General features: G+C 45.3%; 1 protein-coding gene across 3 annotated transcripts; it reads left to right on the forward strand.

Annotated features, from left to right (window-relative positions):
* The first annotated feature begins 5,914 nt into the window (after positions 1-5,914).
* Positions 5,915-33,199, forward strand: LOC142464308 (uncharacterized). Of its 3 annotated transcripts, XM_075567792.1 has the most exons (4): positions 5,916-5,963; positions 6,677-6,745; positions 23,505-23,609; positions 30,748-33,199. In XM_075567792.1, exon 4 carries the CDS (start codon positions 30,995-30,997, stop codon positions 32,153-32,155), a length of 1,161 nt encoding a protein of 386 aa, XP_075423907.1. In that variant the 5' UTR covers positions 5,916-5,963; positions 6,677-6,745; positions 23,505-23,609; positions 30,748-30,994; the 3' UTR covers positions 32,156-33,199. The 3 variants fall into 3 exon arrangements, with proteins under 3 accessions (XP_075423906.1, XP_075423907.1, XP_075423908.1); XM_075567791.1 differs by lacking the exon at positions 6,677-6,745 and having other exon boundaries at positions 5,915-5,963; XM_075567793.1 differs by lacking the exons at positions 5,916-5,963; positions 6,677-6,745 and having other exon boundaries at positions 22,553-23,609.
* Positions 33,200-72,089: the final 38,890 nt, after the last annotated feature.

Below are 72,089 nucleotides of genomic sequence, written 5' to 3' on the forward strand. Positions count from 1 at the left end.
CAGTGAGGTGGGGGGGAGAGGCACAGTGAGGTGGAGGGGGAAAGGCATAGTGAGGTTGGGGGGAGAGAGGCACAGTGAGGTGGGGGGAGAGAGGCACAGTGAGGTGGGGGGAGAGGCACAGTGAGGTGGGGGGGGAGAGGCACAGCGAGGTGGGTGGGGGGGGGGGCGGGGAAAGAGGCACAGTGAAGTGGGGGGGGAGAGGCACGGTGGGGGAAAGAGGCACAGTGAGGTGGGGGAGGGGAGAGGCACAGTGAGGTGGGGGAGGGGAGAAGCACAGTGAGGTGAGGTGGAGGGGTAGAGGGAGGCACAGTGAGGGGGGAGAGAGAAGGATTGGGAGGGGAGGGGGGAGAGGAGGAGGGTTTGAGAGGAGGAGGAGGAGGGAGGGGGGAGGGGAGGAGTAGAGGAGTTGTAGGGGGAGGGGAGGGTAGGGGGGGAGAGGAGGTGTAGGGGGAGAGAGGAGGAGGGGAGGGGTAGAGGAAGTGTAGGGGGAGAGAGGTGGAGGGGAGGGGTAGAGGAGGAGGGGTAGGGGAGAAAGGAGGGGTAGGGAGGAGGGGTAGGGGAGATAGAAAATGCAGAGGAGGTGTGAGGGGTAGAAGAGGGGGAGCGGGAGAGGGGAGGGGAGAGAGTAGGGGGAGGGGAGAGAGGAGGGGGAGGGGAAAGATGTAGGAGAGGGGAGGGGAGAGGGGAGGGAGGGGGGTAGGGGAGAAAGGAGGGGTAGGGGGGAGAGGAGGGGTAGGGGAGAGAGGAGGGGGAGGGGTACGGGAGGGAAGAGAGGCACAGTGAGGTGGGGGAGGGGAGAGAGAGGCACTGTGAGGTGGGGGTGGGGATAGAGATGGGGAGAGGATTTTGGGGAAGGGGATAGAGGAGGGGGGTTGGGGAGGTGGGAGGTGATAGAGGGGGGAAGGGGATGTAATAGGGGAGGGGAGGGAGGGGATAGAGGAGGGGGTGTGAGGGGTAGGGTGGGGGGTGTGAGGGGTAGGGTGGGGGGTGTGAGGGGTAGGGTGGGGGGTGAGAGGGGTGGGGCGGGTGAGAGGGGTGGAGGGGTTGGTGTGGAGTGGTGAGAAGGGTGGGGGGGTGAGAGGGGTGGGGGAGGAGATAGAGATGGGCGGAATAGTGAGAGATGGTGAGAGGGGGGGGTAGGGGTGAGGGGGGTTAGTGGTGAGAGGGGGAGGGGTGAGGGGGTAAGGGGAAGGGCAGGTGGTGGAGTGGATAGAAAAGGGGGGTGGGCGGGGAAGAGGGGTTGGGTGGGGTGAGGGGGGTGAGGGGTTGGGGTGGGTGGGGGAGGAGATAGAGATGGGGGGAGGGGTGAGAGGGGGGAGGGTGGGTGGTGGAGTGGATAGAGAAGGGGTGGGGGAGGGGATAGAGGGGGGAGGGGATAGAGGAGGGTGAGGGGATAGAGGAGGGTGAGGGGATAGAGGAGGGTGAGGGGATAGAGGAGGGTGAGGGAGGGGATAGAGGAGGAGGAGGGTGAGGGAGGGGATAGAGGAGGAGGAGGGTGAGGAAGGGGATAGAGGAGGAGGAGGGTGAGGGAGGGGATAGAGGAGGAGATAGAGGAGGAGGAGGGTGAGGGAGGGGATAGAGGAGGAGGAGGGTGAGGGTGAGGGAGGGGATAGAGGAGGAGGGTGAGGGAGGGATAGAAGAGGTGGGGGAGGGAGGGGATAGAAGAGGTGGGGGAGGGAGGGGATAGAAGAGGTGGGGGAGGGAGGGGATAGAAGATGGAGGGGTGGGGAGGAGATTGATAGAGGTGGAGGGGATAGGGGTGGGGGAGGGGATAGAAGAGGGGTGGGGGAGGGGATGGAGGAAGGGGGTGGGGGGAGGGGATGGAGGAAGGGGGTGGGGGAGGGGAGATAGACAGGGTGGGAGGGGAGATAGACGAGGGGAGAGAAGCGGGTGGGGGAGGGAATAGAGGAGGGGGGTTTGATAGGGGAGAGAGGCGGGGGGAGGGGAGAGGCGGGGGGGGAGGGGAGAGGCGGGTGCTGGAGGGGTGGGAGGGGAGAGGCGGGTGCGGTAGGGAGGTTTGCGGGTGGGGTGGGTGTGCTGGAGGTGTGGGGTGGGTGTGCGGGAGGGATATGGGAGAGGAGAGAGGCAGGTGTGGGAGGGGTGGGCAGAGAAGAGGACTGGGGCCTCTCACAAACCTATAAAGGTATATAAAATAAATATAACGCAATGTGATAAGGCCGGATTATAAAATACGAAAAAGTGTAAGATACTATGTCGCAGCTCATCCTGTTGGAGAATCTCCCACGATCCTTAGGTTAACAGTAGAAACAAAATGGGGGGGGGGGGGGTGCGGCGAAACATGGAAGAGAAATACACATAGACAGTAGTCAGTAATTGTCCTATAGTGAAAAGTTCCTGAGCAAAATTATGGTTGGTGTATACAGCTGTGAACACAATAGTTGGGAATTTGGGGTGAGATAGATGCTATAAAATACTAGAGACTTACACGGCCAAGTGTAAGTTCGTGCCTATAAAGGTATCTTAACCAATCCTCTCCAAATGTTTCTCCCAAAGGCTGTGCGATCCAGGTGCTCCACAACAAATACAGCTGGACTCTGCGAGACAGGCTTTTCTAGCTTCAAAATGAAGCCCGTTGCTCTGCTATTTCGAACAGAGCAACTTTGAAAAGCCCGCCCTCCTGTTGCTTCATCGACTCAAGTGATAGGATGGCCTGGTTCTCTGACTGGGGCATCTCCTTACATACCTTCCGCTGAACTATCTTCAGCATAGAAGTAGGAGGAGCGACCAGTGTGTGGGAAACTTCCCCACCAGCCAATAGAAACAGGAGCTTGTCTCTAGGCTGACGTCAGGGGCGGAGGTGTGCCAACCGGGCTCGAAAAGCCTGGTGGGTGGGAAATATGGATTAGCCAATGGGGAAAGTGCCTACGCTCGCCATCTTTCCCCAGCTAACCCAATGCAACCCGCTGGGCAGGCACCACCAGGTCTGGCAGATACAAAAGGTGTCCCCACTGGGTGTCCTTTGTTCTCCGGACCTGGGCAATCGCCTATCCCCGCTCAAACGTTTTTCTCACCTCTGGACATCCTCTCCTCTTTGAACTACGGACTCTATACAGACACGCCGGCGTCTATGCTGGTGCCCTGGCTGACTGTATAGAGACTTATAATAAATGTATTGAACATTATAATATATACTTTAATAAAGCATACACTTTGGGGAACCTTATATTCATAAGGGAAATGGATTTGGGATATTAGGGCTCAAAAAGCAGGAGTCTGGGAGACACTGGGAAGCCCCGGTGTAATTAACCCTGCGTACCGGCAAATCATGCCTGCTCACCGGGGAGAATTAATGGACTACCGGTAACTTTGGCCCCCGAACTACTGCAACCAAAATAATTGCATTTCTACCCAAATATCCCACCTAAAACTGACACAAGAAATCTCAATATAGGAGATAATAAACACTTGCTCTATACTGAGAGTGGTGCAACCCAAGGATAATAGTAGCCAGATGGAGACTATAAACAATGAACATAAGAACATTAGAACATAAAGAAAATCCCTGTGAATGGGTGCACTCCTTCCAATAATGATAAACGTATTCGTTATATTATATACAGTATAATTAACTCAGTGGCAGTATTAGCATAAATGGCCGTTAGTTATGGTAGATATTTTGAAAGAGGATAGAAAATTGACAATTTAGGGAGTGGGTATATAGGTGGACTGACAGGTCCCGACTACTCCTTAATTAGAGATTACAGGCCACAAAAAAAGACACTTTTCAAAAAATACTGTCTACATTGTTTCTATAAAACTTTTATTTCTTAACTTATTACACTCAAAAATGAATAAAGAAGATCCAGAGCAATACTAGGTGGTAATTTAATAATGTATATAATTGCCAGTGAAAGAGGAGACTGCAGTAAGACTAGTAGATAGTGGCTGAAAATAAACAAATTACCCTGTTAAGCGCAAGATACTTATGAACTTTAGGTTCAATTACAGGGTCAAAACCACTTAAAATAGTATAACTTGGTAGTCACTCTTGAAAATGGACATTGGCCATTATGATTTTCAATTTGAAAGCATCACTATAGGGTTATTATCTTCGTTTTTGTGGGGAAAGTATATAACTTTCTCATTTCCTTTAACAGTGTTGGTAGGTAATGAAAGTTATGCTAAATAAATATCAGCATTTTGTTCTAGAAATCCACTGGTAGTTAAATTAATGGGAAATATAAGCACACACCATCCTTTATGGGATCCAATCAACTAGAACGCCTTTCAGTAGAAAAACACAGAAGCTAATACCCCCACCCAATGTAGCACTCATTATAGCAGCACTGTATTGCGCTTATTGACACTGTCCTTTAAAAATAGTTTGCAGCTGATCGCAGCCTCACTTTGCATACAATGCAAAAGATTTGATTGAAAAAAATACATACAGTATACAATGTTGCTCTCAGGGAGAGCGTCGCGTCCTGCAGGTACGCGTAGTGTGTCCTCCCTGTTTCCATTGTATGGTGAAATGCTTGAGGCAGCGTTCCCTACAGCTGTTTCACCGTAACCACGGCTTCTTCTGGGGATACGTAACCACGCTGGGAGACGTTGTTTTATTGCGTCCCCTATTTTCTAAGTTTAGAGAGGAGGCTGGTATTAGCAGCCAATCTCTAACAAGAGGCACTTTTGTGATGCACACCGTGGCTTATTTTAAAACGTAACATTTATTGTGTCTGCTACTAATATATATTAAAGCACGTGCGAACAAAATGAATTTGTATTGTCTTTGTATTTTATCCTAAAAACATTAGTCAGGAGATATATGAGGGAATGTGGTGTGCTATGAGTTGTGTCTGATATCAAATGGTGTGAAAAGGACCAAATGTTGTAATGACTAGTTGTAAATAATTGTTATTTAAATCCAATGATCACATTAATACACCATAGAAATCTCATATAATAACTCTAATATAGTGCACTTGTCCAGAGCTTGGCCAATAACACAACATACCAAATAGCACACCAGTATTTGAATGATGTTATGACTCCCACAACAAATACAGTACCACTATATGGGATGAGCAGAGGAGCTGACTGTCAAAATATTAACGCTGTGACTAACACAGCACAGCTCTAACATCACTGTATAATTTTGCTCCTTCTCTAATTCATAAGGTACAGCATGATGTTGTGAATATCAAAAGAAATGCCACTATGTCGGATGAACAAAGGAGCTGACTATCTAAATATAAACGCTGTTACTGACAGCACAGCTCTAAAATCACTGTATAATTTTACTCCTCTAGTTCCTAGGGTACAGCATATGTGGTATGTGGGAGTCTGTCCAATTAGTGGTGGGTGGTTCTCGTGTTAATAGACATCCCTGTTGTAAAACCAGTGCCTATGAATTGTTGTTCACTCTAATTTGGGAACAAAAAAACGGCGTAGCTATTAGTACAGTATTCATATTGCTGGGTAAAGTTGTAACACGATTGTCATACAAATTAGCACCCCTGCATATATGTGACACCCCACGTGTCCTATTACATAAACAACCTCCGCTTCTCCAATAATATTGAATCCCAAGATATAAGTTATAATGTTGCACACTGTGGAACCCGCAGCAAGCTGACACAACCCTGTGAAAACACACGGTACACGGCTATAGATCCAAGTTGCAATATTGCACACAACGGTGCCAGTAACAAGCCGATACAACCTTGCTGGAAACACACGGTACACAGCTACAGACCCTCCAGGTCAACTGTACAACTTTGAAAATAGGTTTCAGTTTAGCACTTAGATAGCACCCAGTACTATATCGGTACTAAGGCTAAAATATATACAATTGCTGATTACTTGTTACATTAGAGAGCGGTATATTTCCTTCTTGGTGTGTGTTTTATAGCGTCCCCGTTGCTGTGGTGATAGCTGACGCTTCTCTTTTGCTTTCAGAGTGAAAAAAAAACGGATTTCAGAGACCGCGACATATACACACAGTGAGTACTTTAAAATAATAAAAACATGTTCTGTGATCATGTGCTAAGCACAGGGAGGCTTCTTTGATATTAAAGATAACATTGTATATAATAACACAAGAACTCTGCATATACAGTATGTGTCTCATATGTAGAAACAAAGACTTGAGGGAGGTTCCTTATTGTCAATCATGAATTAAATATCCAACAGTCTATTCTATAAATGGGGCAAACATGAATCCTTTTAGTCCTTTTGGTGACCGTGTTTAAATTAAAGATCCATTTTTCTTCCTTTTGAAGTAATTTTTTGTCCCAATCACCTGTACGTATGTTGGTAATAGGCGATCTATGCCCTGGAAAGGGAGCACCCCTGTATTGCCTGCATGTTGTTCTCTCACATGTCTTGAGATTGATGTATCATGTGAGTTTTTGATGGATCCTATGTGTTCCAGCACCCTCCTTCGCAGCTGTGTGCGGGTTTTGCCCACATATTTGAGGCCACATTTACATGTAATCATAAAGATAAAACAGCCGGTTTAATAATTAATGAACGTTTTGAGCAAAATTTTTAGTATCATCGTTATACGTGAATGTTTTACTTGTCATCATGAATTGACAGGCCTTGCAAGAGCCACGTTTGTAAGATCCTTTATTGTGATCAGTCAGCCAATTACTCCTACTTTGTCCCTTCTTCTGAAAATGGCTACGAACTATTTTGTTTCCGTGTCCACTAGGTTCTCATCATTTAAAAGGATATGCCAATGCTTTTGAAAACTGGTCCTCATTTCTCTCCATTTGGTATTGTATGTGATAACGTATCTGATGACTCTACCATCATCAGTTTTGTCATTTGTAATCGTTGCGAAGAAAGAGTCTGTTTGTGCCCAGGGCTCTTTGATATGCCCGTTTTAGTAAATTCTTACTGTAACCTCGTTTCACAAGAAATCTCACAGTTCTGGGGCCAAGGGAACATGAAAACAGAAAAAAGCAGCGGTCACTTTATTTTCCACATGTATTATCCCTGGCTTATGGTGCTTATGTAGTTACCAGGGACCCCACGGGTTCAGGGGTAACCAGAGGGCTTAACCTTTATTAGCCTGTCAATCCTCGTCCCTCAAGACGAAGGCTCTGAGGCAGGCACCCCATCAGGTGGCTCCGCAGACCTGGATATCCTGGATGTTTTCTTGTCGCTGGGAATGTCCTGTCGGGAGAGTCCATCTGCATTGCCATGCTCACTGCCCTTCTTGTGCCGGATAGTAAAGTCAAATTCCTGCAGGGCAAGGCTCCAGCGCAGAAGTTTTCCTTTCTCCCCCGACACACTCTGTAACCAGCTGAGGGGATTGTGATTACCGTAAAAGCTCCACCACACAGGTAGGGCTGTACCTTCTTGAGTGCCCACACGATTGCTAGGCACTCTCTTAATGGTGGCATAAGTCACCTCCCGAGGCCGCCGCTTGCGGCTCAGGTAGACGATGGGGTGCTCACCCCCGTCCTCGCCTACCTGGCTTAGTACAACACCGAAACTATAGTCCGAGGCATTGGTCTGCACCACGAACTGCTGTAGTTGGGGGCTGCCAGGGTGGGAGTGCTAGCCAGGGCAGACTTCAGAGCCTGGAATGCCTCCTCACAAGCGGGAAACCAGGTAACTGGAACCGAAAGTTTCTTCTGGGTCAGGTCAGTCAGGTGTTTTGGCCAGGGTGCTGAACTTCCTATAGTAGCCAGCAGTGCCTAAGAAAGCCATAACCTGCTTCTTTGTTCGGGGCACTGGCCACTCGAGAATTGCCTCTACCTTAACCGGCTCAGGCTTGAGATGCCCCCCTCCTACTCTTCCCGAGGTACAGTACCTCTGCATCCCGACTAGACACTTCGATGGTTTGAGTGTCAGCCCTGCTTCTCCTATCCTTTTCAGCACAGTGGCTACATGCACTAAATGGGATTCCCAGGCATTGCTAAATACAGCTATGTTGTCCAGGTATGTCCTTGCGAAACCCTGCATCCCTTCCAGTAACCTATTGACGAGGCGTTGGAAGGTAGCCGGGGCATTCTTCATCTTGAATGGCATAACTGGAAATTCATATAAGCCGCTTGGAGTGATGAAAGCTGACTTCTCTTGGGTCACTAGGATTTGCCAGTACCCCCTGGACAAATCCATGGTAGTCATCCTTTGCCCCCACGAGCTCATCTAGCAGCTCGTCCATGCGGGGCATGGGATAGGCATCCGATACCATCTGGGTCTTGAGCTGCCTGTAGTCAACACAGAACCGAGTTTCGCCTCTGCTGATACCAGATAGGCACTCTGATCCCCGATATGGGTCCTGCCCGGCTTATCCATGAACAGGTCCTGGTACTGGTCTAGCATAGCTCATGCCTGCATCCGCTGGAGTGCATCGAGCTGGGGACCTATCCCTACCTGCTCCACTGTGCCCCCTGCCTAGCTTCCCTTAGGAGGTCGGGCAGAGCTTGGCTCGCCGGATCCCCCATCGGTATGCTACAAAACCATCACTGATGCCACACTCTGGAAGTACTCCTTAACCATATTAATATAAGTCCTATGTCTTCCTGTCTCTCTATCTATCTAACTGTACAACATAGTTGCACTCATTCATCCTCCTAAGTACCCTATACGGACCAGCCCAGGCAGCTATGAGTGTGTTCTGCCGAGGGGGCTTCAGAACAAGCACTTGCTGCCCAGGGATGAACTGTCTATTATGGGCATTTTGATCATACCAAGTCTTCTGCTTGGTCTGAGCATCCCTGAGGTTAGCCTGTGCCAACCCTATGAGTCGGTCTAGCCGGTCTCTGAGAGTTACTACATACTGTAGCACAGAACATTAGTAGTAGTATTCTCCCCTTCCCATCCCTCGTGGAACAGGTCAAGCGGTCCATGGACCCTGCGACCGTATAGGAGCTCAAAGGGGGAGAACCCAGTGGACTCTTGCGGTACCTCTCGGTATGCAAACAGCAAATGCTGTAAATGAGTCTCCCAGTCTCCTTGTTCAGCTTCTACATAGGTTTGCAGCATCTGCTTCAGGGTACCATTGAACCGCTCACACAGTCCGTTTGTCTGGGGAGGTGTGACGGAGCGGCCTATAGGCGAGGTCAAATCAAATTGCACCCATGTAATTTTTAGGGTAAACCAAACTTGAGTGATTTTATTCTCCACAAAACAGCAACCAAAACATTGGGGCTACTTTCCTTTTAAGGCAAAACACAAAATCATAAAACAAACACCTACTCCTTTCAGGAGACTAACTAAACCTTGCTGTGGCCATTTCTAACGACAGCTGGCCAACTAAGCTGGTTACCAACTCCAAACCATATAAACCATATTAGAAAGACAAGGGAACAATGTATACAGTCTTATCTGATTGATGCTGGTCCGGCGTCTTCGATTTCTCCAACTGCAAGATGTCCTTTTACCCTTTTCTGGTACAGCTTCACTGCTGGGTGAGGCTGTGGGTTCCTCACGGTTGTCAGGCAAAATGTTCTGGTCAACCAGCCTGGATCCCTGCAGGCGGGCGCTTTGTGATCTGTGATCCTCTCACAGACTCCAAACAGGGACAGTGACAAGTTCTCATTTCCTGCCTTTTATACCTGTTCAATCAGGAGTTTAATTACCTCCACCTCTCAGTTCAGGTAGGGAACCCGACACCAGTGCAGTTTCCAGCCTGTAAAAGGAGTTTAACCCAGGGACTCCTTTACAGGGTGGTAATGGGTTGTGCGGAGGGTTGGCACCCCACACGCCTCCCAGAGACAGTGGAGCAATTTAGACATGAATTGGCTCCCCTGATCGGTTAGAATCTCGATAGGGATTTTCTCTAGGGTAGGTTTGCCTATCAGTGCTTCTGCCACCTTCTTAGCTTCAAATCGAGGACAGTGCCACAGCCTCAGGGTATCGGGTTGCAAAATCGACCATCATGAGGATGCAGCGCTTCCCCGTCCCGCTAGGGACCAGAAGGGGTCCCATTATATCTACCACTACCCTCTGGAAAGGTTTACCTATCACCGGTAGTAGTTTCACGGGGATCCTCATACGGTCACCCGACTTGCCTACCCTCTGACAGGCATCACAGAAGCGACAAATATGCCACTGCCCGTGATGCCCCCGGCTAGTAGAAACGCTGCAATGGCCGGGATTTAGTGTGGGCAATCCCCTGATGCCCCGCTAGTGGGATGGAGTGGGCTACCTGCAACAACTGCTGCCTTTACTCCCTGGGTACCACTGTCTCCTACCAGTCCATACCCTATCTTTGTCTTTTTGACAAGGAAAAGGCAAACTCCTGCTATTTAGTCTGCACAAACTCACTTGGCTCAACACAGGTTCATGCAACTTTACCTACCTCTGTAATAATGAACCTGGTATATACCTCAACTTTGTTCTTTCTCGTGGTCTCATGGAAAGGTTACTCTCTCTATCCACTACAAACTCCTCCCTCCTGGCCCACACCCAACATCACCATACACCCTGGATTACTCAAAAGCCTTGCACTATCTAGTGAAGTTGGTGGAGATCTCTGAAAACCAGCACACTGCTCACTGTAAAAGCAAACATCACAAATGTACAACTTGCCAAACAACTACTCAAATTTCTACTCATAGTATTACTCTCTTTTGCAGGTGATATTGAACTTAACCCAGGCCCTCCTTTTTTAACTCTGTCCCATACCCCTGTCGCTCACATAAATATCTGGAGCCTGCTGCCCAAACTGGATGAATTAAGGGCATGGTGCCTTATGTATAAACTCAAAGCCATCGTTCTCACAGAAACATGGCTAACCCCTAAAACCCCCGATACAAATATCGCCATTCAGGGATACTCCATTTCTAAGAGGGATAGGTCAAAGAAAGGAGGAGGAGGGGGGTTATTTTATATTGCAGACACCTTACAATTTACACTGTTAAATTGCCCCCCGTCTTTTGAAATCCTAGTTGGCAAAATTTGCCTCCCCTTTTCTAAGCCCATCTTGGTTGCTGGCATCTACCGGCCCATAAAGCCCCTCTCCAGTCCCTGACTGATATCACCCAGTTTGTTGGCTCTATTTCCTCTGAATGAGAAGAGTGAGCTGCTAGTTTTTGGGTATTTCAACTTCAATTGGCACGACCCTAAAAACCACAAAATCCAGATACGTACAAATCAAGTCACTTAACCTAACGCAACTCATTTCCCAACCCACAAGGAGACACCTGAAATCTCACAACCATTCCTTGCTAGACTGGATTCTCTCCTCAAAATCGCAGCAGAAACCAATCCAGATCCGAACCAACGCTAACACCACCTTAACTCCTGTTACTAGTTTTAAATACTTGGGCATATGGTTTGACTCCCATTTAACATTCGGGATACACATTGATACCCTGACATCCAAAACGTATGCCAAACTAGGTGTACTTTACAGGAACAAGTCCTCCCTAAGTCTGCTGGTCAGAAAGAGTATCGCACAGCAGATGCTAATGCCAATTATCGACTATGGGGACAGAGTATACGGCTCGGTACCCCAAACCCACCTTAGCAAACTTGACACCCTCTACAATTCAATTTGCTGTTTTGTTCTCCAATGCAACTACAACACACATCCCTGCGAAATTCTCAAAGAACTGGATTGGTCATCACTAGAGTCTAGGCGCAAAGCTCACCTTTCCTGTCTTGCCTTCAAATACTTTCTGGGTAAGCTACCCACCTATCTGAACAAGCTCCTCACCCTTACCACATGCAGCACTTATCTGAGATCTTACTCCAAAAGACTGCTCATGGTCCCAAGGTTCAGCAAAGTATCCGGACCCTCCTTCTGTTATCGTGCACCCCACAACTGGAACAATCTACCATAGACTCTCACAGCCACCACCAGTCTAAGTTCTTTCAAAACTAAAGCTGTCTCACATTTTAATCTGGTCTGTAACTGTTACATACGCCTATAATATATATTATCTCTAACTGTGCATTTTATGTCTTGTACATAATGTATACCCTGTTCACTTATGTAACTGTATTTGTAACCATGTATTCGTCATCTTAACTCTGTGCCCAGGACATACTTGAAAACGAGAGGTAACTCTTAATGTATTACTTCCTGGTAAAACATTTTATAAATAAATCTGGAGCCCCAGGATTTTGCTTCCGGTACAAGAGCCAACGGTACCAGATATACCGATCCGACCCACCCTCAGAGGCAGACTCAGATGCCCAAAGTCTCATACCCTCTAAGCTGAGATCGGACTGCACTGCTTCTCTGAACTGGGTACCCAGCTCCAGCCACTCATCCTCAGTCACTTAGTCAGGGGGTGGGAAAACAGGGACTTTTACAGGGAGGTCAGGACACGGTACTGACTCGGTATGGCTTAACTGGTCAGTCTCCGCAAGAACCGCAGGAATCAGTGGTCCCAAATGTGGCCAGGGGTACCAAAGGCTCCCCTGCCTGGGCAAGTGCCTGACTTTGGCTCCTTGTGACTGCAGCCACAGGAGCATCTTTGAGTGCAAAAGAGCAGATGAGGTGTTCTAGGTCGTTGTCGAGTAGCACCTCGGTATCCAACCCTGGAAAAACACCCACATCTCTTATTCCATGACCGGCACCCCAGTCAAACACCCGGGCGACTTGGATTGACCGAGGTCCCCGGTCTGGCATGGTGATCTGTATCCCTGGTCCAGGGTGCAGATCCTCTGGGCTTACCATATCAAGTCGCACCAGAGTAACTGTAGCACTGGAGTCGATCAGGCCGGCTGCCTGGAGAGCTCCGATGGTCACTGGTCTCAAATGCTTCCCCCTGGACATCATTTGCTTGCAGTCCGACAGCTGCAACTGGGTGCCCATCTGTCTCTACTGCTATGCCGCCTGTAGAAGGTGTAGGGGCCACCGCCTTTGTCCGCTGCTGGACAGCTGCTTGCTGCTTCTTAGTTGGTGCCAGTCCCACGGAGGCGACTGGTTTGGCTGCTGGAGTGCGTTTCCCCAGTTGGGGGTAGCTGGAACGCCGCAGGTCGTGGCAGTTGGGCTTCAGGTGCCCGCTCTGCTTGCACTGGTAACACCGCGCTTCATGCGTAAATCCTGCAGGCTTTGCTGTCTTCTCCTCAGGGGGAGGCTTGGTCCTCCAATTCGGGACAGCATTGGAAGTCGCTGCTGGCTTACATGCCCGATTTGGCAGGAGCCGCGGTAGCTGGTGCCACCCGCGTCAGATGCCGAGGTCTCGGGATTAATGCGGTACCGTCTCAGCAGAACCATTTTCACATACTTGTAATCCTCACTTGCATCTGATTTGATTGCGTCGTATGCCTCCTGTGCCCGGCTGGTCAGCTGTGGGGACAGGAACTTGACCCATTCGACTGGCAGGAGAGAGTACCGCTGGCATTGCTTCTGAAAGCTCCGCAGGAACCCATCAAGATCCGTACAACCGTTTATCAACTTTCCAAAACTCTGGTGAGTTATCTTGGGTGGACGGTACTGAGAGTAGTCCCGAGGTGCGCTGGGCATGGGGGATGCCGTGGGTGGGGAGGAGGGGGGTGGTTGTTTAGCTTTCATCCACTGTATTCTCTTTGCTGGAGTAGCCCCCGGACCCAAAGCTGCTACTATAGCCATAATATCCTCTGGGGAGCGAACCGGGGTCCCTGAGACCACGGGTACCCCCTGAACCACTGGGGCGACCTGAACCGGTCCCCCTGGCTCCATTCCTCGACTCTCTGCAAAGGCAACAGCTCCCGCCAGGTTAGATGAACAGGGGAAAAACTAGGAGCACAGCAATGAAAAAAGAGAACTGGAGGCCAAAATGAAAAAATAACAAAACATTTATTGGGACATGAACTATTTAAAAGAGAAACCTCTAACACGTTTCTCGCATGGTGCGCTTTATCAAAGAGTAGTTTCAATGGTCTCAAACAAACTCTTATATGGAAAACACCCTCAAAAGCACCGCCTACCTGTGCCCAGGTAAAAACAACCCCCCAGGACACAAATCCCCTGTGAAAATGAAACACAGGAAAGGTCGTAATGCTCCGAGGGAAGAAATCCACAAAGAGATAACGAACAGGTAAAAATGCAATAAAAAAGACCAAGAAAAATAAAAAAATCAATAACACATAAATATCAACTGTGGAAGCATAGAAATACATATGTCCAAATCTATAATAAATAATCAATATGTACATAACTCATTAACTCGTTAACTTGATGCAATATAGCAGAATATAAACCATATATTCATATCAATCTCACTGAAGACAATAAATTTGATCTCGGGTAATAAATCTGCCAAAGTTTAAAATAATCGGAACACATGTATAGAACATACTATGCTAGAGAAACACATGTATAGAACATAATATGCTAGAGAAACACATGTATAGAACATAATATGCTAGAGAAACACATGTATAGAACATACAGTAATATGCTAGAGAAACACATGTATAGAACATAATATGCTACAGAAACACATGTATAGAACATAATATGCTAGAGAAACACATGAAAAAATAAAGAAATGAATGAAAAAAATGAATGAAAAAAATAATAATAATAATGAAGGCTAAAAGGAACTGTCAGACACAAAATATATATAAATATATATCTTATATGATCATATGGAAAGCTGAACAGGAATTTAAGTAAATATCTTAATGATCAAAAAATCAGTCAATAATATAAAGCAGAAACATAGCAAGCAAAATTCATAGAAAATGTTTTAAATCCCATTCTGTATTAATTCCTGCAGGAAATAATGTATTTAAAGAGTGGATCCAAAACATCTCACGCTGATTGAGTAGTTTTTGTCTATCACCCCCTCTTACGGGCATAGACACAAGTTCAACAACTGAAAAATGAAAGTTTGATAGACTGCCCAAAGGACAATCAGTGACATGTTTAGAAACTGGTAACATTGGATCTTTTCTTTTTATGGAACGAATATGTTCCATAAACCAAAAGATAGTACCAGCACTCTCTGTCTCACAGCTATAGATATAGGCGAATACCAGTGTAGGGAATATGAATAATTTAATGACACTAATAATAAACTGAAAATATAGCAACAATAGCCAAAACGCCAATGCAAGAATAAATATCACCATAGAGAAAATCAAAAATTAAAGGGGGTAGAGGGGAAAGAAGGAGAAGGGGAAAAAAACATGAAAGAAGAGGAAAAAATCACAAAAATGGAAAAAGGAAAGCAAACTAGGGGGGCGACGTTTCGAGGGGTGACCTCTTCTGCTGTTTCGAACAGAGAGCAACTTTGAAAAGCCCGCCCTAGCTTCATCGACTCAAGCCACAAAATCGCCTGGTTCTCTGACTGGGGCATCTCCTTTCATACCTTCCGACCAATAGAAACAGGCTTGTCTCTAGCCTGACGTCAGAGGAGGAGGCGGGCCAAGCCGGCATGAAAAGCCTGAAGGGCGGGAAATATGGATTAGCCAATGGGGAAAGTGCCTATGCGCGCCACTTTCCCCAGCTTACCCAATGCCACCCGCTGGGCAGGCTCCAACAGGTCTGGCAGATACAAAAGGTGTCCACACTGGGTGCCCTTTGTTCTCCAGACCTGGGCAATCGCCTATCCCCGCTGAAATGTTTTTTTCACCTCTGGACAATGTTTAAGTACCTGGTCTCCCGTGACAGGCGTATTTACTGGTGGCAGCGTGTGTGATCTGAGCCTATGTTGTAAAATCTTGTGGGGTCTTACAATATAGTGAGAGAACTCGTAGATTGCGAGCTTTCCAAACCAAAGGTAACTTACACACGTTTTGCAAAGCAGAGGAAGTGCAGGTTCTCTTTGTCACCTAGCTTAGTGCCTGCGGGCGAACATGGATCAATTATCAGGACGATTCCAGTCATGGGACCGTGCCAGGGTCGTTAGCCGGTGTGACAGCTATGGTTTACCGACGAATGGTCGGTTTAAGATACAGCTGGAGGAGGACTTGGAATTTCATGAAGCCCGAATTGTTTCACCGGAGGGGCATGGCCCCTCATCTGCAATTGCAGTGGTCACCAGTCAACCCGGGGCGCAGGAGGTTATTCCAGCCCTGGTGTTGGAAGGACATGGGGAGGGAGAGGATGACCAATTGGATATTAGTGGACTGGCTCTAGGGAATGCAGAGGGGGTAGTCCCTGTGGCTACCAGACTCTCCACCCCTAGACTCACCGCACTCCTTGCTTCATGGGGAGAGGGGGCTACAGCAGATGAGCGGATTCGGATGCTTGCAGCAGTGCACGGAAAGCCCCCCGGTCTCACCTTGTCAACGGGGAACAGGATATTCCCCGCGTGGACCACCACCGCTTCAGCAAGTTTTTTTATGGCACAGACCAGATCGACAGATTCTTAACAGACTTTGAGACTGAGTGTCGAAGGTACAGAGTACCACAACGGGACTGGATTTTGCGACTTAACCCCTTGTCTGGTGTGGCCAAACAGACATTTCAGGCTATCCCAGGAGAGGATGGCGATGACTACAGTCATGTAAAAACTATGTTGCTGGCACAATACTCCCTGACCCCAGAATCATACCGGAGCAAATTCAGGACGGGATAAAAAACCCCCGGGAGTCCTTGTCAACTATTGATCCCGCATGGCATTGCATGGGACCCAGTGGGTGGAGGGTTGTGGGATCACCAAGTGCCACACGTTACTGGACTTGTTCTTCCAAGAGCAACTGCTGCAGCAGTGTCCCTCGGATGTGAAGGCATGGGTTTTTGACCGTAAACCTAAAACCCATGTGGAAGCTGCAAAGCTGGCTGATGAAAATGTGACCAGCAGGACTTTAATCAACAAGAAAGTGGCTCCCAAAGATGTGGCCATTCTGGCCAAGGGAGCCAAATTCACCCCTCAGTGGACGCACAAGCCTGCAGCAGAAGGCGATGCACCCAAAGCTGCAGAGTTTAAACATGAAAGGCGGTGTTATTCTTGCAACAAAGTCTGTCACCTCAGACCAGACTGTCCGGACTGTGACAAGTCCGGTGGACCCCATCAGGGGCAAGGCGCTTCAGCTGCGAGACCGGTTGCCCGTGTACACCTGGCACACACACAGGAACCAAGTACTGCCGTCGGGCCATCCCTAAGGGAAACGTCCACGGAGACCCCTGCACTTGCTACTCGGGACCTTGCAGAGGAACATCAGGTTGCACCAGTCGGGGTGCAACCCAACAATGTCCGGCAGAAGCATCTGCGTACAGGGACCATTGGGGACCGACAAGTAGCCGGCTTGTTGGACTCTGGTGCCACTGTGACTCTGACCCGATATGGTCTGGACAGAGGATTTGCTCCTGGGCACCGGGATGCAATTGACCATGCCAGACGGAAGACCGCAGTCCATCCAGGTTACCCGGGTCTTTTTGGATTGGGGTGCTGGACGTGGCATGAGTGAGGTGGGGGTTTTGCCCAGGTTAGATGCTGAGGTCCTACTTGGCAATGACCTGGGGCACATCGGCTGTAATTTTGCAGCGATCACCAGGAGCCAGTCATCGGTGATCGCACCTACAGAATCCTCCGTCCCCCTGCATTTGGAACCAACCGTTCCTGGAGTCTCTGAGGAGACTGGACAGGTAAGCCAGACTGGGTCGCAACCGTGTCCCGACTTACTTTCTCCCTTACATGTCCCAGTGTCCCCCGACTTGGCGACTAAGGGTGGGTGGCCAGAATTAGGGATGCAGTGCGGTCTGATCCTAGCTTGGAGGGCATGAGACTTCGGGCGCCCGAGTCTGCCTCCTCCAGTGGGTCAGATCGGTACTTATGGCACCGCAAGCTTTTGTACAGGGAGCAGACGGATATGGGTCTAGATAGGGTCTGGACCGGTAGGCGACAGTTAGTGGTACCGAGGGAGTATAGGCAGCAGTTACTGCAGGTAGCCCACTCCATACCGCTAGCGGGGCATCAGGGGGTAACTCGCACGAGAGCCCGGCTGTTGCAGCGTTAATTCTGGCCGGGGGCATCAGGGGCTGTGGCAGATTTCTGCCGATCCTGTGATGCCTGCCAGCGAGGGGGTAAGGTGGGCGATCGTGTGAAAGCACCCCTGAACCCACTACCGATAATTGGGGAACCTTTCCAGAGGGTAGCTATAGATTTAGTGGGACCCCTCATGATCCCAAGTTGGTCGGGCAAACGCTATATCCTAACAGTGGTGGACTTTGCCACCCGGTCGGTACCCTGAGGCTGTAGTGCTAGCCACCATCGATGCTAGGGCAGTAGCAAAAGCATTGTTAGTGATCTTTACTAGAGTTGGGTTCCCTAGTGAGATTCTAACTGATCAAGGGTTGCAATTCATGAGTGAATTGCTACAGTGTCTCTGGGACGCATGCGGGGTGAAGCACCAGCGTATGACCCCTTACCACCCCCAGACAAATGGTTTATGTGAGAGGTTCAATGGCACCCTGAAGCAGATGCTTCAAGCTTTTATAGAGGCTGAAGGGAAGGACTGGGAGATTCGCCTGCAGCATTTGTTGTTTGCATACCAAGAGGTACCGCAAGAATCTATCGGGTTCTCTCCCTTTGAGCTGCTTTATGGTCGCAGGGTCCGGGGACCTCTTGACTTATTCTGTGACGGATGGGAAGGGGAGACTACCAATACTGATGCTTCTGTGCTACAGTATGTGGTAGATCTCAGAGACCGGTTAGAAATGCTTATGGGGTAGGCACAGGCTAATCTCAGGGAGGCTTAGAGCAAGCAGAAGACTTGGTATGACCAGAACGCTCGTAGCAGAACATTCATCCCAGGGCAGCAAGTACTTGTTCTAAAGCCCACTCGGCAGAACAAATTAATGGCTGCCTGGTCTGTTCCGTACACGGTTCTCAGAGTGATGAATGAGTGCAACTACGTTCTACTGTTAGGGTGTGAGACAGGAAGAACGAGGACTTTGTATTGTATGTCTTTATTTATATAGCTCCATTAATGTACATAGCGCTTCACAGTAGTAATACACATGGTAATCAAATAAATAACAGATAATATAAATAACAGATCATGGGAACAAGTGCTTTAGACATAAAAGTAACATTAAGGAAGAGGAGTCCCTCTCCGAGGAGCTTACAGTCTAATTGGTATGTAGGGAGAACGTACAGAGACTGTAGGAGGGAGTTCTGGTAAGTGCGTCTGCAGGGGGCTAAGCTTTATGTATCATGTGTTCAGAATATCCACAGTGCTATTCATATGCTTCTTTAAGCAAGTGTGTCTTAAGTTGGGTCTTAAAGGTGGATAGAGAGGGTGCTAGTCGGTACTGAGGGGAAGGGCATTACAGAGGTGTGGGGCAGTCAGTGAAAAAGGTTTAAGGCTGGAGAGGGCTTTAGATACAAAGAGGGTAGAAAGAAGACATCCTTGAGCAGAACGCAAGAGTCGGGATGGTGCATAACGAGAAATTAGGGCTGAGATGTAAGGAGGGGCAGAAGAGTGTAAAGCTTTAAAAGTGAGGAGAAGAATGGAGTGTGAGATGCGGGATTTGATCCGAAGCCAGGAGAGGGATTTCATGAGCGGAGATGCTGAGACAGATCTAGGAAAGAGTAGCGTGACTCTGGCAGCAGCGTTTAGGATAGATTGTAGGGGAGACAGGTGAGAGGCAGGAAGGCCGGTCAGCAGGAGGTTACAGTAATCTAGACGGGAGAGAATGAGGGCCTGAGTCAGAGTTTTAGCAGTCGAGCAACAGAGGAAAGGGCGTATCTTTGTTATACTGCGGAGGAAAAAGCGACAGGTTTTAGAAATGTTTTGAATGTGAGGGGCGAATGTGAGAGAGGAGTCGAGTGTGACCCCTAGGCAGCGTGCTTGGGCTACTGGTTGAATGATCGTAGTTCCAACAGTAATGTGGAAGGAGGTAGTAGGGGCAGGTTTGGGAGGAAGTATGAGGAGCTCTGTTTTAGCCATGTTGAGTTTAAGGCGGCGGAGGGCCATCCAGGATGATATAGCAGAGAGACATTCAGAAACTTTGGTTTGTACAGCAGGTGTAAGGTCGGGTGTTGAAAAGTATATTTGTGTGTCGTCAGCATAGAGGTGATAATTAAACCCAAAAGATGTTATTAAGTCACCTAGAGAGAGTGTGTACAGAGAAAAGAGAAGAGGTCCCAGGACAGAGCCCTGGGGTACCCCCACAGAGAGATCAATAGAGGAGGAGGAGGTGTTAGCAGAAGAGACACTGAAAGTACGATGGGAGAGGTAGGATGAGATCCAGGATAGCGCTTTGTTCCGAATACCAAGAGTATGGAGAATGTGAAGGAGAAGAGGGTGGTCCACGGTGTCAAATGCTGCAGAGAGGTTGAGTAATATGAGCAGAGTGTAATGACCTCTGTCTTTGGCAGCATGGAGGTCGTCAGTTATTTTAGTGAGGGCTGTTTCCGTGGAGTGAGCAGTGCGGAAGCCAGATTGTAGAGGGTCACGAGAGAATAGGTGTTGAGAAAATGGAGCAAGCGAGAGAATACAAGACGTTCAAGGAGTTTAGAGGCAAAAGGCAGGAGGGAGACAGGTCGATAGTTAGAAAGACAGGTAGGGTCAAGCTTGCTGTTTTTGAGTAATGGTATGACTGTTGCATGTTTGAAGGAGGATGGAAAGGTTCCAGAGCAGAGGGAGGAGTTCAAAATGTGTGTGAGCGTAGGGATTATAGTAGGAGCAAGAGGTTTTAGGAGATGGGAGGGAATGGGGTCAAGAGGGCAAGTGGTAGAGGGAGAAGAGGCGATCAACAGCGACACATCCTCCTCTGAGACAGTGGAAAAGAGTCAAGGAAGGCAGGAGGAGAGTTAGGAAGAGATGTAGGATGGGAGGAAGAGACAGAGGGGATATTCTGACGTATGGATTCCACCTTTTCCTTAAAATAGTCAGCAAAGTCCTGAGCGGAGATGGAGGAAGGAGAGGCAGCTGAGGGTGGCTTGAGTAGAGTATCAAAGACATAGAACAGTCGGCGTGGGTTAGACTTGTGCATGTTGATTAGTGAATAAAAGTAGGCTTGTTTAGCTTGCGAGAGGGCAGAGTTGAACCAGGATAGCATAAATTAGTAGTGAAGGAAAACTGCGAGAGTATGAGATTTCCTCCAGAGGAACGAGTGGAGGAATGCAGCATGCGCATATGGGAATTTAACCAGGGTCTAGGGTTAGAAGGGCGAGTGCGGCAGAGAGAAAGCGGGGCATGTAGATCAAGAGAGGAGGACAAGGCAGAGTTGTAGTTCCTGACCAGGTTGTCAGGGTCTGTAGCAGAGCTGAGAGAGGAGAGGGAGGATCGTAAAGTGGAGTCAAAGTCATAGACTTATAACATAAATATGATAAAAGAGTACTTTGCACTGAGTGTGGCATCTGTGATGGCTTCCACCGATGGGGGACACGGTGAGCAATGTTCTGCCTGACCTCCTAGGGGAATCTAGGCAGGGGGGGCACAGTGGAGCAGGTAGAGATAGTGTCCCAGCTCAGTGCACAGCAGCGGGGTGCAAGCGCAGGCAGTGTTAGGGTAGTATAGGGTTCTGTTCACGGACAAGCTGGGCAGAACATATATAACCGATCACCCAGTGGAGACGGGCGATCAGAGACCCCTGCATAAGCATGCCTATCGGGTATCAGCAGAGATGAAGGGCAATATAGAGAGGGAAGTTGAGATGTTGGCCCTAGTGTAATTAGACAGTCTCAGAGCCCTTGGGCTTGACAGTGTCGGATGCGTATGCCATGTCACGCATGGATGAGCTGCTAGATGAACTCACGGGGGCATGGTATCTGACTACCACGGATCTTTCGAAAGGTTACTGGCTGATCCCTTTGACCAAGGAGGCGAGGGAGAAGTCAGCATTCATTACTCTAAGTGGCCTCTATGAATTCTTAGTGATGCCATTTGGGATGAAGAATGCCCCGACTACCTTCCAATGCCTGGTCAATCGATTGCTGAAAGGGATGCAAAGTTTTGCACGTGCATACCTGGACGACATTGCAGTGTTTAGTAGTTCCTGAGAAATTCACTTAGTTCATGTGGCTACGGTGCTAAAAAGAATTAGGGAAGCAGGGCTGACTCTGAAACCTACAAAGTGTCTAGTGGGTATGGCCGAGTTATTGTATCTAGGGCACAGAGTGAGGGGTAAGCACCTTAAGCCAGAACCAGCTAAGGTAGAAGCCATCGTTCAGTGGCCTGTGCCCAAAACCAAGAAGCAGGTCATGGCTTTTCTAGGCACCGCAGGAAAATACTATAGGAAGTTTGTTTCCCAGTATAGTGCCATTGCAAAACCCCTGACTGATTTGACACGTAAGCAACTCCCAGTTCTCGTAGCCTGGTCTCCTGCCTGCAAAACTTCGTTTCAGGCATTAAAGACAGCACTGGCTAGTGCACCTATTCTAGGCGCACCAGACTACTCCAAACCATTTTTAGTGCCGACCAATGCCTCGGACTATGGTATCGGTGCGGTACTCGGCCAAGTAGGGGAGGAGGGGGGTGAACATCCTGTCGTGTGCCCGAGTAGGAAATTGCTGCCCAGAGAAGTGGCTTATGCCACCATTGAAATAGAGTGTTTTGGCAATTGTGTGGGCTATACGCAAGCTGCAGCCCTATCAGTATGACCGAACATACACCGTGATCACGGATCACAACCCCCTGATTTGGTTACAAAGGGTATCTGGAGAGAATGGTAAATTGCTCCGCTGGAGCCTTGCAGGAATTTGACTTTTCCATTCAGCACAAGAAAGGCAGCGCGCATGGAAACGCTGATGGCCTCTCCAGATAGGACATGCCGAGTGAACCTAAAACCTCAAGTGTCAGGCCAGTTAAACAGCCGGACAAGGCGCTCGTAACAAAGCCTGCATATTGAGGTAGGGAGGTGTGAGGGTGAAGAGGTAACTAGGCTTATTAATAAAGGTTTAAGCAGTAATAAAGGTTTAAGCCCACCCTGTTACCCCTGATCCATGTTTGGGGTTCTTAGAGTGTCAGCTCTGGGACCCAAGTGTTGCAGGTAACCGGGACACAAAGGGTTAAAGTATCACCATAACCTACACGGGGCATAAGGGGTTAAATTTATCCTCGCACTATATATATCCCTAGTATAAAGGGACCCTGCCCAGGTCACCTTAACTCCAGTATAAGGAGTTTGAGGGTTACTCAAGTCCAGGATAAGGCTGTGACAGTTTTAAAAGTAAAGGGAAAATGTTTTACTTTATACATGTAACATAAGTCAGGGTCTTTTCATCTCGGGATCAAAGGGGAATTCCTGCCCCCCCAACAGGTTGGTGCCAGCCATTCTCCTTGAAGTCCCATAGATCAAAGTAACACTTGTGCCCTAGGTGTGAGCAAGCAGATGGGCAGGATAACATCGTTAGAGGCTAGCATCCTGGGATGTTGTCACCTGCCCAGACTTCCAGGCACTGAGCCTGCGGGGGCTTAGAATATTAAGTGAGGCAAGATGGCATTTTCCGCACATGCCCTCATTACTTTTCTGAAGCCATAGGTGCCAGCTTCATAAACCTGGCAAAGTGTGTAATTGGCCAGAGATGAAATTCCCACGCTCCAAATTGGCTGTAAGACTGCAGGGATGACTTTGAAAAGGTTATAAGATTGTCAGTTGCCAGCCAGAGATCAGATTTGATTTAGAGAAAGATTTGAGATTTGAAAGAGATCAGAAAGACCGATCAGACCTGTGATTCTGTCCACAGATTGCAACCTCCAAGAACGGGTCAGACCGGACCCAAAGACGCTTTGCTGACATTGCAAGGAAAAAGTTTGACTAGGAAAGTCCGTTTTGTATCCCAGTTCCCAAAGTAAGTGTATTTCCTTCTGCCTATTGTAATCCAATGTGTGTTTGCCTGTTACTAAGGAATAAATCACAATTTATTTTACTTATTGGTTTTGCTCAGTAATGTGATCCCGGTATAAATCTGTAAGTACCTGGTCTCCCGTGACAGGACCACACTGCTGGTTTGCATATTTGTCCTGTTGATGCTTGTGCCTTAAATGCCCATGAAGTGGCCATGGCCCTTGTTGAGTTGGCTTTCAGATTCAAAGGTGGATTTTGTCCTTTGTTTTCATATGCTTTCCTGAAACATGACACAATCCATTTGGATATCGTCATTTTGGACGCTTCTTGTCCCCTCCTTTGTCCTTCTGGAATGATAAACAATCTATCTGATTTTCTTATTTCCTGCACCCTCTCAATATAGACTTTAAAGCATCTTACCACATTATGATTATGCAGTCGCTCATCCTATTTATTACCAGGTTTTGGGCAAAATGAAGGAATTACAATTTCTTGATTTTATATGAAATTGAGAAACTACTTTTGGTAAGAAATGGTACACCGGTCACAATACCGCTTTATCCTGGTGGATGATTAGGAACAGTTCTTTACAAGACAAGGCTTGTAATTCTCCCACTCTCCTTGCTGATGTAATTGCTATCAGGAATGCCACCTTCCATGATAATAACATCAATCCTATTTCTTCTATAGGTTTAAAAAGGAGCCATGGCCAGAACATCCAGTACCAGGGATAGATCCCATGCGGGCACTCTGTTCTTAAATTTGTGGTCTTTACCTCTTGTAAAAACCGACAATGAATCTCTCAGTTGCTAGATTCTTCTCTGACAATGCCGATACTTGCACCTTCAGTGAACTGAGACCTCTCTCAAAACATTCTTGTAGGAATTCCACTAGTGTCACAATCTTTGAAGAAAAAAACTTCTGTTTTTGTTTCACACACCAGTCCTTGAAGCATAACCAAATTCGGTAATATACCTTTAATGTAGATTTTTTCTTCGCTTCCATCAGGGTTTTTATTGTTCTATCTGAACATCCCTTTCCTCTTAGTGTTTCACACTCAATTTCCAAGCCACCACGGCCCATTGGTTGGGTTCTGGGTGATATACTGGTCCCTATTGCATCAGTCCCTTGATATTTGATAGATGCCATGGTGTATCTATTGCCATGTTTATGAGATGGGCAAGAAATAAAACAAAATCTACTGTAAGTGCAGCAGAATAACAATGGGAAAAAATGAGTTTCCAAGATCTTGGCTCTATTGAAATGACTACTTACAAGATGTAAGAGTCAAAACAGCAGGGTTCGTCGGTTGGTGGGGGCTGGACCTTCAGTGACTCCTCTCCATTGCTGGAGAGGAGTCACTGAAGGTCCAGTCCCCACCAACCGACGAAACCGGATCAGACGCCGAGCCGTGCGGTGATGCAGTTGAGCAGAGGCAGAGACGGATGAGCGCGGAGAGTTGCGGGATGGTGAGTCAGCTGGCTGTTGATATCCTTTGATACATTTATTAAGTGTGACATGCCCGATTTTATCCTATATATTGTGAGTGTATTTTCTACTTAGATAAACTTTTTTATACCTTGGTTGATCTGCGCTATGCCAGTTTGTTCTCTCTCTTGCATTTGGGCCATACCCTCCTGAGTACCTGAACCACCTTGATGACAACTACATCACATACCCACCACTGACTATTAGTCAACCCTGCTGTTTTGACTCTTTCACCTTGTAAGTAGTCATTTCAATAGAGCCAAGATCTTGGAAACTAATTTTTTCCCATTGTTATTCTGCTGCACTTAGATTTTGTTTTATTTCTTGTTTCTTCCCCATGCTCCCCCTGGATTTCGTGTCTACTACTGTAACCTTTGGGGACGAGTGAAGACTACCCCTCCCAGTGGGTCTGAGCAGGGGGGTAAATCGTATATACGCTAATTTATTTCTGTGTTTCACTTATTTCAAGAGCATTATTCTGTTCACTTATTAAGTGTTCATCCCTTTTATTTGTTTGCGCCTGTTTTCACTTTATCACTATACTATGAGATGGGTAAACCATGGTCTCCTCGGCCAATATGGTACCACCAGTATCACTTCTGCTTGATCGCTCCTGATCTTCCTCACTATCTTTGAAATGAAGGGAATTGGATGAAACGGATACGCCAGTTTCAATTGCCACTTGAAACTGAGGGCATCTATGTGTCTTGCGCTCGGATGCAAATGACTTGCACAATAATTTTCCACTTTTCGATTTTGATGAGAAGCCATTAGATTTCTGGCTGCCCCCAACGTTCTTCCAGCCTGTGGAACACTCGTTTTTCTAATGCCCATTCTCCTGGATGAACTAGTAAAGGATTGGGAGGAGCGCACGAACCGAAAGGAGCAGGAAAGGGCCCAAAATCAAAATATATAAAAAGGGTACTTTATTGTGTCATGAGACCCATCCAACGCGTTTCGAACGTCACAGAGTTCTTTATCAACGCTGTGACGTTAGAAACACGTTGGATGGGTCTCATGACACAATAAAGTACCCTTTTTATATATTTTGATTTTGGGTCCTTTCCTGCTCCTTTCGGTTCGTGCGCTACTCACAATCCTGTACTTCTGCATATCAGCATTGAAAGCTGCACAACCAGCCAGCCACACCAAGGAACGTGAGTACTTTTGCTACAAGGGGAACCTACCAATGAGATTGATCGTGGGTGGTCTTGTACTACCCACTACCTGTCTTCAGGAGGACTGTACCCATTATTGTTGGCTGCATTACTACTACTCTACATTTGTGATTACGGATTTCCTTTGGATGTTGGTTCTAGCACTACATCATTATTTGGCCTGGCATTTGAGCGCTTTTGCTACTTTTTCTATCCTGGATTAACTAGATTGCGGCTGAGAAATTCTGCTGTAATATTTTCGGGCCCCGGAATATGTATGGCTGTTATCTCTGTAACATAGCCTTCTGCCCATGCCAGAATCTCTGACGTTAGCTTCAGTCTTTTGCTCCTTGTTCCACCTTTCTTGGCGATATATTTTACTACCGCCCTGTTGTCTAATTGTATTCGTATATTTCCATCTTTTACCTGGCTTTGGAATGCTTCCAGCGCTTTCTGCACTGCCTTTAGCTCCAACTTGTTTGATGGTAACTGTTCTTGGTTTGTCCAGGAACCTTGTACCAGCAAGTCTCCCATCTGGGCTCCCCAACCTGGGCTGCTTGCGTCTGTGGTAATTGTTACCCATTGTATCTGGTGTAACGTATGCCCTTTTAACAGGTTCTGAGTATTTTCCCACCATTTTAGTTCTCTCTTTGTATGTGGGTCTATATAAATCTCTTGTCTTACATCCTAGGGATCTCTGTTCCACGGTTGTAAGAAGTTTTGTTGCAATGGTCTCATATGTAGACCTGCCCATTTTACTACGTTTAAGGTTGACGTAAACTTTCCTAGAAATTTCATGCATTCTACTGCTGAAGACCTGTTCGCTGTTCTGAGCTTTTTTGTTTGGATTGCAATGTCTTGGATTCTTGTCTCTGGTAATCTCAATTCTTCTGCTGTGTGGAACTCCACTCCCAAGAATTTTAAAGACTGAGTTGGAATTAGATGGCTATTGTCGATGTTTATGATCCAGCCATGTTGTTTTAGAAAAGACATGACGATGTCTTTGTCTTGTATTAGTTCGCCTTGACTTTGTGATTTTATCAGAATTGTCTAGATACGGATACATTTCCACGCCCCTTTTTCTTCTGCGACCAACACCTTTGTGAACGTTGTGGGAGACGTCGCCAGTCCAAACGGCAGAGCCGTATATTGATGGTGTTGCTGGTCTATCATAAATCTGAGAAATGTTTGATGTCTCCTTGCTATAGGGATATGTAAATAGGCATCTTTTAGATCTATTGATATCATCAAATCTTTTGGTTTTACTAACTGAATGATGATGTTTAGTGAAATCATTTTGAATGTCCTTACTTGTAAATAAGTATTTACGGTTCTTAGATCTAAAACTGCTCTGCAACCTCCTGATGCTTTTTTTTCAACTCTCTCAGTTCTTTGTACACTAATCTAAGGACTCCCCTAATTTTCGTTAGCGACCCTTTACTTCCTCCAGCTTCCGTAATGACATCAGTATCTGGCATCTGACTCCTGTCTGCTGAGCGTTCCATGCTGCAGCATTGTCAGGGCTCCTTCACACCCTGTGTGCCGTTGCACTGTCGCTCTGACGTCAGCCCAATCGGAGCGTTTTGGCTCTCGCTCCCTCAAGCACGCGCCCGCCAGTGGGAACGTAGCACGTGCGCCCACGTTTGCACGTGCTAAGCACTTATTTGGGAGTCCCTCACCACTGCATTCTCCGACGCCTAGGTGGTTTAACAATGAGCCTTCGACTGCTCAAACAGCTACTGCTGTTCTACCCCCAGCGTTCACACACGCTTCCTTGGGGCTGCCCGGTCGCACAGGCCTCCGTCGTCACCCTGCAGGGTGCGCCAATCGGAGCTTCAGGGTAGAGAGGCTGAGATCCCTGGTGTGAGTGCACTAATTACAGTCAGGTGAGTCTTTCCTTTAGAAAATAACAAACCCTGCTCCTAGCTGTAGGAAAAAGACTAATCTGCATGTAGTGAGAGGGGCCTGTATGGCCTACCTGCAAGAATCAATTTCCTTTCCTACTAAGCTGAGGATAGTTAACCCTACCGTGCCCACTGCCAGGGTGAACAGGAAAAGTGCTTTATACAGATATGAGTGAGCACTCAATTAGAAGTAGAGCTCAAAGCTAAGTATGCTGTGACCAATTAGCTGGTTTAGCTCACACTGCTACATCTGCTGCAAAGAAAAGCAGTGGTTGTGGGTTCTGGTCTTTCTAGGTCTGACACCATTCCAGTCATTATGGTGTTTTAAGCTCATCAACTCTATATAGTTGGTATGGAAATAATTTTAGGAATTGTGGGATGGGACTTATTTAAATATACTTTACATATCTATTAGCATATAGAGCTCCCAAGCTACCTCAGGTGTGCTCCATATGCAGCACAGGCATTTCTCCCTAATTTAATTGGAGAAAGATTTGAGGGAATATATACAACTGGAGACACTACTAAAATGGAAGTCGCCCCCTCCTCCTCCTCCGTCTCCTCCTTGCTTTGCATAGCGTCTAGAATTAAATGTAAAACCCTAGCTATGACAGGAGACCAGAACACCCGGATCAAGGCACCAGACAGGACAAAGCATTTCAATAAAGAGTATTTATTCCAGCCGGAGCCAGTAAGCACTGCACAAAATCACAAACAGATCTTTTACTCACCGAGACAAGGAATACGGGGGGAATCCCAGCTACCTGGGTGCCAGGCACCAATTCCAATGTTTACCCAGGTTTTGCTTCCACTCCTGTGGGGATCGAGACTGCCCAGACCTCTCTGGTGCAATTCACGAGAGAGCACTTTCAAATCTCCCGCCTTGGTTAGGCTCCCTGTCACGTTTTCAGGTGTCTCCGGCACAGCCGCAAAGCACACTGCTTAGTTCACTCTCCACGCCAGGATCAGACTGAGCTTTGGAAGTGAAATTGGCAGCTCTTTACATAGATCGCGGCCTCCACCAGAAACTATGGAGGAGGGCTGCCAACTAATCAGAACATTAATGCCACAGAGACCTGAGTCAGTTGGGGCTTGGACCCAGACCTCAGGTTTCAGTTTCAGTCAGATACCTCTTGTTTGAACATTGTCCCCCATTCCCTCTAGATTGAAAGCTCTCATGAGCAGGGCCCCCATTACTTCTTTGTATCTGTTTGTGCATGTTTGTCCTTACTTGTATGTAACTGATTATGTAATATACATAACAAAATGTACCCCATTGTACCACACTGCAGAATATGTTGGTGCTTTACTAATAAATTATGATAATAATATTACCCGGTACCTGGCATACCCGCCCATAATTTCAGTACCTGGAAATTACCCAGACCCCGCGAGAGGGGCATGGAACCCTGTGCCAGGTAATTTCCATTCTGCTCTGCTCCCTTTGTCCTCCTTTTTGGAATGTGGCAGGAGCAGAGCAGCAGAAGACTTTCCTGCAGCCGGCGCCGGAGGGTGTGGTGGACCACTATGGAGGGTGAGGAAGACCATGGTGACATCCCGGTGGCTGTGGGAGCAGCAGATGACATCCATCAGGCGGTTGCAGCAGACGACGTCTCTCTTCAGCCGGTGGTAGCAGCTGAAGACATCCTTCACAGCTGGTGCCAGTGGGAACAGAGGAATATGTGACCAGAGCAGGAGCATTACTATAGGACAACTGGTGAGGAAAGGCACAGGGAAGTCGAAGCGCTCCACCCCGGCTGTCCAATAGTAACGCTCATGCTGCGGTCACTTGCTAGCACCGGCTGTGAAGGATGTCTTCAGCCACGGGAGCAGTCACGTCCTCTGCTGCCACCACCTGATGGATGTCTGCTCCCACTGCCACCAGGATACAGCCGCAGTCCCCACACCCTCCGCCGCTGCCAGCAGGTAAGTCACAACTACCTAGCCGGGTATTTTTTTTTCCGGTTACCCGGTCATTTTTGGGACTTGGTGCAACACTAGAGGACATATTTATTTCCACTTATGAGACATACTGTCGCGGCCGAGTTTATTCTAACCTTTACCCGGTCTCGGCCGCGACAGATACCGGGCGCGCGCCGTGGTGTGCCGGGCGCGCGCCGGAGCCTCGGAGGATCGGTCCTCCAATTGGGGCTTCCCCCTCCCCTCTCCGGGTCCCCCGGAGCCCCCCACCGCAATCCCCCACATCGCGGGACACCAGGGCTCCCTTCGGGGAGCCCTGGGCATGCACGCCGTGCGCGCACGCTCCCGATATAGCGTGACCGCGCATCGGTGACGTGCGGCACGCCGAGGGAATTCACTGCAAAAGCCGGGACACCTCGCGGCTTGCGGCTCTAGCCGAATTAGAATAAACAGTGTCACCACTCTAGATGTAAAATGATTCATTTGGGTGTTTCTTTGCCTTCCTCTGGGTGATTGTAAATATAACTGTAATATAACATGTAACTTTAATTATATGATTCAGTATCTGGCACAAGTAAAATTTTATAAGGGTCAAATTCGGTGAATATTTGTCTCTCATCCAAATGTACTTTGTTGCATTGCAATGTTACATTAATACATTTTCTCACCACAGATTATCTGCAGCACACGACTGATCTGTGAACAAGAAGCAAGATAAGAAATGTCCCAAACATCATAAATTACAGAGGTGTTAATGGAAATATGTTTTAAGGACTTCAACATTGCATAAGTCTGTATGAGAACTGGAAGAAGTTTACAAGAAACTCGGCAGAGCATTCCTATACATCAACTGCATTTTACTAAACTTACAGACACCACAATACCAGACAAGACAAAGAGAGTGTTTAAAGAGCAAGGGAATGAAAACCTACAGTGGGAAATGCAGTAATGTTATACAGCAAATAATCCATACAGGGAAGAAATCCTATAACTGCTCTGAATGTGAGAAAAGCTTTAATAAGAAATCAGCTCTTGTTAGACACCAAAGAATCCACACAGGGGTGAGACCCTATAACTGCTCTGAATGTGGGAAAAGCTTCATTGATAAATCAGATCTTGTTAAACATCAAAGAATCCACACAGGGGTGACACCCTATAACTGCTCTGAATGTGAGAAAAGCTTCAGTCAGAAATCTAGTCTTGTTAAACACCAAATAATCCACACAGGGGTGAGACCCTATAACTGCTCTGAATGCGAGAAAAGCTTCAGTCAGAAATATAAACTTGTTACACACCAAATAATCCATACAGGGTTGAAACCTTATAACTGCTCTGAATGTGGGGAAAGCTTCAGGCATAAATCAAGTCTTGTTGCACACCAAACAATCCACACAGGGGTAAGACCCTATAACTGCTCTGAATGCAAGAAAAGCTTCAGTGACAAATCGAATCTTGTTAAACATCACATAATCCACACCGGGGTGACACCCTATAACTGCTCTGAATGTGAGAAAAGCTTCAGTCAGAAATATAAACTTGTTACACACCAAATAATCCACACAGGGTTGAAACCTTATAACTGCTCTGAATGTGGAAAAAGCTTCTGGCATAAATCAAGTCTTGCTACACACCAAACAATCCACACAGGGATGAGAGCCTATAACTGCTCTGAATGTGGGAAAAGCTTCATTCAGAAATCAGATCTTGTTAGACACCAAATAATCCACACAGGGGTGAGGCCCTATAACTGCTCTGAATGTGATAAAAGCTTCAATCACAAATCTAATCTTGTTAAACATCAACGATTCCACACAGGGGTGAGACCCTATAACTGCTCTGAATGTGGGAAAAGCTTCATTCAGAAATCAGATCTTGTTACACACCAAATAATCCACACAGGGGTGAGACCCTATAACTGCTCTGAATGTGGGAAAAACTTTGGTCTTAAATCACATCTTGTTACACACCAAAAAATCCACACAAGGGTGACACCCTATAACTGCTCCGAATGTGAGAAAAGCTTCATTCGCAAATCACATCTTGTTAGACACCAAAGAATCCACACAGGGGTGACCCTATAACTGCTCTAAATATGAGATAAATCACTTACTGAAGTCTCCCTATAACTATTAATGTGAAAATATACAAAATACCAACAACAACAAAAAACCACAAAAAAAATATTTTGGGGAAATGACAATTGCCAAAAGCTTGCCCTGATATGCAGTTTTTTGGCAGCAACACTGTGACTGCATAGATTTCAAACTGGTATATGTAGGCATGCGTTGCACTTTAAAGGGGTTATTTACTGTGATAGGGCCAATCAAGAGAACAAGGGACAGAGTTTTTTTTTTATATTATATAGTGACAGACGGCCCTCTTTTGTAGCGCTGACGCCTGTCGGGGCTCTTCACGACAGTCTTCTAGGGTTATTTAGAGAAACAGAAGGATAACACGTAGCATTATAGTGCATAACTCGGGCTTCTGCCTGTTTTATTTCATCCCAGTAGGGGACTGCAGCTTTAACAAATACACATTGGGCTCTCAGCCATTAACCCTTTAGCAGTTTACTCATATCAGTGACTCTCAATATTTCTGACACACTGTCACTTTAAGAAACAAACTCATAAAATGAAATGCCTACTCCTATCAGGTGACAGACTAAACATTGTTCCAGCCCTTTCTATTTGGTTGCTGGCAGCTAAGCTGGTTATCCACTTTAAATAACAATCATGTATAGCGAAATAACATTGAGTCTTATCTGTGAGAGGCGGACAGTGTCCAAAGAGTCCAGGCAATTCCTCTGGACAGTGAAAGTCATGAAAGGGCATCCACCCCGAACTGGCTACAGGGGAGCAGCGTGCCCCTAGCCGCCAGGCTCTAGAAGAGAGAATGAAGCAGCCAAACTAACTACAATTAATACCTGTTCCTTAATTAGGAGAGCAGGTGAGGGAGAACTAGACCCATTGTAAACTGTGGACTGGACTTTCTATGCCACAGTCTCAGCAAATGTGAAACTGTGGAATGGATAATTTTTTCTCTTTTTTCCACTTTCTGTCTTAAAACCGGACAGACAGCTGCCTAATATTCTGGGACTATGTCACTATATATATATATATATATATATATATATATATATATATATATATAATGTGTGTATATATATATATATATATATATATTGTGACAGAAACCAGGGGATGGTAATAAATTCCGTATATAGGGCTCCCAGGATACTAGACAGTTTCTATCCTGTTTGGCCTGGGAGTGCAGCCTTATAATACATACACTCCATCCCACAGTTTGGCAAGCGCTGGAACTGAGGGATGAGAGATCCAGACCAGAGTTTGTCTGCTGCCTGATTTCTGTCACCTGTCATGCTAATTAGGAATCAGGTATGAAAGACTGATTTCCTGTTTGCTCTGGTCTCCCCACAAGAGCCAGGAGGCTGGAAGGCTGCTGAACTACAGAGGGGAGAAGCCTCTCCCCCAAACAGGTTCAATCTTTCTGTTCATTTGTGTAAGACTGCAAAAGTACCGTGTTTTGATGTTGGAAGTGGAAAAGCCACGTCCAACCCTGAGTCAGGGATATCTAAGTTAAGTTATCGCTCAGGTGAGCAGCTTTTGTTTTGATCTGTTTTCTGTTGTATGCACTGTGGCAGTCTCAGTGCCTGGGACTGAATAAACCAGGCATAGCCTGTTTAAAGGAACAGTACGTGACGCCTCATCATTTAACCTACCCTAAAAGACCGTGTTCTAAACAGTCCCGGACAAACGACGGAGTCCCGGAGTAAGCCGTTTGTCACATATGGTGGAGAATGCGGGCAGAGCACTAGGGGGTCTGCGGGTTGAAGAACTTTGAAAGAAAAAAAAAAAAAAAAAGTTTTTTTCATCCTCTGCAAACAAGATGGAAGACGTGGTGGGTGCGCTGGTACGCAATGTCGCTGCCCAGAAAGACGCGAATGAAACCCAGCAACAGCTGTTAATAGCCCAGCAAGAAACTAATGCAAACCAGCAGCAGACGAATGCAGCCCAGCAACAGCTGCTAATAGCCCAGCAAGAGATTAATGCAAACCAGCAACAGGCGAATGCAAACCAGCAACAGGCGAATGCAAACCAGCAACAGACGAATGAAGCCCTGCAAAACGCGATTGCAAACCAGCAAGAGACAAACCGCTTGCTGAGAGAGGAGCAACAGCGGTTCGCTCAGGGCTTACAGCAGGAACTCGAGATCCTGAGGGGGACTATCAGTAACCTTCCACTGGCAGCGGCAGCCCCAGTTCCGAAAATGACCAGGGCAAGCCACTACCTTCAGAAGATGGGACCCTCGGATGATGTGGAAGCCTATCTTCTCACGTTTGAACGCACGGCACAGAGAGAGGGATGGCCAGAAGCTGAGTGGGCTGGTCTAATCGCACCCTTCCTAAGCGGCGAACCCCAGAAGGCTTACATTGATCTAGAGCCAGCCGAAGCTAACGTCTATGCAAAATTGAAGTTCGAGATCCTCGCCCGCCTCGGCGTAACCACGGCTGTTCGCGCCCAAAGGTTTCACGCATGGTCCTTCACGATGGATAAAGCCACCCGAAGCCAGATGTATGACCTCATCCACCTCGCCCGGAAGTGGCTACAACCCGAGATCAACTCAGCCAGCCACATCGTGGAACGGTTGGTCATGGACCAGTTCTTGAGGAAACTTCCCTCTGCCTTACGCCGTTGGGTCAGTCGGAGTGACCCCCACAATGCGGATGAGCTTGTGGCCCTCGTAGAAAGGTACAATGCAGCAGAAGAGCACCCGCAACCCACAGTCGTGGAGCAACCCCACTACCCGAGGTTCCAGGACTCTTCCAGAGACGGTAAAAGGGTACCGGGGTTAAGGGGCGCTGAAGAGCGGCGACCACCTTCACGCAGCACCAGCAACAGTGGTTCGCACACTAAGGGCAATAGCCAACATGGGGAGCCGGGAAAAGGCTCTAAGTGGGACACAGACTATGTACCTAAATGTGTAAATTGTCATGAGAGGGGCCACACAGCAAAAATCTGCCCACTAAATGATGAGCCCATGCAATGCAACAGCGTGGAACCTTATTCGCTGTTGTCCCAATGTATGGGCCCTAGCCCAGAGGACCCCTTGAATAACCATCTGTGGGCATTTGTAAAGGTTAATGGTAAGAGGGTTCGGGCACTTCTTGACTCTGGGAGCATGGTCACACTAGTGTCCGAATACCTCTTGCCCATTAAGAAGAAACAGGGAAACAGTTCACAAAGAGTGGCAATTTGTTGTATACATGGGGATAATCATGAATATTCCACTGTTGATGTTTTTTTTGAAACAGAGTTTGGTTCTTTAGATTTCAAGGTGGGTATTGTACCCAAACTGGCACATGATGTGTTAATAGGGACCGACTTTCCCCATTTTCTAAAAATGTGGTCCCCCGCTCAGAATAGCGCCCAGAGTTCAATAGCGGACCATAACGAAGTATTAGAAGAAACAAATCCTTTCCCTTTTTCAGAAATGGAGGTTGACGAGGGCCCAAATAAGAAGGGGGAAAAGGAGGAGTGCTGTAAAATTCCCTTTCCCATCACTACTTTGGTAGGGAATACCCCAAATCAAGATGTTGAGCAGACACTTACCACCCCAGAACCGGATAAGACCCTCGCTGACCTAGAGGTCAGTCCTGGGAGTTTTAAGAAGGCCCAGTGGGAAGACCCCACATTAGCGGTAGCAAGGGGAAATATACGGGACCAGAATAGTACTCCTGGCCAACCAGATAGGTCACTTGCTTACCCCTACTTCGAGGTAGAGAACGACCTAGTATATCGGGTTGATAAAAGGAAATCAGTTACAACTAAACAATTGTTGGTACCACGGACATTCCGTAACGTAGTATTACACCTCGCACATAGTCATCCATTGGGGGGACACCTAGGGGTGGAAAAGACAAAAGAAAAGGTTCTCCGAAGCTTCTATTGGCCTGGGGTTCTGGCAGAAATTACGAATTATTGTTCCTCATGCCCAGAATGTCAGATCACCGCCCCGTTCAAGGCGTACCGCAGCCCATTGGTACCCCTTCCCATAATAGAGGTACCATTTGACCGGATTGCTATGGATCTAGTAGGACCCCTAATAAAGTCTGCTAGGGGACATCAGCATATATTGGTAATATTAGATTATGCCACCCGATATCCGGAGGCAGTTCCCCTACGTAGCACCTCAGCTAAAAACATAGCAAAAGAGTTAGTAGTTCTGTTTTCCCGGGTCGGGATTCCTAAAGAGATTCTATCTGACCAGGGAACACCATTTATGTCCCAAGTAACAAAAGAGCTATGTAAACTCCTAAAAATCAAGCATCTCAGAACCTCAGTCTATCATCCACAAACAGATGGTTTAGTGGAAAGGTTCAATAAAACCTTAAAGAGCATGTTACGGCGGGCGGTTGATAAAGATGGGAAAAACTGGGATTGTTTGTTACCGTACCTGTTATTTGCCATTAGGGAAGTTCCCCAATCATCCACAGGCTTCTCCCCGTTTGAACTATTGTATGGCCGACACCCAAGGGGCTTACTGGATATAGCCAAAGAGACTTGGGAACACGAGGTAACCCCTTACAGAAGTGTAATAGAGCATGTTGCCCAGATGCAGGACCGCATTGCTGCAGTCCTACCCATAGTGAGGGAACACATGGAGAAAGCTCAAGAAGCACAGAGGAATACGTATAATAAGGGTGCTAGGGTCAGAATTTTTTTTCCAGGTGATATGGTACTAGTTCTGGTTCCCACCGTGGAGAGTAAATTCCTTGCTAAATGGCATGGGCCATATGAGGTCTTGGAAAGAGTGGGAGAAGTAAATTATAAGGTAAGACAGCCAGGTAGGAGGAAACCTGAGCAAATTTACCATATAAACCTACTCAAGCCCTGGAAAGATAGAGAAGTCTTGGTAACCCTAGTACCCCCAGGTCCGTCAGAGAATCAAGAAACTGACCCAGAGGTTAGCATAGCTGAAACCCTGTCTGTTCATCAGAAACGAGAGGTTCAGAATTTAGTGAGAAGAAACAAAGAAATCTTCTCTATACGGCCAGGTAGAACTAGCGTAATTGAACATGACCTAGTCTCTGAACCAGGGGTCCGAGTTAACCTTAAACCGTACCGAATCCCAGAGGCCAAAAGAAAGGCTATAAGTTTAGAGGTTAAAAAAATGCTAAAACTAGGTGTAATTGAGGAATCCCAAAGTGGGTGGAACAGCCCTATAGTCTTAGTCCCAAAGCCAGATGGTACAACAAGGTTTTGTAATGACTACCGGAAACTAAACGCGGTGTCAAAATTTGATACTTATCCTATGCCCAGGGTAGATGAACTTGTAGAGAGACTGGGCAAAGCCCGATATCTCACAACCCTAGACCTAACAAAAGGGTACTGGCAGGTTCCCCTCACAGAAAGGGCAAAAGAAAAGACAGCCTTCTCAACCCCAGACGGCCTCTTTCAGTATAAGGTGTTGCCTTTTGGCTTACATGGAGCTCCCGCCACATTCCAAAGAATGATGGATAAAATTTTAAAACCACATACTCGGTATGCTGCCGCCTACCTGGATGATGTGGTAATCCATAGTGAAGATTGGCAATCCCACCTTCCAAAGGTCCAAGCTGTGCTTGACGCAGTCCGGTCTGCTGGACTAACTGCTAACCCCGCTAAATGCACTATTGGTCTGGAGGAGGCCAAGTATCTGGGATATTCTATTGGCAGAGGTTTACTCAAACCCCAAACACTCAAAGTGGAGGCGATACAAAATTGGCCAAGACCAGTTACAAAAAAACAAGTAAGGACTTTTTTGGGGTTAATTGGGTACTATAGAAGGTTTATTCCCAATTTTGCAACTAAGGCAACCCCACTAACTGACCTCACAAAAGCAAGAGGACCGCTAATGGTAAAGTGGTCCCCCAAAACCGAACAGGCCTTTAGAAGCCTGAAAGAAGCTCTCTGTGCCCAACCAGTGTTGGTCACACCTGACTTCTCCAAAGAGTTCGTAGTCCAAACCGACGCATCTGAGGTTGGGCTGGGGGCGGTACTCTCCCAGGAGTCTCAAGGTGAGGAGCACCCCATCCTTTATTTAAGTAGGAAACTAAATCCCCAGGAGAAAAATTACTCCATAGTAGAGAAAGAGTGTCTCGCAATAAAGTGGGCTGTAGAGACGCTCAAATACTACCTGTTGGGGAGAAAATTCCGGTTGGTCACAGATCATGCACCCCTTACCTGGATGTGTCAAAACAGGGAAAAGAATGCTAGAGTGACCAGGTGGTTCCTAAGCCTACAACCCTTTAAATTTTCTGTGGAACACAGGTCAGGGCACAAACATGGCAATGCTGACGGGTTGTCAAGGATGCACTCCCTAATATCCATGGTCGCTCATCCCTCGAGGTCTGAGCTGGGGGGGAGGATATGTGACAGAAACCAGGGGATGGTAATAAATTCCGTATATAGGGCTCCCAGGATACTAGACAGTTTCTATCCTGTTTGGCCTGGGAGTGCAGCCTTATAATACATACACTCCATCCCACAGTTTGGCAAGCGCTGGAACTGAGGGATGAGAGATCCAGACCAGAGTTTGTCTGCTGCCTGATTTCTGTCACCTGTCATGCTAATTAGGAATCAGGTATGAAAGACTGATTTCCTGTTTGCTCTGGTCTCCCCACAAGAGCCAGGAGGCTGGAAGGCTGCTGAACTACAGAGGGGAGAAGCCTCTCCCCCAAACAGGTTCAATCTTTCTGTTCATTTGTGTAAGACTGCAAAAGTACCGTGTTTTGATGTTGGAAGTGGAAAAGCCACGTCCAACCCTGAGTCAGGGATATCTAAGTTAAGTTATCGCTCAGGTGAGCAGCTTTTGTTTTGATCTGTTTTCTGTTGTATGCACTGTGGCAGTCTCAGTGCCTGGGACTGAATAAACCAGGCATAGCCTGTTTAAAGGAACAGTACGTGACGCCTCATCATTTAACCTACCCTAAAAGACCGTGTTCTAAACAGTCCCGGACAAACGACGGAGTCCCGGAGTAAGCCGTTTGTCACAATATATATATATATATATATATATATATATATATATGTGTGTGTGTGTATGTATATATATATATTGTGAAAGCTGTAAAAAAATGTTACAACAAATATTAAGTTATCAAATGAGTTTATTCAGTGTACACACAGCGGAGACAGCTTCAAAACAAAAGCTCTCTGCAGGTAATACGATATGAAATCCATTTATACCCTAAAAACTAAAGCTCACGCTCCTTTATGGGGTGGTTTGCGTGTCACTAAAATGACATCATCTTGTAATACATAACAAAAAATGAAATAATACATAATGAAAATGAGAAAGTCAGCTAAACTCATTATACAAAGCTCAGTAACCTTTACTTTACATACTGTACGCTGGGGTGCTGTGTAATACATTCTTTAAGGGGTTGAATGTGAGAAATGATTTATATCTCTGATTCCACCAGACACTCGAATGCTGATAAATCGATCCTAATTCTGATCTCACTTCTCAAGACTCCACCTGGCACTTAAATGTGAGAAGTCTCTCTAATTCTAATCTCACTCCTCAAGGCTGTATGCACCCTCCCTTCTTCTGCAGCTGGGCTGGCGAGGGCTGTTATCACTAAACATTGAGAGCGAAACATCCTTTAACCCACACTATAACTTTCATGCAGCTTTCATACAGACAGAAGACAAAATGGATGACACAAACACAGCACATTACAACATAAATGACAGACAAGGACTAGAACATTGACAAGATGTCTGAAAAAAATAGTAAGACAAAATGGTTGCTTAGATCCTAGTTCTGTTTTCTTCAGACCCCCCTTAATGTCCTTTTTTCGCAACTTTGTCAGTCCCTCCTCTTTGTTCTTAAAACATTGCTTTTGAGAATTATTGACATGATGTTAGTCCAGAGACACATATTGTTTTTTGGGGTGCTCCCTCATCAGATAATGCTCATTGGTATAAGTCAGAGGAAGAGGGTGCGTGCCCTTCACTGTCATAGTCTTATAAGGCACTGCGGCCAAACTATCTTCCAGAGTTAGAACACTGTACTTGGCATCTTCTTTCTTCAAGGGACTGCTGTAGCTTGGATCTGCAAACAATGGCATCAGCTCTGAAGAAGGTGAGGGGGTAGCACATTTGTGGATCATACCTTTGGAACAATGACACAAACATATGACAACAAGTACCACTAGTACACGCAGTAAAGCATTCAAAAGTTTCGCTCCCAGTGATAGTCTTGCTTGAATTTACCTTGCCACTCTGATCTTGGATGAAACACAGCACTGTTCTTTAATTAGGGTGCATACAACTCCTTTTGATGCTAAAATGTAATCTAAAGCCATTCTGTTTTGCAAGGCCATAAGCCTAATCTGATCCTGTTCTTGGTTTAGTGATGCAATGGCTGTAGTGGTGTGATTGAGGACATAATCTAACACATCTGTTAATGTATTGCCTGTCATATAGTAACCCAACTCCTACATTTGGAAATAAACAAGCCTAAAATTTTTCTTTCCATAAACTATTTTTCAGCCCTGAAATATTTGGTGTTTTTCTCTTGTTTCTGGTTGTTGGAGGCACTTTACCCATAAATTGATTGTTGTTCCCAGAGTGTAATACGCCCTTTAAAGGTGCTGGCTTAAAAATGGAAACATACAGAAAATATACACAAAATGGTACAAAAAAAATAATTTTGCAAGCGACCTTTCTTTAGGTATGCAGTTGCTAGATAAAGGAAATGGCATCTATTCCGTCATATATTTTGAGAATCAGCACAACATTCTAATACTGAGAATTGAGGGGGGTTGGTATCTGTGGAAGCGAATGCATGATCATCACCCCTGCACGCATAATATACATCATTCACTCAGAATATCAGAACAGACAAAATTTCTGCGATGGTCAAAATGGCTGACTCGTGATCCTTTCCTTGTGGCTGACACACGCCCCTGGGTGACTCCCCCTCCTCTCGGTGTGGGTGCAACACACTTCTGAATCAAAGTTTTGCTGCACATGACACATACATAGGGAGTGATGAGTACTGCCAAAACACATACAAGAGCATTCACAAGCCTCCCTTCCAGGGAACCAATCCACCCACCAAGGCCCAATTGTACATACATCCTAAATTCTAACTTAAACACACTCTAAAAAATAAATATATTGAGTCCTTAAAAAATAAAAAATAACAACATACGCATGGAGACTGAATGATTCACTACTTAATCACCCAGAGATTGAGAGAGAGATAAGATCCTCACTTAAGGACTATTTCTCCCTCAACGTGGGAACAGTCTCCTCTCCAGCAATCCTATGGGAAGCCCATAAGGCAACTATCAGAGGGAAATTTATTTCCATCGCATCCCACAGGAAAAAAGCCCGCCAAACGCTAATCAAAGAACTCACAGAGAATATAAAAGTAATAGAGCAAGCTCATAAAGCAAATCCATCAAAAAAAGTATACAAAACATTAATAGAAGCTAGAACAAAACTTAGACAAACCCAGCTGGAAGACGTTGAAAAGGCCCTCAAATGGACCAATCAACAATATTATGACAAAGGGAACAAAGCTGACAGACTATTAGCCAGTAAATTAAGAGGGATACAAAAAAGATCCCAGATAACGGCGATCAAGAGTAGGTCTGGAGAAATTCAATATAGTGAAAGCAAAATAGCAGCAGAATTTACTAAATACTACACAGAACTATACAACCTAAGAACTAAAAACGGCCGACCCGAACCGATAGCGTCAGAAACTATAACTCAATATTTAAATAAATGTCAACTCCCCTCACTGACGGAGGAGGAAAACACAGTCCTCAATGCTGAGATTTCAAAAGAGGAACTGGAAGAGGCGGTCAAATCACTAAAGCTCACTAAGTCTCCTGGCCCTGACGGTTTCACAAATGTCTACTACAAAAGATTCTTGCCAACCCTATCCACGCATCTGCTAAAAACATTCAACCATTTCATGGAAGGGAACCAAATCCCTCCAACAATGTCTCTAGCCAATTTGGCAATAATACACAAGGAAGGCAGAGACCCGATGCAATGTGGAAGCTACCGTCCAATCTCCCTCCTCAACAGTGATCTCAAGCTATATAGCAAAATTTTAGCAAACAGATTAAACCCAATATTACCGAGGTTAATCAACATTGATCAGGTAGGATTTGTTGCGGGGAGACAAGCCTCTGACAACACCCGAAAAATAATCGATATTATCGATCATGTCCACCTCACAGGCACCAAAGCACTACTGTTAAGCTTAGACGCAGAGAAGGCGTTCGATAGAATATACTGGCAATTTCTGGACCAGACTATGTGTAAATTTGGCTTTAAAGACACATACCTAGAGGGGGTCCGTAGACTATACCAAAATCCATCAGCAACGATAAAACTACCAGGGGGGACTAACCAAAGATTCGAGATAACTAATGGGACTCGACAGGGGTGCCCCCTGTCTCCTCTCCTCTTTGCGCTAACGATAGAACCACTGGCTTCAGCAATACGACTCAATAAAGACATCCAGGGAATAGATATTGGAAATAGGCAGCATAAAATTTCTCTATTCGCAGATGATGTCATCTTAACCCTCTCCAAACCCCAAACCTCATTACCCAACCTTCAAAAAGAACTCCGAGACTTTGGAAAAATCTCAGGATATAAGATAAATAATGACAAATCAGAAGCCCTGAACTTAAGTCTGCCAGAGCCAGAGGTGAAACTCCTCAAACTAAACTTTAATTACCGTTGGAGCTCCTCCTGTATCAAATACTTGGGAGTTAAGATATCGAGGACCTACCAATCACTATATAAACATAACTATCCGACCTTGTTCCATAAAATCAAACAAGATTTGGAAAAATGGGGAGGATATCAAATATCATGGATCGGGAGAATGATCTCGGTCAAAATGAATATACTCCCTAGATTATTATATTACTTCCAGACTCTCCCGGTCCACATCCCTGGCTCAGAATTGAAAAATATTCAAAAATCAATCTTCCATTTTATTTGGCAAGGTAAAAAACCTAGAGTCCCCAGGTCAGTTCTCTTGGCTTCAAGGGGGAGAGGAGGATTGGGAGTTCCAGACATTACAAAATACTATCTGGCCGCACAATTGAGACAGGTGGTAGTCTGGAACGCAAGCCCAAATCAATATTGCTGGCTGGATATAGAAACGCAATATGCAGGAACGCCTTCACTGCCGGCTTGCCTTTGGTCCCTGAGCAGGGAGGACATGCAAAATAACAAATTCAAATTAGGCCCAATGAGACACACCTGGGAGACCTGGACGAAAAGCAAACTCAAGTACAAGCTCACATCGCTACAATCCCAACTCATACCAATCCACAGAAATCCGAAATTTCCACCTGGCTGTGAGCCCAGACAATTTGACCAATTTCAAACCAAAAACATTAAAACGATTGCCGACCTCCTGAGCCTCGGGAAGTTCCTGAGCTACCAAAATCTACAAACCAAGTATGACATATTAGGACTGAACGTGTTCAAGTACCTACAAATTCGGCACTTTCTCCAAACATTATCCCCAACATTGGAATTTCCCCCTCTCACAGGTTTCGAGAGACTTTGCAGCGAAACAGATCACCAGAAAGGTCTAATAACACAAATCTGCACAGAGCTAGGAGGGACTACAGAAGTACCCACGCATGACTACATGCTGCATTGGGCAGCAGAATTGGATATAGTTATAGACCGAGAGGACTGGGAAAGTATTTGGGAAAATGCCTCAGGAACTTCCATATGTACCACAATCAAAGAAAACATTTACAAAATACTGTTCCGCTGGTATCTCACTCCAGTCAGAATAAATCAAATCTACCCACTGGCATCCGATCTATGTTGGAGAGGCTGCGGTCAAAAGGGGGACATGGCCCACATTTGGTGGACATGTCTGGAAATTCAGAAATACTGGGAAACAACACAAAAATTAATAGAGGAGGTCACAGACCTCAAAATACCTGTCGAACCGCTGACCTACCTGTTGGCCAGGCCCCTAGACTATCTGGACCGACCAACAGGAAAACTAGTCTCCTTCATCCTCACGGCGGCTAGGTGTGCGGTGGCAGCCGCCTGGAAGAAAGTGTCTCCCCCCTCGAAACAAACAATAATAAGAAGGGTGCAAGAAGTAATGGACATGGAGAGATTGTCTGCTTTCCTTAAGAGGTCTTCCACCTCATTTACAGCAATTTGGGACCCATGGTACACCTATTTGGCGCATATAAGACGAAACGCCCCCTAACAAACTAGAAGCCCAATTCACATTAAAGCCCAAACCAGAATCACCAAGGTTCTGGGGATCATGACCCCCCCCGCTATACCCTTTGTACCCCCTCCTCCCTCCCCCCCCCCACACCCTGCCCCCCCCTTCTCTACTCCCTCTCTGTTTCCATACTCGCGCCTCCCTGATGGACTTCGTGAGATCAAGGAGGCGTTGAGCCTTTTCTTTTCTCTTTTCTCTCAAGAAAAAGAAAAAAATGTACATTAGGCTGACATATTGTTTATACCGTACATACCATGTAATTGTTTAACTGCCTAATAAAAAAATTTTGGAAAAAAAAAAAAAATAAATGTTCTGATTAAGACAAGGTCTCGACCTGGTGTCTTACTTCCCTCAGGGGTTAATGGTCAGAGTTTTATTTTTACTCTTCAAAACATTAACTTGAAGCGGCTGTGCTTTGAGTGGAGCTGGATGAGCTTTACGTGAGCCACGTGGATCCAGGAAGAGAACTCTGGAACTTTAATTGCTGTATTGGTGGTAAGTATTACTTGAAATGGCCTTTTCATCTGGGATGAAGAGCGTGCTTTTGTAGGAAATGCTTGACCATTAACTCTATTTCAAGTAGGTGCACTTTCAACTTTGACCTGTAACTTTGACCTGTGCCTAGAGACTCAAAAAATGTATTAGTTGCATATAATACTTACTAATTGTTTTATTACCAATAACATAGTCCTTAATTCGTTCCTTTGAACTACTGATAGTCATAAGTCATCCCATAAGTGTCTCATAGGGAGATAATTTATACCTAGGAATAAATTCTTGTATCAATGTTTACTATTGTCTAGGCATCCTCATTTAGACAGAGGTATCCCCTATTAATGCTCCTCACATTTAAAACTAAGCAGCCAATGTGTACTTGACTTTGCTACAATCTAAGTTCCTAAGACTTTGGGCCTCATCCATTGCTAAACCAATTGCTTCCATAATCAACTCTATCCGGTCTGCGGGCCATATCCCTAAGACCTGGAAAACTGCCAGAGTTGTCCCAATCTTCAAAAGTGGGGACAAAAACACTGTCTCAACCTACGGGCCCAATCTCTCTTCTCCCAATACACACTTGCTCTCATTCATGCCTCACTGCCATCACCTCAGATGCAAATGGTGTCAGCCTTTTCATTTAATACTGACTAACCTTAAAACCCGCCCCACAAATCAAGCATCCCAATAGCCTGCACTCATGGCTATTGTCCCACACCCAGTCACTCCTGCCACCCATTGTTGCCAAGCACAGCCATCTACAGTATTTATTCCCTCACCTGTTGTCTCTGCAAATTCCACTCAAACCTTAGATTGTAAGCTCTTCGGGGCAGGGATTTCCTTTCCTATTGTCTGATTTTGCTGCACTTACTGTACTACTATAATTCCATGTACTGTATTCTTTGTGTAGTGCTGAGTACATTTTTGGCGCTGTATAAATAAAAATATACAATACAATACTATCCAAAGTCATGGACAAAAAATGTGTTCACTCCCAATTAAGCAATTACTATACCAAGACATATTTCCCTAGCTAATTCCAGTCTGGCTTTCATCCCAAACACTCCACTGTAAGTATTTTACAAAAAATGTGAAATGCCTTGTATATAATGTATACCCTGCTCATTTATGTAACTGCATTTGTAACTATGTATCACCTGTCATTTAATTCTATGCCCAGGACATATCCAAAAACAAGGCGACTCCATATGCACCACTTCCTGGCAAAACATTCTACAAATAAATAAATAAATTAGCAACTAGGATGTTTGGTTGCTTGAGCTGCAGCAGGATTAGAATTATATATATTATACAGTGATTTTGACAATAACTACTGCTTATAATAAAATGGGACACCTTTGGAAAAAATAAATGGTTAAAAGTTATAAAATACATCTCACATTCAGTTGATAGTCAAATGATTTTCTATAGGACTTCACACTAATTTCTTGTAATATAATCTCTTTGCAAAGGGCCGAGCACACGGCCTACTTTATATTTTTAAAGACACTCTGCATTATTCATTTGGCTAAAAAATATTTTCAAAGCCTGTTCCGGGCATAACGTCAACGAGCTTTCCTGGGCGCATTGCCTAATGACTGTGGACAGATAACATACCAGCTTCTCCCGTAAACTAACTATTAAACACTGGATTAGAACATTAACTCTGAGTTAAAAAATGGAGCTTTCTCCACAGCCCTAAAAACTACATTTTTTATGGCCTCCCAACAAAAAAAGGGGGACTTTTGTAATAAGGGTCAGATAACATATAACCATACAATATATAATTTAAACAGTACATGTGAGCTTTTACCAGCCTTTTTTGAAATATTCCCAAACATATCCTAATCCTATAGAAATGCAATTGACGTGTTTTTACTGGTTTACACACAAATAGAAATACAATACAGAACACAGACACAAAACTTCTCTCATACACAGGCAACCAACATCACAAAAATAACAAACAAAAGAAAAAGACAAACATTTCTCACCTATTTACAAAACAATTTCATCCTGCAACTAAATTAATAAAAATGTCCTTCTCTTTCTTTATTCTCCTACAGTAAATAACCTGAATTTAAAACTACTTTGATGGTCCGGAGTTTTTGAGTTAACTTTTGTATCTTTTGCACATGGCTCAAGCTGGAGAAAGGGGGGCGCGGTCTGTGCTGCTGTTATTCTGATTCTCTTTCTAGTTGACATTTGAGCAGAAGGAAAAATAATATTTTCTGGTTTAAAAGACCTATTAGTCTGGCCAGAACGAACAAACCTTTTAACATTTACCGGGCTAATTTATCACATGCCCATTCTTTTTCATTCTCTTTTACTACGGACACCTACACTCTCCTTCTTTCATTATAATGGGTGTACACCTTTTAGACTTTTGAACTTCATCGTGAGCAATTAATAATATTCGTGTTTTTGTAAGCATTTGCACGTTCTTGGATAGTGATTTGTGTACACATGTGATACTTAGCATGGTTTATCTTTCACACAGGTAATCATTCAGGAAAAATTTATTAGGGTATCAAATCCATCTGACAACTCTCCATTAAGGGCGCAACAATTTTAATTCACGGCACCGAATCTTGAGTTTGTATCAGGAAATGACTTATTATGGAAATGGAGGTTAAGCTTATGCTTGCACACCTGATTTCTGCTGCTTCAGTCGTCCGGGCTTGCCATGCATAACTTAAGCCACAAAAACCACATAAAATCCAAAGATTTATACTGCCACAGACACACACAGGGATTCAAATAAACTTTTTACATGAGGTGGTGTGTTTTTCACTGGGACTTGCATGTCTTTTTTCACTGGGACTTGCATGTGGTTTTCACTGGCCAACAAAATATATTTATATTGTCTCTTTTTGTTCTCTGTATTCATTCTTTATTATTTTTTTCTGCAGACACACAACCTTTTGAGAATTTTGGTTTCCCATTATTCTCCTGTTACAATAATAAAATGTAATTGATAATGTACAATTCAGCGTTACCATAATCAAATTTAATTGACAATGTACAATTCTCCTGATACAATAATCAGCGCAAGCTGATTACGTACAACTCGTTTGGCATGTTGTTGATCTGAATAGTGTAAATATGCAATTAAGGACCTGTCACGAGACTGTTCCCCAATCATATTCTCTCATAACTATACCAAAGAAAAAACTTGAATTACTTCAGCGGATTCAACCCAGTCCTGATAAACCTTATACTTTTATAACATGGATACAGAGCGATACAAATAAAACCTTTTGAAACAGATATCCATGAATGAACTCACTTGGTATGTAAATGACAAGACAGAGCAAATATACAATCAGGGACCCGTCCAGCTTAGACAACAAAAGATATATCACAACCCAGGACGGTTTTAAGACAATCCCTTAAGCATATAAACACTCCCTCTGATCACCAAAACACCAAAGCTTTTAACGGGACTCTCATTTTAGCCCCTAACAGCACCATACAACTCTTACACTTTAAAATGAATACAGGAACAGAGAATAATAAACTCACTTGAAACTGCAGATTTTCCGTCACTCAGAGGAAACACCCTTTAAGACCGAGCTCTCTACACATCACTCAAACAATTTAATCAGGCATTTTTGTAATAGGCAGCCATTACCTTGATTCTTATGAGCGCTCAAGTTTGAGTGATGGAGGAGTGGCCTGTCCAGGTGCTCTGCATCCGAGATATTGGAAACCATCCTCTGCTACCAAAACTGTGAAAGCTGTAAAAAATGTTACAACAGATATGTTATCAAATGAGTTTATTCAGTGTGCACACAGCTCTCTTCAGGTAATACGATATGAGATACATTTATACCCTAAAAACGAAAGCTAACGCCCCTTTATGGAGTGGCTTGCGCGTCACTAAAATGTCAATTTTGTAATACATAACAAATAATGAAATAATACATAACAAAAATGAAAATGAGAAAGTCCGCTAAACTCATTATACAAAGCTCAGTAACCTTTACTTTACATACGCTGGGGTGCTGTGTAATACATTCTTTAAGGGGTTGAATGTGAGAAATTATTTTTATCTCTGATTCCACCAGACACTCGAATGTTGAGAAGTCGATTCTAATTCTAATCTCACTCAAGGCTGTATGCATCCTACCTTCTTCTGCGCTGGGCTGGCAAGGGCTGTTATCAGTAAACATTGAGAGTGAAACATCCTTTAACCCACTATAACTTTCATACAGACAGTAGACAAAATGGATGACACAAACACAGCACATTACAACATAAATGACAGACAAGGACTAGAAGATTGACAAGATGGCTGGAAAAAAATACTAAAACACAATGGCTGCATAGATCCTAGTGCTGTTTACATCCGACCCCCCTCAATGTCCCTTTTTCTCAACTTTGTCAGTATATATATATATATGTGTGTATAAACACAAAAAAGAAAACCTCTAAAAAGCACTCAGACAAGTATATGCAAAAATAGTAATGGTACTTTATTAAATCAAAAAATAATGAAAGACACAAATTAAATGGAAATCGGTTTTTGTGGGTTGTGCTTGCCTGAGATTGCACTGCCTTGCCAATAAGGAGCTGAGTATCTTCCTTTGTTTCCCATCATTGTGATATATGTATTTGGGTCACTGAAGTACTTATTCAACATGTTTCCATATGATATGTATTATGTCATGGCAATAGGCTTACAGGTTTCTGTCATTTAATATCCTGCATATTGGTATAGCACACCTGTTATTTACTTCACAATATTGTATTTTGCTTAATTTTCAAGGGTAAATATTTAACTACCTTCAGCTCAGTATCATTTATTATGGCCGGACGGTCTTTTGTCTTCACTGTGGGAACTATGTTCCCATAGTGATCACTCACTTTTTTGATACTGTATCATTCATGCTGGGTTTACAATATTGTACTTTTGTGGTTTTTTTGGGGTTTATCTGTATGATTTTCTGATTTATTCAGTCAGGCAGGCTCTTCAGTCAGCTGTTTGTGTCTTTCATTATTTTTTGATTTAATAAATTACCATTACTATTTTTGCATATACTTGTCTGAGTGCTTTTTAGAGGTTTTCTTTTTTGTGTTTATATATTTACCCTTTCCTCTAGCACCGCCTAGCAGTTAACGTGTTTTCTGTGATTTCTTTCTCAGATTTACTTTTTCTGGTTAAGATAGGTTTAGACATTGCATATATTAATTGGCAGTTGATGCGGTATTCACCCCCTGTGTATGTTATATATATATGTGTGTGTGTGTGTGTGTGTGTGTGTGTGTGTGTGTGTGTGTGTGTGTGTGTGTGTGTGTGTGTGTGTGTGTATATATATATTTATATATAATCTGTATAGCAAATATCAACATTATACTTTTAATGAAGACATTGCTTTAAATTAAAACTCAATAAGCAACATACAGTATATAAAATGTAATATTTTATTTTTATATTTTATATTTGCATGTAAAATTACTAGTCATTTAAAGTTTTAAATACCTACATTCTAATTATTACAGGAAAAATAGGAATATTTTTTCATTGGTTTGAAGATTATATGGAAGATTTATCCAACTTTACCAGATTCAAAAATAGCACTGAAATTAGCAAAAGAGAACACCAGTTGAGTGCAACTCACAGTCATGCTGTCACCCCTGTGTACACACACACGCAACCACATACACTGGGATCAGGTCGGGAGGAAAAGGGTTAATTGCATTTACATGTTTATTGCCCTTTGTCCCCTTTCCCGCCTTTTCAGGCTCCATTTTGCAGCTCATCCATAGGCCGCCATTGAAGCCCCATGCAAGTCAATGGGAATTTCAATGGTTTGGGCCCGATATCATAGAAGACCTGCAAGTGGCGCCCGAGAGGAGGAGCGGTGGTTCCCCATTGAAAGTGAATGGAGTAATGCATTTCAATGGGGATTCCTTGAAGCCGACCTCCGAAGACGAGCTGGCAGCCAGCCAAACCGCAAGAGCGGAAACAATGTCTAAAAAGTGCTTTGATCAGGTCTCGGTCAAGTTCACGTCCAATTGGCATGGGAACTTTTGTTCTAGGGCACCCAGAAATAACATTTGTTTTGCCCCTGGCCCCTAGGAACCCCCTCACTCAACCCCAACCGGGACCGACAGTTAATGGCGGCGAGAAAGGGTCGCGCCGGCCACGAGGGTCGCACCATTGTCCGCAGTGGCAGAGAAAGCCGCGTGGCTTTCAAACACTAAGTCCAAAACAGTGTAAACTAAAAACCCATAACTCCGGTTCTGTGGGGACCAGAGGGCTGGGATTTGGCCAGAATGTAGTCACTGCTCCGGCATGACTGCATGGCAATTTCCAGCCCTCTCCCCTCAACCGAACAGAGTAGGGTTAACTGTGAAAAAGTGTGTGTGTCCCATTGACTTCAATGGTAGCGGAGGTCCCATTGAATCCTATGGCGGCGCCGGCCCATGCATTTCAATGGAGGAAAGCAGCGTGGCTTTGAAACGGCTAAGTCCAAAAGTGTGTAAAGTGAAAACCCATATCTCCGGTTCTGTGAGTACCAGAAGGCTGGGATTTGGGTAGCATGTAGTCCCTGCTCCAGCATGACTGCATGGCAATTTCCAGCCCTCTCCGATCAACCGGACGGAGTATGGGTAAATGTGAAAAATGTGGTTTTTCCATTGACTTCAATGGCGGAGTTGCTCCATTAAAAGCCTATAGCAGCGGAGCCCATTGATTTCAATGGAAGAGTGAAATGCAGTGATTTCTTTTAGCGTAGCAGAGAATCCTGCATTAAAGTTAATAGGGGATTTTAACTTGGTTTTGGTATCACCGGTTCTGGGGGTCGTGGAAGGCTGATATTTGGCCACTATGGCAAGGATCCTCCGGCATGAGGACCTGGCAAATTCCAGGCAGGTCAGACCCACAGAACAGATTATTTTAATATATGTTTAATATTAAAATGTTACTCTGCATCCCTGGTATTTCTAAGCCCGTGAAAGCCACTGACCCAGAAGGAATGTTAATTGCCACATGGCATCAGGGTGTCTGAGGGAAAGCCATGTATGAAAGGCTCACCGCCCTGGATTGAGTGTTCTAGGACAAAGAAGAGCAGGATATGGGTATTTGTGTAAAGTTTTGTGTTTCTCACCTTGAGACAAAGGTTTTCCTGTCAAAGGCAGACTAGGGGACGCCAGTCTTTTGGGAGGGGGGCTGGGGAAATGAGCCCCATATTAGAATAATGCCACCCCTGTGGGCAGGTACTACCTTGCTTCTCACGTGAGGTGGCAAGGGGTAATTGGGTGGAGGTAATTGGGAACCAATACCTGGCACCCAATGTTAGGGTATAGGTCTTGAATCCCATATAAACGAGTGTAAGCCCTATGCCCAGTGTCTTTGTTACTACATCTACTTGTTACCTGATGCCTGAATGACTTGCCAATCCTGTACCTGATTGCTTCATTGTCCAACCCCTAAGTAAGTGTTCATATTGTGTGTGTTATTTGTATATCTTGTGTGTTCACCTTTTTCAAGGAATAAACTATATTTATCATATCATAGTCGCATTCGATTCAACCCAGAGATATTTTGGTGTATTATTATAACCTTGCACAAGCTCCCGTGACAATAACAAATGCAAATATACTGTATAACTAACAATCAAGGTGGGATAAATGTGCCAATGTGCTGATGTGAGGTGAACACTATACTATAAGTGACCTAAATACCCATAAACTAAGATGGGAATTAGGTGATATTGCGGTGGATAATAGTTATAAAAATGTCAAATAAAATAATGTCCATTGATACGTAACAAAGTTCAACGGGTATAAAAACCACAGAGTGTCCTCCGGAGAACCAGGCTGCTTTCTCCAAGGATAAACCAATTCCTATGATACACCTAAAAGAGAAAATGCACACTCCTAGTGTAAAAGCAACATCTTAATATATAAAATCGAAAGGTTGGTACTAGCTGCGGTGAATCTGATTGGTCCGTGGCCACCCCGATTCTCATTGGCCAAGAGATACGCCCCACTGTGACACACCTCCCACACGACTCTCATTGGCCAAAAGTTACAATGACATCACTGACACACACCTACTTCACTCTCACACACTTGCACTGACAGCATACGCCCACAGAACCCCTGCGGAGTCCTTGGTAAGTTTACAACACACACACACACACACACACACACACACACACACACACACACACACACACACACACACACACACACACACACACACACACACACACACACACACACACACACACACACACACACACACAGTCACTGTCATCCCACACATATAGTCACTGTCATCCCACAACTCACAGTCATGCTGTCACCCCTGTGTACACACACACACACACACACACACACACACACACACACACACACACACACACACACACACACACACACTGTCAACCCACACACTCACACTGACCACACAGTCATCCCACAACTCACAGTCATGCTGTCACCCCTGTGTACACACTGCTTACTCCCCTGTAGCTAACACTCATGCTTACTCCCCTGTGCACATGGCCGGACAAACGCACACACACGACGACACTACCTGTAGCCCTGCACTCTACCTTTATGCCTTACTAAAAACACATATATTACAATAAATATATTAAAATAATGGCGTGCGCAGTTTTAATTTCTATTACACAAATGGCCGCACGTACCTTCACCTACGCACTCTTTATTAACTTTCTAAAATGGCCGCCACACCAACTTACAACATGTACCTTACATTGACATTATACAATGTCCCGCTCCCTCCCCTGCGCTCATTCACATCCCTTCCCGGCGCTCACTCACCTCCCTCCCCGGCGCTCACACCCTCCCTCCCCGGCGCTCACTCACCTCCCTCCCCGGCGGGGGGACAGGCGGTGGGCAGGCAGCCTGCAGCTGCCTCGCGGCGCCGAGTGCCTAAGATGGCGGCGCCCGGAAGGAGAGGTGACATATCTGTGTGTGTGTGTGTCACTGTGTGTGTGTGTGTGTCACTGTGTGTGTGTGTGTGTCACTGTGTGTGTGTGTGGGGGACACTGTGTGTGTGTCAGACACTGTAGGGTGGGGACCGGAGCTGCGCATGGGGGGGGGGGGGGAGGAGCGGAGAGAGGGGGGAGCGGAGAAACATACAGGGGGAGTGGAGAAGAGGGACCCGGAATATTTTAAGCAACCCCCCCCTCTCCTGTCTACTGTCCCCCCCCTCCTGTCCACTGTCTCCCCCCTCCTGTCCACTGTCCCCCCCTCCTGTCCACTGTCCCCCCCTCCTGTCCACTGTCCCCCCCTCATGTCCACTGTCCCCCCTCTCCTGTCCACTGTCCCCCCCCTTCTGTCCACTGTCCCCCCCCTCCTGTCCACTGTCCCCCCCTCCTGTCAACCCCTCCTGTCCACTGCCCCCCTCCCTCCTGTCCACTGCCCCCCCTCCTGTCCACTGTCCCCCCCCCCCCATTCCTCCTAGCGGGAAATTTAACTCACGGGCAACGCCGGGTCTCTCAGCTAGTAATTCAATAAAATAGGAAACTCTTCAATCATCTCACTCACACACACCAGATGATTTGAAAGCATGTAAGAGATAAATCTCAAACACCGTCACTGCCACCATAATGGTGATGATGCCACCCTGCTCCTGGACGGTGATGGTGCTTCCGAATACTGAAACATGGGAAACGGAACTGGTAAATCAATGATCTGATCATCTGATGAAGTTGTAGTCGCAACGAAACATGTAAGGAAAGTTCGAGGATAATCTCTATCACACGGTGAGACTTCACTGCGAGACTACGCCGAATGCAAACCAGCGGGGAACCCAATACAAGCGTTGCAAATCACCGGAGGACAACCTTCTAAAGGTGCCACTACCAGTTCCGGTTTCCAATTTCCAGTATCCGGAAGCACTGTTGACATCCAGGAGCACTGTGGGCATCATGGCGGCAGTGACGGCGTTTGAAATTTATCTCATACATACTTTCACATCATCTGGTGTGTGTGAGTGAGATGATTGAAGAGTTGTCCTATTTTATTAAATTATGTTGATTTTACTCTAGGATTGTGTGTTTTCTCTTTTTTCATATATATTAATATAATTACATGTACACGTGTACAAACACATGCAAGCCAAGAAAAAAACAGACACTCACATGACTAAACCATAAAAATGAAACAGTCTTAATTTAAAGCAAATTTTCCCAGGAGATATTGTTACCAGCACTGGACACTTCAAATGGTGAATAAATATAGGATTATTAAACAATCCAGCACAACTTGGCCCAGTGTTTTGGTGTTGTTTGATCAATAAACCTTTATAGATAATATGACAAAGATTAGTCACAGCACAGATTTAAGAAGTTTATTGGAATTCTTTCAGACATCACTGACACATCACAAGAGGAGGTATTAATGGATCTATCTATACTCTTATTCTGAGTATATCTATAAACTAATAAGGAATACACTACACTGTATAATACGTATTTATACACTGATAATTAAAATGCTGCACTGTATAATAATCCTGAGTGTCACGGGAGACCAGGACTAATACCAGGGATCAATATCGCCAGACCGAAAGATGAGAGTTTATTAAATTAATTTATTGGAAAACATTAATCCAAAACTATATATATATATATATATATATATATATATATATATATATATATATATATATATATATATATATATATATATATATACACACACACAACACGCATACCCAACTAGGGATACCCTGCAGGGACCTCCCTAAGGAGATTTCCCCTGTTATCCTCCACTGCAGTGTTTACAGGAACTGGTCTAGGACCTGACTAGACTGGATCTCCTGCCTGAAACCAGTACAGGTACTGGCAATGCAGCTGGAATCCTCTCAGCCAAGAAAGAGAGCTGACAGCCTGAACTGAAGCTATGAATGAAGCTAGATAAAGATCTCCCTCCCTACCATTTTATAAACAACCCATCATATTGCAACATTCAGTTGTGAGTGAGTATAACTCAGCAATATCTCATAAGCCAGTCCTGATACCATCCCCCATACCATCGCGGGAGACTCAGGGATTCTGTAAGCCAGCAGGTGCACCACACTACACTTCATGTAACAGGGGTCAGTGTCCACAGAAGTGGGTCAATATGAGATGGGCCCGGGCAAACACCGTTACATTTGGTGGGGCGCTGCTGAGAGGCAACAGGACAGGGTTTCAGCTAGGCGAACTGATGTAGAGATATGTATGCTTCCAGAAAAGTGCTGCGGAGAGGAGGGAGCCTAGGGGTAGTCAGGGGTAGGATGTCTACTCACAAAGCACACCCTAGATGCCCCTGTATGGTGTGATATAGATCGGGGACAGGGCTATTGCTGTGTGGTCACCTTGAGGCGTGTAGTTGTTTGATGCCTAGGGGGTAGCCTGTTAACATGGTCAGGAACTTCTGGTATGGGTCAACGCTATGTGTAACCGACAATAGGTGACGGGTTAAGTACAGTGGGGCTGATCCTAAGTTCTTCTAGCCAGTAACCAGACTATACACCGCAGAGCACTTACACTGGACTGATACCGTGTGCAGCATGCACAAGAGAGAGTTTAGCCTAGCATGAGGTAGTGCATTACAACTGAGGCATATACACTTGAGATACATGTAGATGTGCACGCTGGCATACTTTATTGCATCAACATGGTGGCTGCCCAGCAGAGGAGCACCATGTGCGCAGTGAGAAAAGAAATAAAGATGGCGCTATGTGTGATGTGGTCCCGCGCGGTGCGGAGAGCCCAAAATGGCGGTTCGTGCCAGAAATGAGAATCGCACGTGCTGTGTGGACAGCGGAGGAATCGCGTGTGGTAACGCCTATAATGAGTAGGCTGTGGAATGGCGCAAAAGCTATGGCCGCACACTTTTTGTCCTGCCTGAATTCTCTGTGTGCATCAGAGGAGGATATCTGTGAGGACATTGTGCTAGTGTGTGAGAGGGCGGATGACATATCTGATTGCCAGTCGGTGATTACTACGCAAGTTGAAGCTACTGTGAGTATGGATTGCCGAGTGATCCAAAATGGCGGCTCCCGCCAACCTGGGAGACCGCGTGGGCTGTGTGCAGAGAAGAATTTTGCAGGGACTTGGCTGGGAAGTGGAGCGAAAGCCGTGACTGCGCCCCCCTGGGATGTGACAGGCTCAGAGCCGATTTTCGGTCCTGACGTGCAGCTGAGTGACCCACCTCTAAACTCCACCAGAGGGAGGGGTCACTGCATGAGCCAATCAGAGCAAGCTACCTTGAGTGAAGGAGGAATCGGATGTGAGCTTCCTCTCCTTCAGTTGCGCAAAGCTGGCGAGCGAGAGAGACTGTTGTGTCGTGTGTCTCCCTTATCCAGCGCAACTATTGACATTAGTGTGGCGCACTTTGATATTCACACCTATCAACTTCCAGGAGCCTTCCTGGTAGTGAAGACGGGTGGAAGAGAAGTTCTCCGGTGTCTATGCATGCAGTGTAGACTACCGGGAGGCGAAGCCTGTACGACGGCGAGATGCCCACAGTGCGGGATCCACTACTTGTGGGCCGTGGAGGCATTTGTACCGGGGCACACGGAGGCGAGAGGAGATACAGCCAAGCTGACATCTGTGAAACCTCCAAAGATTAAAGAGGAGATGGCGGATTCCAGAGAATGGGAATCGCTACTGATGGGGGAGCCAGAGAAAATGGGCGTGGAGGCCTGTGCCCTTAGCGGGAACACGGAACCTCACTGTCAGTCCCCTGCGGAGGTACCCTTACCCTCATCGGCATCATCCTCGTCGGACGACGAGAACGTGAGCGGTGCATCGGTGGTGATGCGCCTACTGGCAGACCACTGCAGCGGTGCTGTGGAAGAAGAGCGGCTTACCTGTGACCTGGGCCCGCTACACATTGACATCCCTCTTCTGCAAGCGCAGGTGCGACCAGAGCTGCGGAAGAGTCCCACGGCTGTGGCGACTCCCAGTGCGGCGGAGGGACATCCAGAGATGAGACCGGAGGAAGAGGAACCCATTGCAAGCCAGCGGATTGGTGTGAAACCTCCTTACTCCCCACAGGCTCCAATGGAGGTGGCCGTAGAGAAGGCCCCGACCAAGGCCCAAGCTGAGCTGAGAAGCGTCGCTTGACATCCGGTGCCTGACGTAGAGGAGGAAGTTCAGGGATGGGACGACCCCACCCAAGATGGTGCCACCTCGCGAGAGGATGATGACGTCACTTCCGGTATCACCAGTGGAACTGACCGGGAGCATCCGGCAGCGGCGCTGAGCAGCAACCGCCTATCACAGCAGGATATGGACAGATACCGGCAGGCTATGCGAAGCCATGGAGGAAAAAGGGTTGGTGAGTCTGCCACACCCAGTGCTACGACTGGTCGTGGCATCGCCAAACTGTTAGTTTACCTACCCAAGAGCAAGAACACTTCCCCATTCCCCTTGCCCAGTGCCAAGGCCAATGCCCCTGCCCCTATCCCTGTCATGTCTTCTGTGGGGTCACTTTCAAGCCAAGGGTGGTCTGGGGAGTCACGGGACACATCGGAGGAGCGGCCTGTGTCGGCCATGGACTGGGGGGAATGTATTTTTTCGGATGAGGGAAGGAAGTAGTACCATATGTTAAACTGCCCAAAATGAATCCCACATTTATACCCACATATTTCGAGGGAGGCCTAAGCATTATGGGGCCTCTACCCATTCTAGTGCCACCTCTGGTGTTTCATCTGGTGGGGATAATGAAGGGTCTGATACTGCACTAGTGGTAAGGGAGCTGTTATCGGGGCATAGTACCAAGTGATGGGCTCTATTATATGAAGGATATTCGGCCTTCTTGAACCGCACGTGGCTCATTTTGAAGAGGGGAGATGTGGTGGATCATTGGTGGGATGTGGGGTTGTACTCGGCTGAGGAAGCCCAAGATTAGCTGGTGAGGAGATGGTATGAAATACAGGAGGGAATAGTTGTGCCAAAGGGGGCTTCTATATTGTATGATGTTTTTGCACCAGAAGAGCCTCTGTCTTGGGTACTGCCAGGCAAGGCAGGGAACAAGAAGTTTGTCAGGATAAGCAGAGCAGAAAGAGCCATAGTGGCCAGATATAAGCAATCTCATGGGTTTGAGTACCCTTATGTTCCTGAACCCATTATGCAGGAGATTGAGGATAATAGGGACACTTGGCTAAGGGAAGACGTAGAGGATTATCTAAAATCAAAAGCTAGTCACTCTGCCTACCGCACAGAAGAGAGGGTGTGCTATTTGTAGCGCATTGGAGCGTAGGCCGGAACACTTATAAGCATAAGTTAGAGTACCGACCAGAGAGCGGGTCGCCCAGATCTTATTTTATCACTATTGTAGATCACAACGGGCGAGAGGTGAAGAAACATGATCCCAGGCATTATTATGAATCGGATTCTCCATAGGGAGTAGTCCTAGAATGGGAGGGTTGCATTTGAAGATGTTTCTGTGTACAGTAATGCACTTATGATGTATTAATGTATCTGTATTTTTGTATTTTGTATTGATTATAAATTGTTATGTTTTGCAGGTTGTTCATTTTAAGGAAGGCCCAGCAAATTTAGGACCAAGTGGGGACCATTGGCTCCACCAGAGGGAGAGTGTAGCCCTGGGTAGTTTTGGGGTTACATGCCTTTCTCCTCCTGTGCAAGGGCAGGGCAGGTTGCCAGGAGTAATAATGGGGGTTTTTCCCCTCCCCCATGTGTTGTGTAGTATCTGGTGAAGGTAGTGTCATCAGGCTCTGTGTCCATTTACAGTGACACAGGGGTGATGCCTATTGGAGCTATTTCATGCACAACACTTCCTGTATTTAGGAGTGTCTCACCCCACCTGAGTGATACTGGTCTGACCCAGCAAACTGTCAAGGCTTTGGCAGCTTTTGTGGCCCTCCCTTAGGGGCGAGGTGTGGGCAGGCTATTCCTCTTACTCCATCAGGGAGTAAGGGAAGAGCAAGGACAGCTTCTAGGGCCCTGACTAGGAGTGAGTGTCCAGGAACTTCCTTTGGGTTGGCAACCTGAGATGATCGGCTAGAACACTGACCGCTGTGATGGGCGGCTGTCCATGCCTGATGATAATAAAGGATGCCAAAGATAAAGAACGCTTCTGTCCTGATTGTGGAGTCATTTGGGAAGATTGTGCACAAAGAGGTTCTCTTTCAGAGAGTCCTCCCTACTACGCTGGGGGTCTGGAAGAGATGGAGGCGCTGTACCATGAGTGAGTATAACTCAGCAATACCTCATAAGCCAGTCCTGATGTCATCCCCCATACCATCGCGGGAGACTCAGGGATTCTGTAAGCTAGCAGGTGCACCACACTACACTTCATGTAACAGGGGTCAGTGTCCACAAAAGGGGGTCAATATGTGTTGGGCCCGGGCAAACTTTGTTTACACCCAAAATTACTAAAGTGTAGAGGCAAAAGGAATCTTTGCCTCTAAACACTTAGACCGGCCGGTCTGAGGCACACATATATTAACCCCCTATGGAAGATAGGTGTGTGATGATGCTTAAGCCCCCGGACGAAGCAGGTGGCGAAACGTGCGCATCGGTGCTTTTTGTCTGCAGAATCTGGTGGTGCCATCAGCTGTTCCAGTTCTCCGTACTGCATTGACATGATCCACGCTCACATTGCGCATTGTGGCGGTTGAGGCTGGACTGCTCTCTACCCTCGAGTACTTCTCCAACTGTGGACTTGTTGCTATTCACCCTACGGACTTGTGCTAAGTACCTCATACCCCTCTATACGGCTTTGTTCATTGTCTTTTGCCACTTAGTTACCCCTCTGTGTGTGCCTTATCAACTTCAACTGTTATTTTGCGGTTCCATGCGTGCATCATCACACACCTATCTTCCATAGGGGGTTAATATTTGTGTGCCTCAGACCGGCCAGTCTAAGTGTTTAGAGGCAAATTATTACCCACATGTAGCTGCTGCAGATTCCGCATACACACTTCCTGGTAAGCGGATGACGTCAGTGCGTCTTGAAGGGATCTTGAAGAAGTCACTCACGTGACGAAACGTGTCAAAGGACATCGTGACGCATGACGCACTGACGTCATCCACTTACCAGGAAGTGTGTATGCGGAATCTGCAGCAGCTACATGTGGGTTAGAATTGCCGTTTTTGTCGGATACAGAGTGAGAGGAGAGAGGCAGTTTTAACTGCATTGCTGGGGTGGCGCTCCTACATTGTGTTGTGTGGACATTCCTTCTGTGACGCTGACTGTTCCATCCAAGAGCCACAAGTGCCAGTCCTTTGGATTCAGCTATACCACCACTGAAGTAGAGAACATCATCCCTCCCCTCTTCTGACCTGATGACATCTTATACTGATAAGTATCTGCCTTGTACACCCACAGCACAGCATTACTGCTCTGACTACACCCTGGCTGCACCTTCCCCTTTCCACAGATCCTGGAAGCTTACAGATTGTCTCCCATGAATGTTTTTATATATTTGAAGTAAGTGCATGTCCTGGCGGCCTCACTTGAATTTGAATAAATTTGTGTCTTTTACAACAGTATTATGCTATGGAGCTGGTGCTTCTTTTTCTTTTGTTTTATATATATATATATATATATATATATATATATATATATATATATATATATATATATATATATATACAGTTGTCGACAAATCACCAAAAAATCTACTCACCAAACAAAAAAGCTACTCACCACCTAGTACCACCCACAATCCAACCCTAGTCCTGCCCCCAGCCCCGCCATAGTCCCGCCCCCAGGCCCGTTTTAAAAAATAAAATAAATTGAATAAATTCCTAGTAAGAACATTTGTTTTTGACATAAGTTTATTTATTGTATTACATTATACTACAATTGGTCCTTGTTATCTGTGTGTATGTGGGATCTTACCTGATCCGCAGTCCAGGTACCCTCATTCCAGCAATGTTATATGTTGGAGGGGAGGTGTTCCCTACCTGTCTTCTGGGTTAGGGGGAATTCCGATGTCTCCCATGTGAAACTTGAGAGTCAGATCTGGAAGAAAGCAGTATAGGTTATTTCGGTGTAGGTATAGGCCAGTTAAGAAATATAGGGTAAATAAGATATCCAGGTCCAGAGTGTGAGACAGAGACAGTGTGAGAGAGAGACAGAGTGTGTGTGTGTGTGAGAGAGAGACAGTGTGTGAGAGAGAGAGACAGACAGACAGAGTGTGGGTGAGAGAGACACAAAGTGTGAGTGAGAGAGAGAAAGAGCAACAAAAGAGGGGGGTGTGAGAGGGTGTGTGTGTGAGAGGGTGTGTGTGTGAGAGGGTGTGTGTGTGAGAGGGTGGGAGAGAGAGGGTGAGGTGGAGAGAGGGGTGGAGGGGGAAAGAGAGAGAGGGTGAGGGGGAAAGAGAGAGAGGGTGAGGGGGAGAGAGAGGGGGGGAGAGGGAGAGAGTGAGGGTGAGGGGGAGAGAGAGAGGGTGAAGGGGAGAGAGAGAGGGTGTGAGAGAGAGGGTGTGAGAGAGAGAGGGTGTGAGAGAGAGGGTGTGAGAGAGAGGGTGTGAGAGTGCGAGAGAGAGGATGTGAGAGAGAGAGGGTGTGAGAGAAAGAGTGGGTATGAAAGGGAGAGGGTGTGAGAGAGAGAGGGTGTGAGAGAGGGTAAGAGAGATAGGGTGTGTGTGAGAGAGAGGGTGTGAGAGAGGATGAGAGAGATGGTGAGAGAGAGAGATGGTGAGAGAGAGAGAGAGAGGGTGTGAGAGAGAGAGGGTGTGAGAGAGAGAGGGTGTGAGAGAGAGAGGGTAAGAGAGAGAGGGTGTGAGAGAGAGTGAGAGGGTGTGAGAGAGAGAGAGGGTGTGAGAGAGAGGGTGTGTGAGAGAGAGTGTAACGCCTGTATGCCCGCAGACCTGGCCAGTCCCCAATACTGAGGTGGGCAAGGGTATAACACACACCCACAGCAGTGAGGGCGTTCCCGGAGTGTGGTAAGTTGCCGGGCCTGGTGAGAATGGGTAAATCGTTATACTTGCTGAGTCCAGGGTGCCAGAAGTTGGGAGAGTAAATGTCCAAGTGCCTGGAGTCAGGGGCAGGAGAAAGCAGCGTAGTGAGGTCCAAAGCAGAGTCCAGGGGTAGCGAGGTACACGTAGTCAAACAGAGCCAAGATCAATCCAAAGGAATCCAAACAGGGGCAGGGACAGGAACCAGAGCTGAAACAGGTAACAGAGCTTGGCATAGACACTGCACACAGGAGCTACAGAAAAGCTATGCAGAGCAAGGAAGGAGAGGGCAGAGTGGGGTTATAAAGGAAGGAGGGCCAATAGAAGCAAGGGGTGGAGCAGAGGTTTGTCTGGGTACTTGCAGGGATAGGTCCAGGTGAGCAGGGGAGGAGACAGGGGTGTAATCCAAAGCAATCGCATGCAGCCAACAGGGGGCGGAGCCAGCAGTGCGAGAGGGCTGGTAAAACGATCGGTGCATGAGCCTTCTGTAAAGCTGCTGTGCGCGCGCCCTGATCGCGTGCCTGGGCGTGCGGCGTGCGCCATGGAGTAACGGCTCGGCGTGGAGGAGGTGAGAGACCGAGGGAGCGGTGAACCGGGGCAGCTAACCGCAGTGGGGCCTGAGGTGACGGGGACACGCTGAGAGGCGTGTGTCCCCCGATCCGTTACAGTACCCCCCCTTGAGGATCGGACTTCGGACGATCCTCCCAAGGTTTGTGAGGAAATTTCCGACGAAATTGTTTGAGAAGAGATGGAGCACGAAAATGATGAGAAGGTACCCAGGAGCGTTCCTCCGGACCATATCCCTTCCAATGAACGAGGAACTGAAGTCTGCCCCTAGACCAACGAAATTCAAGAATGGAATGGACTTCAAATTCCTGCTGTCCTTGTATTACGATGGGATTGGGTCTCCGAGGCCCGTCCGAAAATGGGCATTTTGGACAAAGGGTTTCAGCAGAGGCACGTGAAATACAGATGGTATCTTCATGGTGGGAGGAAGCAAAAGTCGATACGCTACTGGGTTGGTCTGTTAGAGGACCTTGAAGGGACCCAAGAATCTAGGAGCCAGCTTCTGAGAAGGAGTTTTGAGCTTGATATTTTTTGAAGATAGCAAAACTCTGTCTCCAGGTTTGTATTCTGGGCCCACCTGACGTCGCTGATCTGCTTGCGTTTTTTGTCTTTTAACGGACCCTTACAAAGCTCTTTGAATCTTTTTTCAAGAGTTTTGTAGATTGGAAATGTTAGTATCTGCTGCAGGAACACCAGAGGGGAGGGAGGAGAGGGGAAGGCTGCTGGGGTGGAACCCATAGTTAATGAAGAAAGGTGACTCATGCGTGGACTCATTCTTCAATGAGTTAATAGCGAACTCTGCCCAGGGTAATAGATCCACCCAGTTGTTTTGAGATTCTGACACAAAGCATCTGAGATACTGTTCCAAGGTCTGATTCATTCTCTCCGTCTGGCCGTTGGTCTGCGGGTGATAACCCGAGGAAAAGAGAATGGAAATGCCAAGTCTCTGAGAGATCGCTCGCCAAAACTTAGAAATGAATTGAGTACCTCTGTCTGAAACAATGGAAAGAGTGGCATGCCGTGTAACCTGAAAATTTCCTTCGAAAAAATGTCAGCCAAGGTAGCTGAATTGGGAAGACCCTTGAGGGGTATAAAGTGTGTGCTTGGAAAACCTATCCACCACAAGGATAGTATTCATCCCTTTAGAATGTGGAAATTCCATAATAAAGTCCATGGAGATATGCTTCCAAGGCTGTTCCGGAATGGGAAGAGGCAGGAGGAGACCAGAAGGTTTGTGTTGGGCGGACTTGCTCTGAGCACAGACTGGACAAGCTCTAGTGAAATAAAAAATGTCTTTGTTCATTTTAGGCCACCAAAAGGTCCGTTTGATGAGATCTACTGTCCTCTTGAAGCCAGGATGACCAGAAGATCTAGAAGAATGCCCCCACTGTAGGATTTTGTGGCAAAAACGTAGAGCAGCGTACAACCGCCCTTCTGGCACCTTAAATCTCCTAGGGACATGAGCCTGGTCTTTATTGATCTCATCCAAGATATCAAAGTTATTGGCGGAAATAATATACTTTGCAGGAAGAATCGTCTCTGATGATTCGTTAGATCCTTCCTCCGTAGAGAATTGGCGAGACAGAGCATCGGCCTTGATATTCTTGGTACCTGGAATATATGAAATTGTGTAATTGAAACGAGAGAAAAACAATGCCCAACGTGCTTGACGGGATCCCAAATGACGAGCCCCCTCAATGTACAATACGTTTTTGTGATCTGTGAGAATAGCTATTGGCTCCTTGTACCCTTGAGGAGATGTCTCCATTCTAGGAGGGCTAATTTGATAGCCAAAAGTTCACGGTTCCCGACATCATCATTTCTCTCGGCCGAAGAGAATTTCCTGGAAAAGAATCCACACGGATAGAGTTTTTCTTGTGGAGAAGATCTCTGTGAGAGTACTGCCCCAGCTTCCACATCAGAAGCGTCTACCTCCAGGGTGAAAGGAAGGGATGTATCCGGATGCCGAAGGATGGGGGCGGAGACAAAAGCTCTTTTGAAGAACTCGAAGGCTTTGATGGCTACAGGGGGCCATGCTGTTGGATCAGCACCTTTCTTGGTCAGAGCAGTAATGCGTAGAGCAATAGTGGAGAAATTACGGATTAATTTTCGATAGTAGTTAGAAAAGCCAAGGAAACGCTGAATGGCTTTTAGTGAATTCGGCAACGGCCAATCGAGAACAGACTTCAATTTCTCAGGATCCATGGTGAAACCTTTATCAGAGATTATATAGCCAAGGAAGGCTGTGGAAGATTGGTGGTAGAGACATTTTCCCATCTTCGCGTAGAGGCGATTAGCACGAAGCCGAGAGAGAACCACCTTGGTGTGACGAATGTGCTCTTCCAGGTTCTTGGAGAAATTGAGGATATCGTCTAAGTATACAATACTGAAATAGTCCAGCACTCCCTAAATGGAAAAATTGAAATCACTAGTATGCAACCAATAAATAAATTTTAATGAAAACACAAATGAATCAAAAAACATGCAACCTCACAAATATAGAACATATACATATAGGTATAATCACATATAACGTGTGTGAAGGAAGGATAAATGGTACTTCCCTAGCCCCTAGACCTACAAGCACCTGTAAATGCCCAGAATAAAAACAAGAAAAACCTCCACTAATCCTGTGATATATAATCTCTAAGTCAAAAGATCCAATATCCCTGAACCTACTAACAATACAATCCTCCACTAAACCTGGGTCAGATCTCAATAGTCAGAAGAAAAAGGCAAAAAGGAACAGTGTATCCAGCAACACCAGAGTAAATGCAGGTCTAAGCGTTCAGATAATCAGTAAAGTAAATTGGCAACATGCAAACCAGTCAGTCCTCAGGCATGTGCTCAAATGCGCCTGCTGCTATCACCAGTGAAAGTTTGTAGCTGACTGTGCTGTAGCTCTTGGGTATTTAAAGCCCTGTGCAGCATCATGGGTCTTTAAATGCTGCTACACAGCAGCAGATTGTAACAATCCTATGACTGTGCACACATACTCAGGTTCTGTTAGAGGTTTGATCTTTGTAGGCTGTATACCTCACTGGTGCTCACTAGAAGTTCACCTATATGATGTAAAGTAGGAAATATACCACACCATTAATGCAGATTTACCATATACAAATGAAGTATTAAAATATAAACATAATATGAACTAAAATTTGCCATATTGTAATAAAGATTACTAATATTTAATAGTGTAAGCGTAGGATTCATCTTAAGGAAAACAGAATCAATATGTATCCAAGTGTCTACTTAAAGGACCCAAAACATAAGGTCAAGGAAGTATATACCAAGGCGCCAAGCCAGAGGTAAAGGAGACCTCTCATAAGCAGAGGACGGATCAACCTACACAGACAACATACACGTAGGGACCCCTCACCACAGTCACATCCCCCAGAATTGTAGGGGGCACTTGAGTCATTACTGTAGGTAACCGGGCATACTCGGGAAATAAGAGTGTATGACATCTTATGTGTATAAATGGACACCGGACATATAAAAGAAACAACTCATATTGAGATCTTTGTTCATCCCTAATGGGATCATGGTTCCCAAGATCCTTGTCCACCTGGACTCTTTCTGAAACAGCATTTTCTGCACATTACCTCCACGTCGTCCCTGTTTAATTCCATCGATTATTTGGTACCTTAATTGGCTCACAGTATGCCCAGTCTGTGTGAAGTGATGTGCTACTGGCGCTTCAGGGTCACATCTACGTATAGCCGCCTTATGCTGTCCGATCCGATCCTTTACCCTCTGAATGGTCTCCCCCACATAGCCCTTGTCACACGGGCATTTAATCAGGTAAATGACATTTTTTGAGAGGCACGTGTAATAGTCTATGATTTTATATTTCCTACCAGACATAGGATGTTGAAATGTAGGTCCCTCCACAATGCTATTGCAATGACTACAGCTATAGCATCTATAGCAACCCAGTTTCGGGCTCCCTAAAAATGTTTGTTTACTAATTGTACCCCCAAGGTCCGCCTTAACTAGGCGGTCTCGCAGATTCTTCCCTCTCTTATACGAGAATAGTGGAGGGTCACAAAGTATCGGGGCTAGCATGGGATCGCTGCTAAGGAGTGGCCAATGCCGTCGTATGATGTTTTTAATTTTCCCACTATTGGTATTGAATGTGGAAACAAAGGGAATGGAATATTTCTTTTTTTTCTCTTTGGACCTCTTGTCCAGTAGTGGTCCAGTTCTCTACTTTTTCACGTTGGTTAAATAAAACCTCAGCTGGGTAACCTCTTGAGCGAAATTTGGATTGAATCTTATCTAAGCCCTCAGTGATCTTAGCTGGAATACTAATTATCCGTTTAGCACGCAAAAATTGGCTGTATGGCAACCCCACAGTGGTACCAGGAGGGTGAAAACTGGAGAAATGCAGTAGATTATTTCTATCAGTGGGTTTAGAGAACATGTCTGATTCAAGCTTACCATTACGTACACTGAGTGTTGTGTGTGAAAGCTTAGAAATAAGATCAATAAGACAAGGGTTCAAAACAAAGTAACACATGAGTTTATCTGTACCAAGGCACAATTTGGAAGACAAGAATTCAGAAAGAACTCAAGCCTCTGAAAACATATTGCTTAGTATCACATTTTTATACATTTCAAAATGAGTAATACACCCCTTAAGGGGGCTGGCTTATAGATAAATGATGATATGATGACATGCAAAAATATATATTTGCTGATGCCTAAATATGCTTTACATTGCTATATTCTTATCGATAATTTACCATAATGTGGGCCTCTTAACCATGTGACATAAGGGAGTTACTCTGTTCAGCCCTGTATGTGTATTGTAGCTGTCAGATAACAACTACACTATGGTCAGCAGGAATATCTTAGGAGAAATTGCTTACGAATGCTATTTCAATTCTTGCCTGCCTTGTAGGAATTAAAAAGGGTTAGTTATATCTAGGAGCGATACTCTGCAGATTCAAACATTCACAGTTCATTCATTCATTCACGAATGAGACAAATATACATCCATATAGCAAACACTCAGAAAATGGTGGTTTAGGCCAAAATGGAGGTGATGATAGCCACTCACATTATCTCAATCTTCACAGTCCTCTCTTTTTATTCTTGAAAACATAGTCTTTTAAGGATAATTCAGATAAAACTCAGAAGCGTTGCACTGGCCTGGAGGGCCCCAATTTGCATGGCTCCGATAGTTCTGGAAACTCACAGAGCTGCTGGCTATCATATCAGCCAGGTTGGTCTTTCTGCCATCATCTTCATCTGTATTCCATTGAGGAGGACTGACTTTTCCTTCTGAGATTGCATCTTCCGTAGTGTCGTCTGTGATCAGTGGCATGGCCTGGGTAGAGGGTTTTACACACCTTTGCAGTATGGATTTACTGCACATGACACAGACATACAAAACAATCAGAACTGCAAACACACAGACAAATCCATCCATCAGTTTCGCTTCTAGAAAAACCAACCAACATGGTAATTCCTAACAAAACACCTCTTATCTCCACCTTTCCTTAATCTCTCCTGTATCTCTGCGATCTTCTCTACCTCATGCTCAATCTTACCACTTTGATCTCTAAATAACATAACATTGCTCTTTAACTCGGGCACACATGCTAAAATATAGTCCAGAGCCATTCTATTCTGTAGGGCCATTAATCTAATCTGTACCTGTTCTTGATTAAGTAAATTAATGAATGTAGTTGTATGATTGAGAACATCATCCAGTACATCCGTAAGTATATTAAGCCTGTCATATAGCAACCCAACTCCTACATTAGGAAATAAGCAAGCCCAAAATTGTTCTTTCCATAGACTACTTTTCAACCCCTGTGCGTTGGAAGTGGCTCTGCTATTCCTGATCCTGCCAGTGGGTAATTCTCTAGTCATTGTAAAGGCAGGTACAATTGTACCTAGATAGCAGGACCCTGTCCAACCACATGGTAATATTCTGTAAGCCCATTTTCCACAAAGCCAATACACTCCCCTAGGTAAACTAGAATTTGTGCAAGCACCTTTTACTATCTTAATTAAACTGAAAAATTAAGGCTACATCCTCCCTGTAAATTTTTAGTTCAGGGCTGTAAATACATTTTCATACAAGTTTCATTAGTTGGTGGAGACACCTGACCCATAAATTGATTTGTTGTTCCCAGTGCAAAATCCACCTAAAGGAACCTCATTTACCAGTGGAATTCGGTTTAGAAAAGTTTCCTGTAAACAAATTCAAATTAACATTTCATCATTTTAAATTCGGCATTAGTGTAAGGTATCCCTACTCAAGGGGTTAAATGTAATTCTCTCTTACGTCATTGGGGGCCACCAGAGTATGGCAGGGATTCATTGTATATATTCCCTTGTGACCCATTAACCTGTGTAGCATTGTGCAAGATTGTATGATTGTCTGCAAACTGATGTGACCATAAAACAATGAACATTACAAATATTTCAAAACTGATCATCCCTTATCATCATCTGGATGGTGTAGGCTGATCTTGCCTAGTGGGGCATACATCTTAAAAACACACTCTAAAGCATAAAAAAATAATAATATTGAGTCCTGTAAAAACAAATTGTTCATTTAAGTCCGGGCCTTGATAATATTGAGTTCAGAAAAAACAAATTGTTTGTTTAAGACCGGGCCTTGCCTGAAGTCTTAATTCCTCGGTGGTTAAATGTTCTAGGATTATTGTGCCTAGAAACACTAACAGTTGGTAAAAAACGCTGGCTTGATGATTCTTTATCTTTGTTAACTGTTTACGGTGGTGCCGGCACTTTTTTCTTGCGATGATGCTGCTTTGTATCCTTGGTAGACTGTATAAGCTGCACCTAAGTTTGGAGAGACTTAAACATTTCATTAATAAAAGCACAAGGAGAGCGCTTTTAGCCACTATAATTTAGTATCAGCTCAAAATTTTTTTTGTTTTTCACCACTATCTTGGCATCCGCATATAAAATAAACAAAAAAATACCTTGCTCACCAACTTACAAAAGAAAGAAATCAAAGGTGCATAGGAAAGTATCGTAAGAGAACACTGATAAGTGGCAAGAGGTTGTCACTAAAAGTCCCTAAAGCTTGCACTCATTGTAAACTGTAAAATATACATAAAGTACCAGTTAAATAACTAATACCACTAATATCAAATTTATTACAGACCAAATGGGAAATATCCACATAAACTTAACTATAACACAACTAAAACGTATACAACTTTTTTACAAGCTAAAAACTTACAAAATGCATAAAATGACAACTAATAAATCATAAATAAAAGAGTCCCCATGTGAACGAAACAGACAGTATACGGTAAACAAAAAATGCTAATATGAACACAAAGCCCTATCAGAACATGAGGGGCCAGTGACCATAATATACTAACAATGCTAATTAGCTTCACCACAAAACACTGCATAGTAGCAGCTCATCACATTAATTCTTAGTTCCCAAACAGACTCAAAATAAAGCTATCCAATAGTTATGCTGGAAAATGTAAAGAGATGGGGTATATCCCTCTCTATATGAATATTCATGAAATAACATGTTGCTATGTGTAGCAATGAGTAGACAGCACCAAAACACAACACAATATGAATGGAGTCATATCGGCAAGGAATATTCAAGGATAAATAACAAAACAACACACATAAGGTAATGTTGCAATTAACAAAATAGGCAGAGTCCGCATATAGACAGGTGTGTAATGGAAAATCATATAAATTATCCTCTCTTTTGTTCATATGCAAATCCTATGACATGTGAACAATATACGACATAAAGGATGATGGAATTTAAAACATCAGCAGCTTGAGATTTAAATATATATATCATGAATTTGACAATAGCTACTGCTTTAAAAAAAATAAATTCTAGATAGCCTACAGTTGCATTCTTTAAAATGAGAGGCTATAGATCAGGGTTCAAATTAAGACACCTTTTGGAGGGAAAGGAGAGGTAATGGTTAAAAGTTATAAAAATACATCACATATGCAGTTAACTTTATAGGAAAAATTATTTCATATCTGATTTTATGCTTACCCGTTTATATTGTACGCTTTGTGAAGTACTGAGTATACTTTTGACACTATTCAAATACGGAAATACATATTAAATATTATTGTATTGTTAATGAAACAATTATAACAAATAGCGTTAAATAACATCTCCTAATTAGAACAAATAGAATTGAAATGTGTTTACTGGTTTCTGCGTAGAGGTAATTTGGATACTGCATGTGGGGATTATAACCCCTTCTTGTAATAATTCCTACATAATGGGGGCTATGCCATCTAAAGCATTTCATAAACTATGAGGTATTTATCCTAAAATAGATACAAAAAACAAAAAGCATAATTTCACATTTCTCTGATACAGAGCAAAATGAACTTTACAAAAAATAAGATAAAAACCCAAAACAGACCGGTTTGATCCTGCAAACTCAGTCCCAAAAATAAATACATTACAGTATCATTCTCTTTCCCCATACTATAACTAAGCTGCTTTTAAACATTTCTTTTTTTTTTCTCTCTCAGTTTCTAGTTAACTTTTCATGCCTGGAACGTGGTCTTTGTACATTCCTTAAGCTGGAGGAGGGGGGCCAGCCCACTTGGCTGCTTTTAACCTTCCCTCTTTTAAATAACTGCTGTTCAAAAATCAGACGAGCAGTGTATTTAAGAAAACAACCCGTTAGTTTCCTAATATAAGTTTGAACAGAAAAACCTTGATAACTAAAAAACAAAAC

This window comes from Ascaphus truei, chromosome 12 (genome assembly GCF_040206685.1).
Source record: "Ascaphus truei isolate aAscTru1 chromosome 12, aAscTru1.hap1, whole genome shotgun sequence".
NCBI lineage: Eukaryota > Metazoa > Chordata > Amphibia > Anura > Ascaphidae > Ascaphus > Ascaphus truei.

Excerpts from the sequence above, each read along its gene's own strand:
- LOC142464308 (XM_075567791.1), top strand. The coding sequence starts at position 30,995 with ATGAAAACCTACAGTGGGAAATGCAGTAATGTTATACAGCAAATAATC.